Source organism: Gopherus flavomarginatus, chromosome 1 (genome assembly GCF_025201925.1).
Source record: "Gopherus flavomarginatus isolate rGopFla2 chromosome 1, rGopFla2.mat.asm, whole genome shotgun sequence".
Taxonomy (NCBI): domain Eukaryota; kingdom Metazoa; phylum Chordata; order Testudines; family Testudinidae; genus Gopherus; species Gopherus flavomarginatus.
In genome coordinates, this window is record NC_066617.1 from 318,591,630 (window position 1) to 318,651,565 (window position 59,936).

The window sequence follows — 59,936 nt, forward strand, 5'->3', positions numbered from 1 at the left end:
TTTCTCATTCTTCATATTTTGAAAAACAAAGTGTGAAATGTCCCTCAGATTCAACCCTCCCCCCCTTGAAACACTGATTACAAAGCCAGACCTTAAGGAATTTTCATTGTACCCTCTCTCCCAGTTTCTATTTCCACTGTGATCACTGATTCTTTGATAGACTTGTTAAAAGTCCACCTACTGTTTTCATATGTTGATGGCTAATAGATTGCAACTTCTGTGCCATGATCTATAGCTTGCAAGTTTTGCTCTTTTCTCCCGGTAGACCGTATGCTGTTTTTTATCATTTGGTCTAGTGTTAGTAGCACTATAGGGTTGTTTGAATTAGGAATATAGATGCTGGTTTTGTTCTGATTTCGGTATAATGTAATATAAGAGTGTAGGATTTGTGTCCCAGTTCTACTTTTTGCCTAGTCTTTCAGCCATAGTTGTTTGTCATAGAGAGAGTATATATTGTTTTGATTTCAAAAGTCCTGGAAGCTGAGGTTTTGGTTTTTTAATTAAGAATGAGTTGTCCTAGTTCTGTTCCTCAGCTCTTGCTGAAAGCGTTTGTTTGTGCATCTAGAACTTGTCTGCAGGTGCAGGTTCTCTAGTCTTTTTTTATCCTACTCAGTATCATCTGCAATTGTTTTTGTACCCCAGATTGTACTCCCACATAGCAAAATGGGTTGAATTAGAGTGAAGAATTTTAGCAATAGTTTTATCAGCGGTTTACATGTGTCAAGTTGTGGTTTATTTTTTTAAATGAAAGAAAAGTTTTGCAGAGATTTTTTTTGGTAGGACTTTTCTTGTCAGCTTGAAACTTCCTGATGCACTGTGTGTGAGGAGTGTGCTGGGTAATTTTGAATGGGATCTATTTTGAAGTTTGTCAAATACGGTTATTTAGGGTCTTGAAAACTCATCATTACTTTATGTAGGCCGCTTTATTGCATGGCATTTTCCAGTTCTAGGATATTTTGCTAAACTATTTCCATTGCACCTTCATTTTAACAGGCAGCCTGGAAAGCTCTGTTTCATTCAGATAGCAAGTTGTTCTTTGGCTCACTGTGAAATCCACAAATGAATGCACCGCATTTAGAAAAGTTCCAAACTTGCAATTTGCAGATAGTTGCACTAAACATACATTATTTAGTCAAAAACAACTTTTTCTTTCTTTGTCATGGCAGATTTATTTTGATGTAACCCTACTGAAATCAGTAAAACAACAGTGTAAAACTCGAGTAACCCAGAGGCTGCAAACTCTAAATCTGGACCAAGTTAGTCAAAATATTAGTGGCTAATGTACCTAGGCCTTTAATGTACCTAGGACTTTAATACAAAGCTGGGTCTAGTTTTGAGCAAACTTGGGCAGAACTTGGCCATGTACTGAAACCAATTACAAATGCCTTCAGGATGAAAAACATGAAATTGTCTTATTTTGACTGAGTTTGCTTTGCTTGTGGGGGGAGCCATTTGAATCAATTGAATGCTATGGTCAAATAGTTGAAAACTGACAAATCAAACACAAAGAAAATGGTAGCTTGATCCCCACACACAATGATACTACCACATTTTACCCAGCTTTTCTTTCTTTTAGCTAATATAAGTAACGAGGCTGCTATTGATATATGTCAGTGCACTGGAGCTTAGCAGAATAAGAATTTGCCTCAATAAAATCTAGAAATGGGCTGGGGGGAAATTTATGCTGTTTTGGTTTTACAAGTTTATGGTCATTTTTTTTCCCTAGACCTAAATTGAAATCAGGAGCAAGCTGAATCCTGGTCCCAAGTTATCCAAACAGCTAAAGATCACAGAGGTTATGGGGATTTACAGTTCCATCTCCAGCCTGTGAAAGGGAGAACCACAAGTTAACAGTTCACTAAATTAAAAAAAATTACCCAGTTGAAATGTCAAGTGTCCTAAATAGGTTGTACACTTGGGAGCAGATCCTCAGGTGGTGTAGACTGTCATCTCTATTGAAGCCAATGGAGCTATGACAATCTACATGACGTGAAGATCTTCCCCATTGTGTAGATGAAAAATACTATTCAACATTATGGCAGTGATGCCCCTTAGAAGCCTGAAGCGAAGTGGGAAGTTTGGTGTATTCATTTGCATGTTAATATTCTGGGTGCTCTTCCAGCTGAAAGTTATTGTATCTACACATGCTGGGGTCTGAGCAAACAGAAACATTTGGGAACGCTTGTGATTGTCCCATGGTCTTTTCTCAACAAACACAATTTTTGATAAAAGCTGAGTTGCACTTTAAAAAGCTCCTATTTTTGTCTTTGCACTGAAGAGTATTTATCTTGTGTTTTATACCCAAGCTTTAAATAAATAAATATGTTGGTCACACAAAACAGACCTAGATATACAAGGGAATTTATTTTAAATATAATGTGCTAAATGGAAAGGAATGGTTACATTACATTTGGAAGTGGGAAGAGGTTATTGTTTGCTGTCTAGTCTGAAGTTCACATTTAGCTGGAAAGAACACACTGTAAGGTAGTCTGTAAATCAAAAGAGAGAAACATACTTTTTAAAGAAGATGTGGAGAGAAGCAGCATTTTAGTGACTCCCTTAGGATTCCTTTCCTGACCCTTCCTCCAAAAGTCCTACATTGGAGATCTCTGTGCAGCCAGAGAGTTTTGCTCTTGTGCTTCCCGAAGAGGAACATTTCAGAGTGATGTTAGACACAACCTTCTCCCCTACCCATGTAGAACTGATGAATAAAATTGTTTTTAATTGTTCACTTTATTAATGTAACTTCTGTTCACTGTTTGCCACACTGTAATTCAAACCCCATTTTAAAACGCTCACTCCATTTTGTAAAAGCTTCCTCCAACTTTCATTTTTGCAAATCCTGCTGTACTCTTATTAGTTAGTTTAGATGTGTGAATGAGGTATGTATGGATGATGGAATCAACCTCCAGACACAGCCTGTCCTGATGAAATAGAGTTCAAACACCAATGGCTGAAGATGCAGAGAAGAGCCCTAACAAAGAAGAGACCACCCTAAAAAGAAAAGGTACAATAGAAGGAAGATCAAAACCAGGTCCCAGGCTGAAACTCAAGCCTGCAATTGACGGGTGATTAATCACCAAACCCAGAGGCAGCTTAACACAGCAAGACCTATAGACTCTGGATTCAGACTAAAACCTACAAAAAGGATGGGTGAGATGGAAGACTTTGGAGGGTAACATTCTGCTGCCAACACAGAAGGGCATCGGTGCATGCCCAACAGAGACCCAGCTGGTCCTTGTGCCTGGCTTTCCTGGCCAGTTAGCCACCACAAGCTACGAACCCAAGCTGCAAAATCAAGCCACGAACTCAAGCTGTCTTCAGGACTGGTAACTATGCAGCAGCTGCAGAACACCTGATGAATGTGTGTGTGTAAATGTGTGTGTGTGTGTGTATAGGTATTAGGTATAATGTGTGTGTATAAGGATTAAAATATTAGTTATTGGTCATAAATCAAATTGTTATCATAATAAATGTGGCATCTTTGTCTTGCTCCCTGAAAAGATCCTGTGTAGTTTTGTCTGTACAACACCCAAGAAGCTGATCACTCTTCTCATGCATTGCTATGCTGGTACCAGGAAAGAGAGAGATAGTTACAGGAGGTGCTCGGACTATAAGAGAATGTAATACTCTGAGCTAAGAGGTGAAAACATTATCTAAAGTTGTATCACTATGGGTAGGATTTACAAAAGAGTCTAAGGGTAGGTTCCCAGACTTGGTTCACTGCTTGTTCAGGGTAAGCACCTGGCAGGCCATGAGATGCTTTGTTTACCTGAGTGTCCAGAGGTACGGCCGCTCACAGCTCCCAGTGGCCGCGGTTTGCTGTTCCCAGCCAATGGGAGCTGTGGGAAGCAGTGGCCTGGCCCGCACCACTTCCTGTAGCTCCCATTGACCGGGAACGGTGAACCACGGCCACTGGGAGCTGCGAGCGGTTGTACCTGAGAATGCTTCAGGTAAACAAAGCGTCTCACGGCCCGCTAGGGGCTTACCCTGAACAAGCCGCGAACCAAGTTTGGGAACCTCTGGTCTACACTGACTACAGCAGATAGAGTACATATACTGCAAGCCTAGCTAGCACAGTTATAAAAAGCAATGTAGATGGTGAGGCACTGCTTAGGTGAGTGGGGCAGAGTGCCCTACATGCCTGAACCCTATGGTTTCTCCAGCCCCAAGCAGTGCCCTTGTCTACACTGCTAAAAATAGCAGTGTAGTGTTCCTTTGCCTTCCCATTGCCAGAGCCTTTCCCTGCTGCAGTGCAAGACATTGGCAGGAAGAAAAGGTTCTGGCAGAGCAGAAGTAGTTGGGAAAGGCTTCAACAGCTCCCGGCTGCCTCTCCCTTGCCAGAGCCTTTCTCTGCCATAGCAGCAAAGAGTCCTATGGCACCTTATAGACACAGATATTTTGGAGCATGCATACCCGACGAAGTGGGTATTCATCCACGAAAGCTCATGCTCCAAAAGTCTGTTAGTCTATAAGGTGCCACAGGACTCTTTGCTGCTTTTACAGATCCAGACTAACACGGCTACTCCTCTGATACTTTCTCTGCCATGTGTAGCCACAGTGTGGTGCAGCCTTTCTTTCATTGCAGCGTGTAGCCACATATTCCCTACATATTGCTGCAAATGTAGACAAGGTCTAGACGAGTTAGGCACTTCACTCCCACTGAAAGTCAGCGGGAGTTAGGCACCTAACTGAGGTTTAGGTTAGGTGCTTTTCGAACATCCCACTTGATGAGCTTAGAGACTGTGTACACATCCTTGAACTCTTTAAACCACATATTATTCACCAATATATTATTTTGTGTGTTTTAAACTTAGAGTACCTGCTACTCTTTACACAAAGGTACTTCAATTTTTCAGGATTTTTACTCCCTTCCCCCTTCTTGTTTGGTTTACTTATTAGCTGTAGTGCTTGTTGAGTATGTTTATTAGTGAACAGAAGCAGCTGAGACTATTTTTGTGTGTTTGTTATTTTCATTCTTATATATGTTTAAATTATTACAACAAAGGATATCTTTTATATTGTTAATAGGCATCTAGACCTCTTGGCTTAAATTAATCAATGGTTTATAAATCATCATGAGAACGGTGCCCTTGAGAAGCATTCCCTTCATAGCACATTTTGCACGTTCTTATTTTAATTTTGAGATCATGGGGTAGTGTCGGCAAGGTGAGATATACCTTTCAAGCCTGGTTATGAAGTCCTTGTTCAGGCAAAATGTTCATTGAAATCACTGCAGCTCAGATGACTCTTACTCTGTCCCCACACAGTGATTATGCTTTTATATTCTTATTTTGCCCTTGAAAAGAGGCAAATTTGTAGGTCTTAAGGTGTACCATGGGCATATGTCCTGGTGCATATGTCCACATTAAATATATACACCTGGCTGTGGAGGGATCTGGGTAAAAAGTGAGGCCACTGATAAGCATAAAGGAGAAAAGAAGAGATAATAATCGAATCCCTAAAAGCATCATCTCTCAGCATAGCCGAGCCTTTGCCTTTTATTATGCTTTTTTGTTACATACAGAATCCCTTAAAGTGTGCACTTTTTCTAACAGGAATTGCCTTTTAGTTTTACTCCATGGACTTAATTTGCATGTGCCAATGTCCTCCTCTATCCATCTGTGCTCCTGGAGAAGACTGGTCTGTGTCCAACATGAGTCTCCAACAAGAAAGGCTTCTTGGCCTTCTTGCCTGTCTTCCTGACCAGCGACCTAAGAGGCAGACTGAGAATCTATTAGGCACACTGGTGGCCAGTTACTCCCAAGAGTATTCCAATTGAATCTAATGTCATCTGCAGTGGCGAACAAGAACTCCCAGGGAAAAGGGGTTCACAATCTGGCCTTATTTCATTGAGAGCCATCAGCGTGTGCCTATGTAATCACATGATCTTACTGTCACAATTTCACAGTGTGGCAATGCACCCTCTCAGTATCCCCAGTCTCTGCTGCTTTTAGCCCTGGTGAGACAGGCTCAGGTAATGCGGTCCCCCCTTGGGACACAAGGGAAGTTTGCTCCCTGTATCTCCACTAGTCCTGGTTAGTGAATTCTTACCCCCTTGTGGGAGAAAGTACTGCCCTTCCTCCTGGAGGGTCTCACTGTTTTTCTACTCCTGGCAGCAGGGCTTCTTCTCTCTCTACTCTCCTCCCCTTCCTTCCACAGGGAAGGGTTTAAAAAGGTCTCAGGCAGCCCCAAGTTGGAATCAGCTGGTCCCAATTAACCTCAGGTAGCTCCCCCCTCAGCTGATTCTAATTTACTACCTTGGTAACCTTTCATAGCTGAACCTGATTGACCTGTGGTTGCCTTTCAGTTGATAAGAAGGAGGGCCTTTTAACCTTCTGGTACTGATTCCTACCCCTCCTTTGCAGCTGTCTGTCCTGAGTTTATCACAACAGCTACATTTCAAGTTCCTTTTTACTTTAGTTTGCTTTCACCTCCATTTCTAATAGTGACATCCAAATGACCAATCATTCTTTTAAAGAAGATCCTTCCTTCTAAAATAGAATTAGTAGAATGGAGTCTTATTTAAAAGAATTACAGCTACAGATCATCAGTGATATCTATTAAAAAAATTACCCTACTAGAGGTGTGTCAGAGAACTGGCAGGAATTAAAAAAAAAAAATCTCAAATTCAGTAGCTAAGGATGAATACATGGTGCTGCTTTGGAAGGGAGAGATTTGCTGAGACAAACAGCATGAAAGCACATCATGCATGCCATGTGAACAGCAGCAAACTCTCAGTAATTGAGTGTAATATTCAGGGTTGACGTAGTTATTTATAGATTCAAGATCCATTTAAATTCAATAAGAAATGAAGATGTAGAAAAGCAGAGAATCCCAAAGTTGTCATATAGGACAAATTAGACTACGGAGAATTTTTAGGCAGGAGTAAAGCTATGTGTGGGTCTCATTTATGACAAAATGGATACAGATTGATAATTGATGGTGTGCAGCTATGAAAATATAAACATTATGTAAGTGTTAAGTATTAGTATTATGAATATGCACAAGGAGATGGACGGTACATAGACAGACTGTAATAATAGATGACCCGTTGCATGCCATGCACAGGAACAGTTCAGAAGTGTATATACTGGAGCATTGTATTTATAAATATTAATTGTTTGGATATTTAGAAGCAAATATGAAAAATGGATAACTAGCTAAAGTGAGGTTCTACCCTGAAAAGCAACTATGTAAAAGAGCATAGTTTATTATGCCATGTTTATTATGTCTTAGTGACATTTAGACCAAATCTGCTCAATTTAACAAGAAAAGTGGTTTTTCCACCGCAAGCCCTGTAACCTCTGTGGCTTATGCACTACTCTATATAGATTCTGCAATTGGAACTAAGGCACTAATTCTGCAATGCACTTATGCACATGATTAACTTTAAGTCTATGCGTAAGTTTAATTAAAGTCAACAGAATAAGTCTAAAGAAATAGCCATTGATTGGGCTCAACAGTTCCCCGGTGCAATCCTATTGATGTTACTTCGAGGATGAATTTGATTTTGTGTTTGTGTAGCCCACTGGTGAGCATGTCAGACAGATTCCCCTCTGTGCCAATCTGCAGGTGATAGGAGATGTTACAATGCCCAGCTACAGGGTCATGGTTCCATTTATGTGATGACCATCCTCTTGGCCACTGCACTGTGGCTCTGGATCTCCAAAGCTAAAAGCATGAGCAGCTTGCACTAATGAGCCAAAGCTCTGCGGCTAGGGGCTGTAACAGCCTCCTCCTATCCTCTGCAGATTGGCACAGAGAGGGATCTGTAACATGCAAATGTAACCCACTAATGAGTATCTTGATAAAGATGATCAATATTCCTTAATAGCCTCACTTTACAATTTCAGAATGTTCTCTCTTAAAAACTTTCATATTTGGTTATTTAAACCTAGAGTATAAAATGTAACATAAATACTTTTCACTGCAAGGACAAAAAATAGGAGTTTTTAAAGTGCTTTTATCAAAAACAGAAAGGCTTTTGTGGGAAGGACTTCTCCCTCGACTTAGAATTCCCCTTAGAATTTCTGAACCTTGGCCTTGCAGCAATGCACATTCATGCTTGCACACTGTGACAAATGAGCCATGCAAAATACTGTCCAAAGCTCTTTGACATTTCCTAGCAATAAAAACCCTCCCTTATTGCTTTGAGCAAGTGGGGACCCAGGGTTCTCAGACTCATCCGATCTAGCTACTTATACTATCTAATAAGTAGGCAAGCGCTAATGAGTCTTTATATGCTTGAACAGAAAAGAACGAAATCTTTCTAAGGAGTCCCAAGCCAGCCCACTCCATCGACCTCTGATAAGATCATAAGAACGGCTGTACTGGATCAGACCAAAGGTCCATCTAGCTCAGTATCCTGTCTACCGACAATGGCCTATGCCAGGTGCCCCAAAGGGAGTGAACCTAACAGGTAATGATCAAGTGTGAGCATGAACGATATTCTCCCCACTTCAAAAGGGAGTAAAATATAGCAAAAGAATTTCCAGAGAGACAGTACAAGAAACAGCCTGTCTGTTGGATGCTGTCCCCTGATAACCTGGATGCCTCTATATGTGCAGGGCTTGGAGTCTGCAGCTTTGGATATGGGGGCATTGTTTGTGAGATGCTTATGTTGGCACCAGATGGATGTAAGCCCAGAAGTTCCTTCTAGAAGAACTCCCCTATTGCGGCTTCTACCTTCAGTGGTGGCACTGGTTTAAAATGCAGGAATACTCGCCCAATGTTAGTACAGCTGCATTGATAAGACAGGGAATGCTTCATAGGGATGGTTATAAAATTTGCTACATTTCATACATTACAGGCTCCTCCTTCTTGAAGGGAGGATGTCACAAACTCTGCAAGTCTAAACTCAGATTTTTGAATGGATGTATTATCTTTTGATGCGTATGTCCACAGGACGATAGCATGTACTGCACTGTCTGGAGTGCACAGGAATCTCTGAGTAATCCCAACCGTGAGAATATTGCATGTTTCATTCTGCCTAGGTCCTCGTGCAGCCCTAGGGATTTCTTATAGCTGAAATGTTAAGAACAGTAATTCAGCTTTAATTTCTTTACTACAACCTGGACTGTGATTTTGGGAACTACTGAATGAGTGATATTTTTAAGTACTCTGTTTTTCTGCCCTCTAGTAACCCATAGCCAAAACAGTGACAGGCAAGGAGGTTGTTGTGCTGAATTGTTTGCTGGCTGGTTATTCTAAAACTGAACTGGTAGATGGAATGTAAGTTCCCTATGTCTGGATTTAGGGAGAAAATGGTCCTCTTGGGAAAGAGATTGGATCCAGTTCTGCTCCATGTTACACTTGTCCAACTCTACTGCAGTCGATGGGGTTGCAGAAATGTAACTCAGAGCACAACTTGGCCCAGAGTTTAAGAAACATGGAAACTATTAAAGGGAGCTGATACAGACCACAAAGGTAAGAACTATAAAAGCAAGCATGGCCTAAAGTAGTACTTAGAAACATGCATATGCCTGCACCACTAGTGAAGTGTTAACTGGTGGATCCACAGAACCTATGAGCTGCACAAGCAAAGCTGACAGAGCCTGCAAGCGCCACCAGCTGGATACCTCCAGATCTTTTCTTTACAGCCAAAACCAGGATATTAAATTCCGACAAACTGCACAAAAAGGTTGTACATTTAAAACCAAAGGCCTAATTTTCAATAACTATTACATGCCTCAATTTTTAGGTGACCAGCTTGAGACAATTTCTCTTTACCTAGGTATTTACATAGCCTCCATCACCATAATACCAAAACACCTCACAATCTTTATCCTCACAGCACCCCTGTGAGGGAGGGCAGTGCTATTATCCTCATTTTACAGATTGGGAACAGAGGCTCAGAGAGACTAGCTGAATTGGACAGGTCACACAGGAAGCCTGAGGTAGAACAAGGAATTGAACCTGGTTTTCTAAGTCCAGATCACTCCCCTAACTACTGGACCATCCTTCCTCCCAAGCAGATACACAGACCTGTCTGAATTCAGGTCCCTTTAATGTGTCTCAAATTGATCACCCCAAAATTGAGGAATCCAATAATCACTGTTTGCTGCTGAAAATTTCAGTCCGAGGCCAGATGCTGTTCTCATGTCAATTTTACATTGTTGTAATTGTGTAATGGAATTAGGGGCTGGTTTGATGAAAGTCTTTCCATTGATCGGGCCCTTAACTCATGACTGAGCTAAATTATTTAGCTCAAAACACTTGACAGCTCTTTAGCTATACCGTTAGCACTAGTGCAGATGCTGCTAAAACATGAGTTTGTTCAGTCAGTAAAAAGTAAGGGAAAATTAAGTCTAAAGTTAAAATTAAAATATAAGGCTCCAGCACCAAGGTCATGGTCATAGTGGTATAATATTTATGATATTTATGATTTTCTGTTCTTGTTTTTGGGTGAAATGTTTCCCATAGAGTATTAAGATGTAAAATATGTACCATAAAGCAAAGGGTGTACATTGATTTGATGTTGCTGTTAGAACTTTTAATTTTCCATTTCCTGACTTTTAAGATATTTTACCCATGTAACCATAATGTAGCATTAATTGAGTTTGTTTGCTTTATGCCAATTTCAGTGGAGTTACTCCAGAGTTACATCTTTGCAAGGGAGAATCAGGTCCATTGTCTTTGCAACTGACTGAACCAGACTCCTCTATGAATGTTTGGCTCTGTATATGTTCAGAGTAGTGCAATATGTTACTGTAATGTGAGTTTAAACTATTAAATATTAAACAATGTAAAATAGTTTTATTGCAAAATATTTAGCTCAAAATACTTGGAAGAACAGGCCACATAGAAGGTTGACAGCTTTAAGCTATACCGTTAGCACTAATGCAGATGCTGCTAAAACACCAGTTTGTTCAGTCAGTAAAAAATAGATCTGAAATGTATTGTTATTCATTTTTCAAGATATGTCATGTTGACTACTCTTCCCCTACATTCCAGGAATAAAAATAGCAAACACTTCTCTAGTTTCCATTAGAAAAATTGGACTAAATTTTTTTGCGATATATAACTAGGTTACATTTTAAATTTGAATTTTCTGTGAACTCTCACTCATTCCTCCTATTTTCTCAAAACGCAATGATTTTTAAACAGGATTATGTACTGTGAGATTTCAGAGATGCATGATTATGTTTGCTGGCCTAATGTTTCCAGTGTCTTTGCCAGCTGCATTCAGAATTTTGTTGCATGGATTCTCTGAGCCAAAACGGGCAGATAGGATTTTATTATTGGTATTTCTGTAATAACAACAGAGTAGTTAGGACATGTTTCAAAATGAAGCCAGTAGATATAATTCCTTCTTGCTAGGAGGGGGAGAAGCCAGCAGAACCATGCTGGCTGAAAAAACTTGATCAACTCTCTCTTTTCTTTATATGCCTTAATGAAAATGTAGCAGTTCTAACATGCTCAGATTTTGCGGTCAAATTGACTTGTTTTAATGATCAATATATATTCAGTTGATTGATAATCCACAAAGCTACCCATCATGCACAGTAAATAGATTAATGTGACAGTTTCCTTTGCTGAACATCCTTCTATATATTGAAAACACTGCCGAGTCTGGCAAAATGTACAGCCTCTTTTCTTAACTCAAGATGTGATTTAAGCAAGCTCTGTGGGCTAGATTTGCAAAGGTACTTAGGCACCTAAAGATGCAGATAGGCTGCTAGTGAGATTTCAAAGAGGCAGATAAATCCCACTAATCTGCATCATTAGGTGTCTAAGTACCTTTGGAAATCTGGCTTTTTAGTATTAAAGTGTTCAGTGGCTATTTTAAAAAAGTTGGAATGCTTTAAATTAGGGATGTCTAACCACCAGTTAATGTTACTGAGCACAATTTTACATTATCATTTGTACACAGGGGAAGACATGGTCAATGTAACAAGTTCCTTAAGAACTAAGGCATGTGTTTATGTTGTTTGCTGAACTGGGGCTTACGAGACAGTAAAATTCAGACACACAATGTCACACATTTTAAAGATGCAAGCATATCTGGGCACCATCACCTGCCAAAACCTACGTTTAATATTTTGTGTGCAAGACAAGTGCAAACACAAATTTAGGCTGGGTTGAGGAGAAAACTGATCACACTTTTGTCTTGAACAATATTCCTTGAAATCCAACCTTTCTCCTTTCAGTGAATTATTTACTAGACCTTGATTTGTGCAAGTATGTTCACTCTGCATTACTCACTGTGACTATCTGTGGTGTGTGATTGGTATCTAAGTCATCTGTTATTATTTCTCCTCTCTGACTAATGACTGAAACTTTTTAAAAAGGAAACTAATGACCAGTAACATTATGTTCTCTCTGGCATCAGTATGAACAAAGCCTGATTGAGGTTTCTTTGAAAATGTAGCCCCAATGGACTGAGTGACCAGAAATCTATTTTTATCACATAACAGTGTATATATATATAGAGATTAAATATGAAAAGCTCAATTGCTTTGCTGATTAACACTGGCAGGCAGCACATAAGTGTTCTGCTGTATAAAGAACCCATCTTACATTCAGTCCAATCACTAATACGACAAAACCTGTTTAAAGTTCAGACAAGTAAGAGTGTGCCTCAATGACCCCTTACTAGTGCTGTCTAAGGCTCCAATCCTTCAAACACTTACACGTGTGCTTAATTTAAAGCACAGGATCCATCCTATTGACTTTAATGGGTCTACTCACGTGCCTGAAGTTAAGCCCATGCCTAAGGACCTGTCTAGATTAGGAAATTGGGTTGCATTTGAACAGATGTTAGCTAACACATTTTAACTAACACGTATTTGAACATGAGTATAGATAGGATGATGAATCCTTTTGGGGTGGGACTTCTATGTTCATGGGTAAGTGATGAGTCTTGCACACGCATTTGGGGATTGTGCACCCACTATTGTGCATGCACTTTTACTAGACTCTGATTCTGGAAAGCATCCGTCTTTGGGAGAACACCTCGATATATGCTGAAGTCCCATTGAAGTCATTGGGACTTAAAGTTAAGCACTCCCTTAAGTGCAGGATGAACCTAAGCATGTGTTTAAGTGCTTTCCTGAAGTGGGAGGGGGAGCATACATCTGCTAGTTGTGATCCTATAGAGCATCAGGGACTGAAAAGTAACCAAGTTGGAGCACAAATTTACAAGTTTCCCTTTGAAAGTGAATTGTGAATGTGTGACTTTGTAGCCTTCAAGATTCTGCTGCTTTTCAGCAGATGGCACTGTAGTTAAGATTGTAGAACGACTTGCATTAAATTCCTCTAAATTCAGATATTTATATCCTGGCCATAAGCTACTCAGTTACTGATAAAACTTCACATTTATGATAAAGGTGATGATTGAAGAGATACTTTTTCTTCTTTAACAGTTTTTTTTTGGGGGGAGAGGGTATTGCAGGAGGTAGGAGGCTAAGGAGGGAAGATTATAAATTTGAGTGTGAAAACCATACGTAATATTGTATTGATTTGGGACACTTTTTAAATATTTATATTACTCAAAATGTGCCTAATGAGACTGTGATTATTTAAATGGAATCTAAAAATCAGTCTTCTTTCTTGGCTTCATGCTTCATATTTAAGAATAACTTCTTCCAAAGTTTCATTGTCAATTTTCTATACATGGCAATAAGTAAGACAGGCAGTAAATAATGCCTATCTCACAGGACTAAATTCTGCCTTTGAATGTTTGTGTGGGTTACCCTGAACTTTTCTGCTTGTTAAACTGATGGTAGAATTTAGCCTCCCTCCCTAGCATTCTCTTGTGAGTATTTCTAAGGCACTTGTCACTCTGGTATCTAAAGCCTACACAGATGGACAGGTACAAAGGGCACGGATATTAGGTTTTGAATAGGTGCTTGGCTTTGATCTAATAACACTTCAAATCTGAATACAGGGACACACTGCTCCCTTTTCAAAATACCTGTGACATGGCCAGCTCAGCCACTTCTGACCCTTTCCTTCTCATTGCTAGGTTATCCTCATTGGTTCACATCCCTCTGTTACCAAAACTCACTCATACAACATCTCTCTTCTCCACCTTCAGTTTTCTCACCGCTTCCTGTCATGTCAACTCCTTCCTACTCCCTTCCACTGTTTATTCTTAGCAGCTCAACATATTTCTTTCCTCCACCCACACAACTCTCGGTTCATTTTCCAGTTTCAGCTCTAGTAGTTTTTTTAGGAGGTGCTCAGATCGTAAGGTCATGGGCACCATTATAAAAACCTACACAGGCTTTTCTGTCAAAGAGTACAACAGTTGCAGCTCTGACCTACCCCAGCACTCCACACAGAACCAAGGACCCAGCCCCTAGTAAAAAACCCACCACTTTGTGAGGCCTAAAGAAGAAATGACAGAATCATCACAAAGCTTCTCATAGGAGCTGTATGCAGAACACCATGGTAGGGAGCACAACTGCACGTGGATTGTTTGAGGTGTTAAAAGAAAGTTTTGATGGAAGACTTTTGAACAGCCCTAACTAGGCTACTTTGTTTTAGCACACGTCTTCATTCATTGTTATAATAGGAGCAACTAAAGATTTAGAGACTATTAATCTTCTCTATCTTTTTCAGGTAAAGGCACCCAAATAGAGAAAAAAAAGAGATCTGGCTTTTGTTCTCAGGTCTGCCACTGACCTTGAACCAGTTACAACTCCGCTGTGCCTCAACATCCCCATCTGTAAAATAGGGATAATAATTCCAGCACCCAGATGACCTAGTGATGTGTGTTCTTTAAACAGAAAGGCAGGCACATAAAGAAGAGAAATAATTGTAGTGACAGATCTGCATATTCCAGGGCTGAGTTCCAGGACAGCATAGAGGAGGATGAGTGTGATGCAGGAATCCCTCAGAGTCAGCTGTCAAGGGGGTTACAAGCATATCCTAGTCCTGGTATGTACATTCAGGTTCACCAAAGAAAGTCAAGTGAAGTCTTAAATGAAAGCGAGGGTGACGCGGTCATTAATAGTGTTGTGAAATGTACATATAGATGTATGTGAGGAGTTTTGAGTGTATGCTGAAAATATGTTTCTAAAGTCTGTATCAAGGCACAGTTGACACACAGACAAAAGATGTTTATTCACCTCTCTCTCATGCAAGTTAAGCATGAAAGTCAACACAATGGAAGCTCCATTTACATATGAAGTCAAGATGGAGATGTGAAATCAACAAGAGGAAAGCCACACTCAGGAGAAACAAGGATTTTTACTGCTCCTGAGGATAGACAATGAACTTTGGGGACATATGGAAGGCAAGGAGACACCTCTTTATTCTGCATGTAGAAAGTAAATGAACAGGACATTTACATTCCTGAAAATGGGATCTCAACCAGGCTTGGCTGAAATGTTGCAAAGAACAATTGGAGTGAGATCACCTTCTTTATACAGAGGGTATCCTGTTTAGTCTAGTCTCTAGAAATGGTATTATGATTTTGTTTATAACCCTTTCATTTCCATTATCTTTAATCACTACCTCTTGAATCTCAGACATTTGATAATAAACATATTGTTGTTTTCACTGTGAAACTATCTCAGTGCTGTGGTGTGATACAAAGAACTGATCCTGAGTTGACTCATTCAAGTTGCTATGTACACAGCTCTTTCTGGGATAGCAGACCTAGTATTTCTGTGAGTGTGCTGTGGAAAAGGGACTGGGACATTAAAGGGGGATGTTTCAAAGGGACTTGGGAACCGGGGGACACCCATTGTTAACCTGGATGGTAAAGTAAGGGCTGGCTTAGCCCAGAGGAGAGCACTTGTATGGAGTCAGGGCACTGATACCCAGTTAAGTACAAGCAAGGCTCCCTCTTGCTGGAGTCAGCAGAGTAATAATGTGACCCACAGTCCCGGGTACCCCAAGAGTCATTACAATGGGAATAAGACAGGCCAAGACACACAGCTCTATCAGGAAGTTTTTTTTAAAAATTTAATTGATATATACACTATAGACCTGATTCAGTCAAGTACTTGGCCATGTGCCCAACTTTAAGCATGTGAGTAGCCCCACTGAAGTCAGTGAGACTAATCTCATGCTTAAAGTAGGGCACACGAGTAAGCATGTTGCTGCATCAAGACCTATTTAGGGAAATCTCTATTTATGGTCATACAAGCCAAATTCTATCTCGGCATTCAGTGACTGAAATTGTTGATGTTACACTAGCGTAAATGATAGCAGAATTTATAAGTACTTAGAGAGGGAAAGGGACACCGCGAGGTGAGGGGGGAGAGAGGAAAGCATTTGCTGAACACATTTGCTTGTGGATATTTAAATGTACATCCAAACTGTTAAAGCAGCATGTTAGACCTCGTTTGGTAAGATTGGTTAAATCCAAATAATTTAACATTCAGTGTGTCCTTGTGAGGCATCAGCCAATCTTTACAGTCTTTTGAGATAGCACAAGCCTTTCATCAATGCATTTGCTGGAGCAGACATCTTTATAAAGCACAAAAATAAATTATGCTAGGCCCAAGTGTTGTGGCAACTTCACAAAGAATTTATGTCATAGAATCATAGACTATTAGGGTTGGAAGGGACCTCAGGAGGTCATCTAGTCCAACCCCCTGCTCCAAGCAGGACCAATCCCCAGATTTTTACCCCAGTTCCCTTAATGGCCCCCTCAGGGATTGAACTCACAACCCTGGGTTTAGTAGGCCAATGCTCAAACCCCTGAGCTATCCCTCCCCCCGTCAGGAGAGAACTTTTATGTTTTATGTTTCTATCTGTCAGATGATGGGAAACTACTTGCTTTTGGAAAGCTATAGTGTACTTTTTTTCCTATTAAGATATATTTATTTTTATATCTACAAATGTAAGTTGCTATTAGGAATATGAAATGCGCCATACCAGATCAGTCCACATCCAGTTTAATATTCTACTTCTGTCAGATATCAATACTGGCTTCCAACAGAGGGGAAAGCTCCACAAACGCTCTTAAGCCAATTATGCAATAGTATCCATTGGGCTGGGGAGGGGATCTCTTCTTGAAAAGGGATAAATCCAACTAGGAACTATGATGTCCAACCTACTCTTTTTTCACAGCAGTCATCAGCTTACAGTTATTTTATTTGTCTGATATCTTTTAAAATGCCCCCCCCTTCAAGATCAGTGATCTGTGATTCCTACTAGCTTCAGATGTGTTGCATTTACATTCTTAAATAATTTAGAAACCTTCACCTGTGTAACTGAGATTATCTAAATTAGGAAAGTTGGGTTTCACATGGTTAATAAAACTGATTGACATCAATGTTTGAGAGCATCTTATATTTCTTTAGTGCATAAGTACACTCCAAGAGACTTAATATTGAAGATCTATGATGTGATTGAGTTATCATTGTGTGCTGATGAGTGGTATGGACATCTGGTAGTGGCTATTGACTTATTGATCACTTGATGCAGATGACTAAGCTCTTGAAGAGAAGATGCAGTTTGCCAATATGTGCGTTAACAGGCTTTTCCACAGGGAAACAAATTAATGACTATACTAAAACTTCTAAGACAAAGCCCACATTAAAGAGGAGAACCGCAGAGGAGCTATTCTGCAAAGTAAGCCCCTTGAGGCATTCTGGTGGACTCATTGGACTGCCCAAAAGGAATGCAACTTTCCTTCAAAATCCAATAATCATAATTCAGATTATAAAAAAATTATACACAAGTCTGTTTTGGAAGGAAATCTCTTTCATTGTCCCAATACCTGTGGACACATTTTCTATATTTTGTAATATCGGGTAGTGTTTTATTGCCGAAAGAAATCTGATTTGAGTTGCTCTTTCAGTAGTTATCACTCTCAATGCTTCTTATTCCTGCCTGTTAGAGAACATTTTCTGAATATATTGCCCATTCTCCCTTCTCTGCTTTTAACACCGCATTCTCATCACACAGCATTGACCTTTCCACAGAGGATTAAAAGTTGCATGTGCAGAAAATGGAATCACCTTGGAACATATGCTTGCAATCACACAGCCCCAAATGTCTAACTCTGCTTCAGACATTTGCAATTCTGATGCTTCAGTCTTGCAGCATTTGATTTTTTCTGGTAGACTGTAAACATATTATTGTCAGTTCTTGTTGATATCTTGCTTTTCAGAATTTCCCAACAATAGTTACTAGGAATTGGGTAACAGTAAACACATAATAGCACTGTATTGAAAACATGTCAGTTTCTAAAGGATTTGAACACTTATGCAAGGAAAAGTGTGACTTTTTGCAATAAACTCTTTAATGTTCAGCTCATAACATTATTAGACAATTATAACATTATTAGACAATGTTGTTTGGGGGTGAGATAACTCAGTGGTTTGAGCATTGGCCTGTTAAAGTAAGGGTTATGAGTTCAATCCTTGAAAGAGCCGTTTAGGGATCCAAGGCAAAAATCTATCTCAGGATTGGTCCTGCTTTAAGCAGGGGGTTGGACTAAAGGTCCCTTCTAGCCTTGATATTGTATCTCCCACATTTTATTATAATCAGATCTTTCTTTGCCTGGGGAGTCAAGTTCTTCTGAAATCTGGAAGATGCAGGCAACTTAAAAATAGCAGAAGTCAAGAAACATCACAGATGAAGGCTTGCAAGCAGGTTCTCAGAGGACAGCCTTACAGCTGTCTTTTGTTGTGCTTGCACCAGGGAAATCCTTACCCCTGGCCAAAAGTGGGGCTTTTAGGGTCCATTTATGTTGATCCAGCTCTTCTACCCAGTATAAATGGGACAGAGCAGGGGGGAGGATCTCATCTGAGATCTGCAAACTTGAGCAGTTTAACTTCCCAATGGTTTCTGAGGATGTTTTCCTTTGTTGTCAATCCACATGGATTTATATCCCCAAATCTCGAAACAAAACTCAGTGCAAGCCGTAGTTACACATATCTCTGTATTAAAACCCTGTGAAACCCATACAATTTTCCCCATTGAAAAAAAGTTAACATTTTGACAAATTCTGCAAAGATTTATGACCAAGCTTAATTTTACACGCTGCATGTAATCCCATTAACTTCAGTGGGACTTCCCACATAGCAGGGCTCATGTGTGAGACTGAAGCTAAAGGATTTAAAATCAACGCTTTCTCAATGGCCTGATATTTCAAATAGAAATTTATTTGAAAGTGAAATTTAACCGCTCGCCCCTCCCCACACACACACAGTACAAAGCTGACTTAATTTTAAGAAATTATGTCCTTGGCATCAGTCTCATGACCCTAACATCATTAGACCACTTATGTTTCTAGGATACCAGTCCATCGAATTATGTGATTTCAATACTGACTATTCTGAACAGAGCTAGGTAAATGACTTAGGCAGCAGTGTGTACTTGCTCCAATTTAGCTACGTTTGAGCCTGCTGAATGAGCTCTGAAGGCTTAGTCTGGCAGAAGCCTGCATCACAATGTGATAGTGCTGTGGTACAACTAGCCCAGAACAAATTTTCCCAGAAAAGTTTTCACTGAAAAATGCAGATTTCGGTTGACTGAAATCTTGTGAATTTGTGTTGATTTCACCTAATTGTTTCAGTAGGAAAAAAGCCTTTAAAAAATTCCCCTCCAAATCAAAATGATGCATGTTGACATTTTAAAATCAACTTTTCATTTCAAAATCTATTTCTGTTTTATTTAAGAATTAAAAATGTTTAAAACAACTCAAAAATGAAAGGTTTTGTGTTGGGTGAAAAAAAAGTGTCTTGTTTGACCCCAAATGATTTTTTCTGATTTGCTTGGAACAGCCAGCAAACCAGAAAAGAAACAGTTATCTGTACTATTCTGGTTATAACTGTGGCAGGGAGGAAAAGCTCAGTGGTTTGAACATTGGCCTGCTAAACCCAAAGTTGGGAGCTCAATCACTGAGGGGGCCACTTAGGAATCTGGGGCAAAATCAATACTTGGTCCTGCTAGTAAAGGCAGGGGGCTGGACTCAATGACCTTTTGGGGTCCCTTCCAGCTCTATGAGAGAGGTATATCTCCATATATGTTCTATAACTCTGCAACAAAAGCATCAAGATTCTCCACATGCTGAATGTTAAGGCAAGGCCAGGTCCATTGAAAGGCCTGACTCAGAAAAGCCCATATGTTAGGACTCCATCCCTCCAGCCTGCACTTCAGAGAATGCCATCTTTTATCTTGAAGAAAAGGCTGCCAGAGGTAACAGCAGTTACACAACGCAGATGGCCAAAAACATCTGCCCCTGAACAAGGTTCAAATTAAGGTTTGCCAAACTTTGTGGTGCAGAGACAAATGTGAATTGAACTGTTGTACATTTGCCCTAATCCTAAAGTCTTCATTTCACACCTGTGAAAGCAGAAACTATTCCAATCCACTCTTTCCCGGGCAGGTGCAATGCACTGACAGATTGAGTTAGTCAGTAATGTTTGAGTTATTAAAGAGCTATGGAACTGAGGATGGAAGGATGGGGCAGAAGCATTATTGTCAGTTGCAAAAGAAAGAACTACAATTTGAGTTTGGAAGTTTTGAAACAGATGTACCTCAGTAATGGTTTCCCAATCTGCTGCTTGAGATAGTAAAGCATTTAGGTCTACATCTTACTAGGCACACAGCCTAAACTGTTATATCTCCTGGCTGAAATGACTTCAAGATGAGGTGATGAGAATAACCAAAAATGATCTGAATTACTACAGCAATAGCATCTCTTGGTTGAAAGCTGTGGTTCCTTTTAGGTCCCTAACTAGCTCCTCAGATAGCATCAATCAGTATAGCCACTGAAATCAACAGAATTCACTGATCAACATCAGCTGAAGATCTGATTTTTTGTTTCCAATCAGCTGCAGCTTCAATTTAAAAGTCTTGAACTCTTCCAGTCCAAAATGTTCCAGACTTTAAAGGTGAAGTCACCACAGTTCTTAAATCACCAGACACCAAACAAATTTCCAAAGCCTATAAAATCCATATTTCAACTAGCCAATAGCATAAGCAGCTCACTAAGAAAGAAGAAGCTGATGGTACATTGCCTTCAGGCTTAACAGTGCTTGAACTGAGGGACAAAGAAAATAACAGTATACTCCAAGTTCTGTTTTCCAAGAGTTTAAACGCCCAGAGAACACAAATTTGGCTTGTGTGGGTAAAACTGTTTTCCCAGACAGAATACACAACTCAGTCTGACAGCAGAGGAGTACATAGGCTTCCAGGATTTTCTGTGGTGCTCATCACTATAGTATCAGAGTGCTTCACAAACAGTAACCCCGGTGAGGTGAGGGGGTGTTTTACCCATTTAGTGGCTGAGGTACTGAGGCACTGAGAGATTAAGGTCAGACTACCCAGTAATTTTGGGTGCCCAGTTTGAAATGACTAGACCTGATTTTTCAGACCACATAGGCTTACATAGTACTTTTCATGTTAAAAGGACTGCTGATAGCAGTAGTAGGTTGTAATCCTTTATGTAGACCAGCGCTAGAGGGGAATGAGACACCTGCCTTGCCTGTGGGTCTCACAGATGTTTGCTGATAGTAGAGGAATGGTGAGACTCAGGAATTTTGGGTTCCATTTTATGCTTTGGAGGGGAGTGTTCCTCAGTGGGTATAAGCTCTTCTGCCCATTTCCTCTGAACTTCATCTCTTCTGTCCTATCCCCTCCAACTTTCCCTGTCCCAGTCCTGTCTATTTCCTACTCCTTGCTCCATATCTCAGCCCTAGTCTCTTTGCCTGCACAGCCCCATTCTCCACTACTCAGCCTTCTTTCCTCTGTCCCACCTTCTTTGCCCAGCCAGTCCTAGTCTCCCCAACCAGGCTCACTGTCCAAGTCCCGAACCTTCTTCCCTTGCCCAGCCAGTCCCAGTTCCCTGCTCCCAGATCCTTGTCTGATCTGTCACTTCTTCATCCACCACTGGTTCTCAGTCCTAGTCTCCCTCTCTAGACTCCTCATCCATCCACAGTCTTCTCCCAATCCCCTCCCTGGTTCATTGTTCCAGTTTTCCTCCTCTCTGGCCAGCCCCAGTCTCTGCACACAAGATTCTTATTCAGTCTCAGTTCTCCACCCCATCATCTGAAACCAGCCAGGTAGCTCCCAGTTCCCTCCTCTGTTATCCTCATCGGTGTGATGCTCTATACCTTGGGGAAACACCCATCACCCTCATGCTCATTCTTGTAAAATGGTTGTGTGGTATCTAGTGCAAAGTTTGTCATGTCGGTTGTCTTTGGAAGGCTCATGATATACTGAGCGTTGTTGTTATAGTTATGTTATGGGTTATAATTTCATGTATTGTGACAGGGTCAGGCCAGATGGCTACAGGAGAGTGTTCCTATTGAGAACTGGGATGTAGGCGAGTGCTAGCTAGCTCGCCCACTGCTGAAAGCCCCTCGTCCAGCCTCGGGAGGGGCTACTAAACCCAGAACCCAACTGAGTTTGGGGGACAACAAAGGCAACAACAGGAACAGGCATGGGGGTCAAAGGGCCAAAACTAAGGAACTGGAAGGGGACACCGAGCAGAGAACCCCGGACAGTGCCCACTGCTCCTTGAAAACATTGAGAGAGGTGGTGGACGTTGCCCAGAGGAACTCTCCCCGGATACGTGAATGGATGAAAGAACGAAAAATGGCCCCACAGTCACAGGACCCCCCCTCTGCCAACCTCCCCTCCCTACAGGAGAGTGTTCGAAGGCAGATATATTAGTCCCAGATTAAGTAGATCACTTTTCCCTGGGTAAGGTAACAGGGCCAGTTCCAGAACAAGCAGGAGCTTACTGGAACCAATGAAGGCAAGTAGGCTAATTAGGACGCCTGGAGCCAATTAAGAAAAAACTGCTAGAATCAATTGGGACAGGCTGGCTGATAGAGCATCTGAGTTTAAAAAGGACCTCACTTAATTTTGTAGCATGCATGCGAGGAACTGGGAGCAAGAGGCAGTAGGAGCTGAGAGTGGGAAGGCGTATTGCTGGAGGAATGAAGAGTACAAGTGTTATCAGACACCAGGAGAAAGGTCCTGTGCTGAGGATACAGAAGGTGTTGGGAGGAGGCCATGGGGAAGTAGCCCAGGGAGTTGTCGCTGTCTCGCAGCTGTTCCAGGAGGCATTCTAGACAGCTGCAGTCCACAGGGCCCTGGGCTGGAACCTGGAGTAGAGGGCGGGCCTGGGTTCCCCCCAAACCTCCCAACTCCTGATCACACACAGGAGGAAATTGACCTGGACTGTGGGTTCTACCAGAGGGGAAGGTGTCTTGGGGGTTCCCTGACCCACATGGTGAATCTCTGAGGTGAACAAATCTGAAAATAAGCGCAGGATCCACCAAGATAGAGGAGGAACTTTGTCACAGTATATAGTTATGAGGCTGAAAATATGTCCTCATGGCTTAAAGCAAGCCCAGACAAAAACTCTCGAAGAGCAGAGAGGCAGTTGAAACCTCATCAGGACATGTATGGGACAAACTCAGCCCAGCCTCACAGGAACAAAAAACACTGGCCTAGGCAGCAACAAAAGGATCTGTTGGACTCTCAGTGAATCACCCCACTTTCCTTTGGTCAGTTTGGGACTGTGATGAGGTAACGCTCACCTGACCCTGAGGAGGGGGAGGGGCTAAGCCAAGAGGGAAGAAAGAACATGATAAAAGGGAGAGACCTTTGCCATGTTCTTCGTCTCTCTTTCACCTCCATCTACAGACACCACAGCAAACGAATGAAGTGCTGATCAAAGGGGAGAGCCTGGCTGAAAAGCAACCAGCCAGCCTGTGGTGAGAAGCATCTAAGTTTGTCAGGGCATTGAAGGTGTTAAGATCAGTTTAGAATGTGTTTTGCTTTTATTTCATTTGACCAAATCTGACTTCTATGTTTTGACTTATCACTTAAAATCTATCTTTATAGTTAATAAATCTGTTTGTGTATTCTACCTGAAGCAGTGTGTTTGGTTTGTAGTGTGTCAGAGGCTCCCCTTGGGATAACAAGAGTGGTACATATCAATTTCCTTGTTTAAACTGATGAACTCATATAACCTTGCAGCGACCAAAAGGCATAACTGGACACTGCAAGACGAAGGTTCCTAGGGCTGTGTCTGGGACCGGAGATATTGGCTGGTGTCATTCGACTGCACAGTCCAAGGAGCAGCTTCCATGCTAGAGTCTGTGCATGAACAGCCCAGGAGTGGGGGCTCTCACAGCAGAGCAGGCTAAGGCTGGCTCCCAGAATCAAGGATTGGAGTGACCTAGCAGATCACCGGTCTGGATAACAGCAGAGGAGAATGTCAAAATTGACTCCCAGCCTTCCAGCCACACCTGCTTGCCAATCCCAGTCTCTTTGCCCAACTAGTCCCAGTCTCTACTCCAAACTCCTAGAATTCAAATTTTAATCAGGCAGCCTCCTCTTCCAGCAGGAGGGTCACTGAGAGGAAAGAAGAAATAGGCTCCCTGCTTTCATGTCTAGTGCCTCGACCCACCCCACCCCTGTAGCTAGGGTCCCTAAACACACAAACCCAAACACCCTTGCCCCACCACCTTCCCCACCCCTTCCCTGAGGCCCCACCCTGCTCACTCTATCCCCCCTCCCTCTGTCACTCACTCTCCTCCACCCTCACTCACTTTCACTGGGCTGGGGCCAAGGGGTTTAGAGTGTGGGAGTGGGCTCCGGGCTGAGCCTGGGACAAGGAATTGGAGTGCGGGAGAGGGTGAGGAGTGGGGGCTCTGGCCAGGTGGTACTTACCTCAGGCGGCAGTGCAGCAGGGCTAAGGCAGGCTCCCTGCCTGCCCTGGTCCCATGCCACTCCTGGAAGAAGCTGGCAAATCCTTGAAGCCCCTGGGAGGGGACCAGGGGGCTCCCTGAGCTGCTCCTGACTGCAGGCACTGCCCCCATAGCATCCTGTGGAGTCAACGCTCAAGGGGTGGGCAGCATGCTGAGACCCCTTTCCCCACCCCAGGGGCTGAAGGGATATGCTGGCCACTTCCAGGAGCAGTGCGAGGCCAGGGCAGGCATGGAGCCTGCCATAGCCCTGCAGTGCCTCCTGACTATTAGCAGCCTAAAATGTCCTGGTTTGGTTCAGTGGCCTCGGGGAGATAAAGCTCGATTCTGGGAGACTCCCTGCGAAACTGGGACAGTTGGCAACCCTATTCTGGGTTTGAGCATGCACACATACTATCCCCTCAGAGCAAGTGTGCAGTCTGGTCAGCACTAGGAACTGTGAGAGGTTCAAGCATTGCTCAGTGAGGATGGACTCTTCCAAGATTTAACTGCTAAAACTGAAGATAGCTCTACTGAGCATGTGTGGACTACAATTTTGCAAAGTCTTACATCTTGGCTAAATTTGGGAGGATTTTGCTCAAGGACCACACAAAAAGTACATCATCGACACAAAAGCCACCATCTTGCCAAATTTCACATCTCTGTTCCAAACCAGGGTGTGTCTAGAGGTGCTCAAAGAAAAGGTCTGAAGAATTTAACATGGGCAAAACAATGAATTTTCCCCTAAATGGGTGAACCATATTACTGAAAACTTCCAAAAGTAATCGGCCTGAGGCAGAACCTGACCTCGAAGCCTCAGCCCAAACGATCAAAATTTGGCAACTTATAAGCAACTGAAAACAAGGTCTTATAAAGAGAAGTCAGGCACCCTTAGTGGAGGCTGGAAGCACAACCTATTATTGTCATTAAATACGTCAGTTTCATAATCATTAAGTAGATTAGACACATATATACTATCAAATACTTACTAAATTCATACAGATGCTGCAGGTAAACAAACCGTCGCGGTTCACCAGTGGATTTCCCTGATGGGTTGCGTGCCAAAAGTTGCCTATCCCTGGTCTATAACATACCATATAGCAAATACTGGCTATGAGGGAAATGCTCTGAAGGACCACATTCCCAAACCCCCAGAATAGCCTACAGAAAAATGTTTAACTGTATTTGTCTTCCTCAGTATCTTTTAAAATTAGGAATGACAATGTTGTACTAATTGATTTAATGTCAGTATGGGGCACAGGAAGCTTTTATAATGCAGCATACTTCTGACAGGCATAGGAAGGGATTGCTTGCTAAACTCAACCCTTTCGGTCTGATTCTTTTTTGCACTGGTGCAGCTCCATGGACTTCAGTGAAGTTACTCCCAATTTACACCTGTGTAAGTCAGATGAGAATCTGGCCCCCTATATTTAGTGCTGTTCCTAAAATATAGTACATGAAAATTAGAACATATTAGCCACTAGCGTCATCTTACTGTAAAATAATTGTATGCTACATAATGTAGAGATTAATTTATCGCAACAAAACAAGATCACTTTAATCAGATCACTTCTGAAGGCATGGAAGAGGCTCAGTGCTATCTGCTAGTAGTAAAAATATTTTCAATACATAAAAGTTGCCTGTATTAATAACAGGTTTTCTCCTCAGATCACAAAGAAACTACAGTAGAACCTCAGTTACGAACACCTCAGGAATGGAGGCTGTTCGTAACTCAGAAATATTCGTAACTCTGAACAAAACGTTATGGATGTTCTTTCAAAAGTTTACAACTGAACATAGACTTAATACAGCTTTGAAACTTTACTCTGCAGAAGAAAAATGCTTCTTTTAACCATCTTAATTTAAATGAAAAAAGCACAGAAACAGTTTCCTTATCTTGTCAAATCTTTTTAAACTTTCCCTTTATTTTTAGTAGTTTACATTTAACAGAGTAGTATACTCTATTTGCTTTTTTTATTTTATTTTTTCGGTCTCTGCTGCTGCCTGATTGAGTAGTTCTAGTTCCAAATGAGGTGTGTGATTGACCAATCAGTTTGAAACTCTGATGTCTGTAACTCTGAAGTTCTACTGTACATGTTGAGTATTTAAGTTTTGGCATGTTATTCTGCTGTTTCTCCTAATCTTTTCTTAAGTACACACAATACATAGCTTCCTGTGCACAGTTTGTACCAAACATACATGTGTTAAAATCTTCATTTAGCCCTCTGAACCAAGAAGTTAAGAACATCAAGAGAGAAGGTTTGAGGAACCATTGCAACATGTAAAATTCTAGGCTGGGATCAAGGGGCCTAAGGGAGTTAGGCACCCAATTCCCATTGGAAGTCAAAGACCCTTAGGTCCTTTTGAAATACCAAGCCCTTTTCTCCAGAGTGTAAATACAACATCAGCTAAAGTAAGAAACATCATGGTCCTTATGGAAAAATCCTATATAAATTAATAGAAAACTGTATCTCTGCTATGGAATTATATCAGATGGTTAAAAAATAGATCTATGAAAAAGGGATCACTCTTTCAAAATTCTGTAGCATTTATAGAATAATTGCTATAGAGATTTGGAAAGTCTATTTTCTACTAAATTCTCTTTCGTTACATAACTTTAATATAGCAAAAGTAGCTTTTCAGTTCCTTCTTTCTGTTTGGATGGCAGAGAACAAAAGGTGGGTGGTAGCATGTGGGCGTGGACATATACAGTGTACAGAAAATGAGATTGATTTGGTAGCAGGATCTGCATTATGGGATATGGTGCACTCTCATTCTCTGGTTAAGGGACTCTCTATGCTAGTGCCACAAAAGTAAAGATCAAATGCTCAAGAAAAGGGGGAAGGGGAAATCAAGTAATTACAATAACACTTTGTACTTCTGACTAAAATCTCAAAGCTCTTTACAAACGTTAATGAAACATTAATGCCTGAGGAAGGTAGGGAAGTGTTAGTATAGGTGGGACACTGAGTCGGGTGACCAGATGTCCAAATTTTATAGGGACAATCCCGATTTTTGGGTCTTTTTCTTATACAGGCATCCATTACGCCCCACTCCCTGTCCTGATTTTTCACATTTGCTGTCTGGTTACCCTAGACACTGAGCAACACAGATCTTGAATGACTTGCCTATGGTTATACAGGAATTCTGTGGCAGAGCCACGAACACAATTGTTAACTCTCAATCCTCAGTTCTGTGCTTGACTCACAATGCCTCTAAACCCAGAAATACGTCAAGGTGCAGTGACAGTGACTTGAGGTAGATTTCAGAGGCGTAGCCATGTTAATATCTATCTGCAAAAAAAAATAGGAGTACTTGTGGCACCTCAGAGACTACGAAATTTATTGTAGCATAAGCTTTTGTGGGCTACAGCTCACTTCATCAGATGCATGTAGTGGAAAATACAGAAAGAAGATATATATATATACACACAGGGAACATGAAACAATGGGTGTTACCATACACATTATAAGGAGAGTTAAGGTGAGCTGTTGTCAGCAGGAGAGAAAAATAACTGTTTGTAGTGGTAATGAAAATGGCCCATTTCCAGCACTTGACAAGGAGATATAAGGAACTGTACGGGGGGGGGGGGGAGATATAAGTCTTTACACAAAGTAAAACTATTTCCCCATGCTTATCTCCCCCCACCACCAGTTCCTTATATCTTCTTGTCAAGAGCTGGAAATGGGCCATTTTCATTACCACTACAAACAGTTATTTTTCTCTCCTGCTGACAACAGCTCACCTTAACTGATCACTCTCCTTATAATATGTATGGTAACACCCATTGTTTCATGTTCCCTGTGTATATATATATCTTCCTTCTGTATTTTCCACTACATGCATCCGATGAAGTGAGCTGTAACCCACGAAAACTTATGCTACAAAAAATTTCTTAGTCTCTAAGGTGCCACAAGTACTCCTATTCTCCTGCTAACAACAGCTCACCTTAACTGATCATTCTCGTCTGCACTATCCTATACCTTGCTGTTCTTCCCCTGAGCCTTTCTAGCTCGCTGAGTTTAGCCAGCCCAAACTCCCTCCTCCCAGGTAGTGAGTGCAGATTTCTTCAATACAGCCCCCAACTGCTCTCAGCTCCGGGGATCTGAAGGGTAAGGCGACATCTCTGACATGGATTTCACTCCCAGTGAAATGGCAGGGTTGGGGGATAGGCACCGCATCCTCCTTGTATTCAAAGGGAACTCCACTCAAGTGCTGCCTGGACAGGAACTGACTGAGCCTCATCTAATCAATCCCTGCTCCCTGGCTCCTCCTCCTTCAGGTGCAGCCTGGGCAGTTAATTGGCCCACTTAGCCAACTTAACCCTGTCAGGTCTTGTGGGGGAGAGGACATCACAGCATTATGGGTTATAATAAGACTCACCTCAGTAGATGTTGGCTCCTTCTCTTTACTAACTTTTCAAAGTAATAATTATGTAACTCTCAGGACTGAAATCCTGGGCAATCAAACTAGCATTTCACAGCTTCAGAATACTCAAGGAAAACAGACTTCTAGTGTGAGTTAATTCTTCACTGGATGAGAAATCACTGGACAGATTCAGGAAGATATTCTTCCTGAGTCTTATTTTAGTCACACTATATGAATACAGTTCCTGGTCACCTTAAGTAATAACAAAGCTTTGCAGCAATGATTCCAAGTTCAGAGTTCCACATGGACTGCTCTCTCTCTGTGTCACGTTTCAGAAGCTGCTTCACTATTTCTTTCCCAAGTGCATGCTGACCCTAATCCTGGTATACCTGGGTATATTAACCTTGTCTAAAAGAATCACTAGATAAGTTTGTGTTGATGGTGTTCCTGAGGCATCACCCTGCAGCCAGATTGCTGGATATCCAGCTAGAAGTGGTGTCTTGGTGGGTTCATCCTGTCTGTGATACTGCCTCCTTCCATGTGTAAAAAGAACCAATGTCTTTAATACCAAAAGAGAGTAATAGCAAATCCACAAATATGTCAGCAAATGCAACAACCATGTGTTTTTGAATGAGTGGGCTGAGTGGCTGCATTTGGAGGAGATCAATTAGTCTGCAGAACCATCTCCCAAGAGAAGTGATGGAAGTCCCTTTGCTTGGAACATTTAACACCATACTGCACAGAACTAATAAATACGCTGTAAAGATTGATCCTACATTTGCAGACGGATGAACTTGATGATCTAATAGGTCTTCCTTTATCTCTAATTTCTGTCAGACCCTTGATCTACTCCTGTGTATGACCCTTTCATGTTGGACTTTTTTTATTCTTTTTCTCCCTTCTTGAACTTTACACAGTCTAGGTATATGGAGATTCCTTATACTCCTACTTAACAATATTTTACCTCTGTCTAAATGCATAAAGATTTTTTTAACATGTAAGACTATATTGATCACCATCTTTCTCCCACCACTCAGAGATCCTTGTAATTCTAGTTCACAATGGACTGAGCTTCAGCCTTCATTCTGAACTTTCAGTGGTTTCAGTCAGACTCTGCATTTGCCTTTAAAATGTGAAATTATTTAACTTCAAGGAGATCTTGACTCAGCCTCCTTTTTCCAGCACATGCAAAAAAAAAAAAAAATTACAGGCACAATTATTTATAAGATGACAGCTGCACTGACAGCCTGATCCTAAAGGTGTGCTTTTGTGTTTGAAAGTACTATTGCTTAAGACAGCTCTTATATAGCATTTTTCATCTACAGATCTCACGAGCACTTTGCAAAGGATGTATTATTCCCATAAGATTTTTTAAAATAAAAAAGTTGTAGTTATTTTTATTCTGCTCCTAGCCCTGTTTTTGCTGCCTTAGGCAAAAGTTTTGCTGCCCCTGACCTTCAGGCCCTCAGAGCCAATCACTGTTCTGGTAGCCAATACTGCCTGCCTTTATCATGACTGTTTTTTTCCAAGCACAAGCAACATATTAACTGTTCTCTTCAAGGAAGCTTTTTCTTCTATTTCCCTGGGCCTCCTCACAGGAGTCTCAATTGAGCTGTCTTCATTTTAATTTTGATCGCACAGCATGCCGTGACACTTCTATTATGTTGGTCATTTAGCAAAAGTGGACGTGGAAATAAATTGTCTTTGCACCTTTTCTCCCTAAGGGATATTTTCACTGAATCAGACACTCTTCCTTTCACCAGCTGTTTTCAATTACACAGAAATATGTTCTCCCTCTCATTCTCTCTTCTCCCCCTGACAAACATGCAGAAAATAAACCTACTCCAGAAAATACAGATTCTTTGGCAAAGCCAATTGTTTGAAGTGATGAATATTTCATGTGGCTTTTAAAGGTGGAGAATCAAGAATTCCCAATGCTGGCCTAAACCAGAAAGATGGTTCTATGGTTTTCTGGTGCTTACTCTGAACATGAACTGATCAGAGGAGAGGTTCTAACAATGTCTTATGTCTACTAACATCTAGACAATATCCTGAGTGCCCTCCATCCTGTCGTTTGTTTGCTAAAATGTTTGAACCAAGGAACAAAGCATTACAAACATATTTGCTAGACAGTCATGGCTAGAAAGTGAAGGCTTTGTAAGTACATATAAAATCTAACATTGAATTAACATCTCAGGCCCACAGACAACGAAGGCTAAAGTACATGCCTTAAAGAACCACATTGTACAGATGACAAAAGTTCCAGTTGCGTCACGGCTTCCCCCTCATCCCCATTTGCAATAATTTTCTTTTGTCCAGGTGATTATGGTACTTCCTTTAGAGAAGCTCCCTCTGAAGAAAACTATACTGCAATGTGAAATGAACTGATCCTGCACTCTTTATTTAATCAAGAGTCCTCTTTGAAACACTGAAGCACAGATTCTTCAATGGGAGTTTTACATGAGTTAAGAATGTAGGACTGGGCTAAAGGGGTTCAGTATCTTGGAGATGAGAGATTATTGAAAGGGGAAAATCCGGAAGAAAAGGGCAAAAATTTGTGCCAATGTGGAAATGACAAAGGTCTGGGTTTGCTATCCAGCCTGATTATGTGACAGCACATAGCTTCATTGCCCCAGGAGTCGAGTGTGGATTGCCTTTGATCCATGGGGAGATGCATCACCACTCTTCCTGGGCCAGTTTACCTTCCTTTCTGCACCATCATAGCTCAGCTGCTCTGGGTGGCATGTTGGCAGAGTGGAACAAGCTCCACACTTCTGTCCTCCTGTGTTACTGAGACCCGTTGGCAAACAACTCTGACCGCAGACCTGATGAACTCACTACATCAAACCTCTTACAGGATATTTATTCATAGAGAGTGTCATGTGAGGTATCTACAGAAAGCTTTTAACTTGTCAAGATTCATAACCCTGGCAAGACGTGTGTACACATAATATTCAAAGAATAATGTAATTATATTGAAAGTATGTTTTATGGATTTGGAGTAAAACTTAGTCACCAGGGGATAATATGTTTCAATGATGGCTCATTCAAGAAGGAGGGATTTGTCACTGCACCCTGTGGAGCTGGTGATGCAATTCAAGGCTTAATTGTTCAGCTTTGCTAGACCATCAGTGGAAAAACAGCAGAGGCAACTGCAAACAATCAAAGCCATCTTCAGGTAAAAAAGGACCATTACCACAAGACCAGGCTTCGCTGTGTCTAGGAATAGAAACAAGCAGGGCCGGTGCAAGGATATTTTGCGCCCTAGGCGAAACTTCCATCTTGTGCCCCTCCCCACCCCAAATCACATACATCATACACAATACATGGTCACAGAGTAACATGTTATAATTCAGAATTTATGTTTCCGCGCTTTAAGTTTAGCAAATTTAGAAACAAGTGTCCTCCAAGTCAATGCTGTGAGCAATGTCATGTTCTATTGACAAGGTAGATAACCCAACAAGTCTTTGTTGCAACATTGATGTTCGCATGTATGTTTTTATCAACTTGAGCTTCGAGAAGCTTTGCTCGCAACTGGCCAAAACTGGGAGGGTCAAGAGGATGCGAAGAGCAATAACTGTGTTAGGGACACTATCTGTCAGCTTATTTTCCCATATGAAGTTCAATACATCTTGCGGTGATGAACTCCTTTGGACTTGTCTTGCAATAGCTTGCAATTCACTGCACAGGTCAAAGGCATCAATATCTTTGGATTCACCATGTTGCAAAGCTTTCTCCAGATTCAAGCAATGTTCCATAATTTGCTTTGGTGTTATTTTGCAAACTGTAAACATCATATATGAAGCCAAACACTGAACTAATTTGCTGCATCAATATGAATCTTTCTTCAACCGAATGTATTGCTGTGTCAATGACTGCAAAGTAAAAGTTCACTTTGAATTTTTCTTTCGGATCATAAATAGGTTCGTCATCTGCTTCATATGTGAACTGCTTCCTCTTCTTTCTAATACGGATTGGATCTGGTTCAAAAAGTGCCAGTACTTCCAACTCCTCCGCAAGTTCACCTGCATCTACCAATGTTTTCTCAAAGGCTGCGTCACTTCTGCAGCCCACAAGAAACTTCTTGGTTTCTCCAAGTTGATTAATGGCATCACATATATCAAATTCTTTTGCCTGAGGTTGTTTGCTAGTTATGTTGATCTCAAACAATATATCATACCACAAAACAAGAGAAACAAGAAACTTGAAACTAGAAATGACTTTTGTAAGAGCCTTTGCATCAACTCGTGATGTATTGCCAGATGATCCTCTCAGAGTAGTGTCTTCATAGATGTTTACCAGAGCAACATAGATGTCACCAAGCTGATAGCGAAGAGGTTTCAAGGCATCAATTCGACTTTCCCATCTTGTTTCACTCAATGGTTTAACTGTGAGATTAGATACGTGGCGTGTTAGAACTTCCCAGCGATATGTAGAAGCTAAGAAATACACATACACACGTTGAACTAATTCAAAGAAGGCAGTTGCCTCCAAGCAACACTTTGCAGCATCATTAACAACCAAATTCAATGAATGTGCACTGCAAGGAACGAAAAAGGCTCGTGGATTAATATCCAAAATTCTTCACTGGACACCATTTTCTTTCCCTTTCATATTGCTCCCATTTTCGTAGCCTTGACCGCGCAAGTTTTCTATAGGCAGTGACATCTCTTCTAACTGGTGAAGAATAGTTTCTGTCATACCAGCTTCAGTTGTCTCCGTAAGCGACACAAATCCCAAGAAGTGTTCCTTTATGCATACTGATTCAGTCTCATTCTCAGTCTCTGAAGTAGGCCTATCCACAAACCGAATGATCATGGTCATTTGTTCAACGTGGCCTGCATCTGGTGCACAATCTAGAATGATTGAAAAGTATTTTCCAGCACGAGCAGATGCTAGGATTTTTTGTTTGATGGCATTGGATAGAAGCTGAATAAGCTCATTCTGTATGTCTTTCCCTAGGTAATGTACATGCATCTGCTGGTCCTTAAACCTTCGAAGATGCTCATCCATAAGTGGGTCAAACAAAGATAGATATTCGACAAATTTGAGGAAATTCTCATTACCAGAAGTGTGCAGTTTTTCATGTGTTCCCCAAAAGGCCAGGTTTTGCACACCAAGAACTCTGACCAAAGCAGTCAGACGTTTTAGTATTTGCAGCCAATACTTTTCTTCTTGCTTAATCAAGCGCAAATGTTCTTCATCAATTGTTCTCTTGTATTTCAATCGCAGTTCAAGTTCTTTCCATGTCTGAACATTCGTCAAATGTTCACTGCTTTTCTTGTGTTGTGAAAGAATTGCAGACATGTTTTTCCAATCCCTTGAGCCTTTTTCAGAAAGAGATGATATGCCAATAGTACTACTGCCAAACAACTTGCAGCAGAAGCAAAAGACAGAATCACTTGATGTGGAATACTGCAGCCATTGACGGTGCATTTCTTCTCCATTAACAAGTCTACATTTGTAATGAATTGTCGAGAATTTTCTTTGCTTACTATCTTTGGGGAAATCGAACTGCTGAACTTGTTCTGGCCCATGTTCCACCAGAATTTGTCGGACTTGATCATCACATTTGGCCCAAGTAGCAGGATCATTAAAGCTCAAATTCAAACGAGTGACATTTTCACTTTCACAGTCTTCCAAATTTTGATCCTCGCGTGTCTCATTTGATTCGTCTTCAATATTCAGATTATGTTCTTCAAAGTCTTCTTCAGCTTGTGAAACTCCCACCTCCACCTCCACCTCTGCTTGATCCTTTGACATTGAACTACCTTCATCTTTGGCCAGTGGATGGAGATATTTCAGAAATGAACCTTCTTGCTTTCTTTCTTCTTTTTGCTTATCAGCCTTCCGCTTACGAAATTGTGCCCCAGACCTTTTTTTTTTATCTGCCATGACGCTGCATCAACTGTAAATGAAAAAAAAATGAAATTGTATTCCTATCAGTCCTTTTGCTTGTTCACTATTAAAAGTAAAGGATAGAGAATGCATATCACTTACTATAATTGACTATTTGAATTTCAACAACTGTTTGACGTAAATATTGTTTAAGAGATCAAGATGACTTTCCTTAAAATTAAGCAATGTTGATTGTAATCAGAAATACACCTTTTTTAGTCACGTATATGTCCTTCCTTCATATCAAAATCTGACTGGGAGTGCTGCGGAACCCATTCTGCCTAACTAGGCATGCACCTCCAAATGATTAAAAACATCAAATGGTACAAACTCAATTTGAATGAAAAATTCCATTTTCTAACTAAATAGGTCACACACACTCAGATGGTTGCCAAGTGCTCTCTGTGGTGATATGTTCATCTGCTCTAAATGCCTACTAACTTCCCTGTGAAAATAATCTTTGACTTTGATCCAATGAAAGCAGGATGGAAAAGCTTCCCCGCTCCCCAGAAGACCTAAGACATGATGGCTGGATGACATAAACAGACACCTGTCCCTCACAGGCACTACCTCATAACATGCCAATTGTGCTCAGGACAGAACATCATAGAGGAATATTATGCATTCAGTGGTCTCTACACTGGCCAAGCAACAGCACAACTATCCTAACCAGTCCATCCAACTTTTTTGACTGCTTCTTGGGCACCGGTGAGGGGTAACAATGCCAGACTGAGCCCGGTGATGGGTGCAGTACAAGTCTACAAACTGAGGCAAGGTGCTAGGCCTAGAGTCCTGCTGAGACTGCTGTCCTGCACCAAGTGGAGTGCAGCCTCCATGAGGAGAGAACTCAAATAAATATCACGCTCCTTGTGCATGATTCCCCCAAGCACTTCTTCAGGCAGCTGCTATGGGGGTCACTCACAGGCTTAGGCCTGCCTGTTGCAGGCAAAACACAGCAGCAGGGCTTAAAACTCAGACAGGGCTGCCCAGAGGATTCAGGGGGCCTTGGGCAAAGCAAAATTGGGGGCCCCTTCCATAAAACATTTGCAATACTATAGTAACATGTATTAGGAAATGTAAAAAATAACTAGTGAAATACATTCAAAAATTAACTTGTAATAATTTGAAAATACACTAAATACATTATTTAAAAACATTAAAAGCTGTAATGGTCAGATGATGGGTGATTGTGATGGTTGGTACCTATGGGCTGTCGCTGCCTGGAGGTGGTGCTGCTGTTGCCCAGGGCTGGGTGGGGAGCTGGGCTCTGGGTTCAGGGGTGCCCAGCTCACAGGGGCTGGGCTCAGGGATGTGGGGAGATGGGGTCAGGGTGGTGTCCAGCTCAGAGGGGCTGGCCTCGGAGCTGGGGGTCAGGGCTGTGGGGGAAATGGGGTCGAGGGGGGTGCCTGGGTGCACTGCGGCAGCTCAGCTCTGCAGGCTGCTGTTCTCTCCAGTCGGCAACACACAAAGGGAGCAGGGACTAGCCAAGGACCAAGGGGGCAGGAGCACAGGTGCCTGAGGCCGAGCTATGGGGAAGCACTTGCTTACCTTGCCCAGCACATGAGCGTCAGGGTCCTGTTTCTTCCTCCACTCCACTAGACCGCCGCTGAGGCTCTTTTCTTCTCGGTGTCCCTCGCTGGGGCTGATGTGGAGGCTGAGCCAGGGGGCAACTGCCGCCACTTTCCCCCAGAAGCCCTTGTGTCGCGCCATCGCAGGGCTCCTACCACATGCCCTAAGGCTAAGCAGAGCTGTGCAGCTCTGCCCAGTCGCCGGTGTCCCCGCCGGCAATGAGAAAAATTGCATAGGATGGAGCCCCTGCTCTGGGAGGGAGAGGGATTCTGAGCCTCTGCCTGCAGCCCAGGGATTCCCCTGGGTCAGTGTGCAGCCCGAACTGGGCAGTCGCGGCTGCGCCCCCTGATCCAGGGGACCCCCTGGACTGCCGGCTGCCACGGTGGCACCCTGACCCAGGGTCAGTGTGCCTCCGCAGCAGCCGGCAGCCTGGGTTTCCCTGGGCCAGGGGACCCCCGCCCCTGGGCTGCCGGCTGCTGCGGCAGCGCCCTCACCCAGGGGACCGCCTGGACTGCGGGCTGCTGCGGCAGCGCCCTGACCCAGGGTCAGTGCGCCTCCACGGCAGCCGGCAGCCTGGGGTTTCCCTGGCCAGGGGGGACCCCCGCCCCTGGGCTGCCAGCTGGACTGCTGGCTGCCACGGCGGCGTCCTGACCCAGGGGACACCCTGGGCTGCCGGCTGCCGCCGGCAGCTCAGACTCCCTCTCTGTCCCAGCAGCAGCGGCTGCTCAACCGTTAAAAAAAAATTGGGGGTGCTTTTTGGTGCCCCCAAATCTCGGCGCCCTAGGCAACCGCCTAGTTCACCTAAATGGTTGCACCAGCCCTGGAAACAAGAGTCTGTTTCGGTATAATACAGGGGAGGAAATGGTTTTCAATTTTTCACTGAAGAGACGCTTTGGGAGTGGAGATATTGAAAACTTGATCCCTGGTTTCTGTGAAGCCAGCGAGCCAGCTCTGCAGCAGACTGAACATTGGAAGGGAAAGTGATTTTATTAGATAGGAAAGTTACATAATAATAAGTGTAGACCCAGGTTCACATTTTATTTTGTTTTGAATTGTAACCACTAGTCTTGAGCAGAATCTCTAAACTTCCTTAAATAAAGCTTTTATTTGATCACAAGTGCTGTGTGATTTTACAGAAGTGGTGATTTATGGCAAACCTATAGTGTTCCTTTGGGAGCAGAGGAGATGGGATTTCCTTGCATAGCGAGCACTGGGGATTGGACAGATCAGGGAAAAAAAGTTCAAAGGGACTTGGAGGCTGGGGTGCCCGTCTTGTTAACCAGCAAGGCAAAGTCAGGGCTGGCATAGCCAAGAAGGAGAGTGCTTGAGTGGCTGCAAGGCTGGTGGTGTTAGGAAGCTGACACCCAGACACCATGCGCAAGATTTCCTCAAGCTGGAGGCAGGGAGTAACAAGGTGACTTCCATCCTGGGTACCCCAAGAACCATCACATCACCCACTTGCTTCTCACCGGTACAGGAAGGAGAAGTAGCAGCCCAGCAATGACTGCTCTTTCCACCTCCCCTTCTCTCAGTCTCTGACAATAGAGGGAGTAATACAGCCTTTACCACCCTCGGTGGTCACTGAGCCCAAAGAGTCAACATTCTTTGCTATTTTGTGTTATATTATATGCATGCAAGCAAGACATTCAACGATGTACTGTACGAGGAACAGCACACAGTTAAAGAGCCATTGGCAAACGCCATTACCACTACATGTTTGCATCTGACGAGTTAGAGCTGGGAAAGCAGTGGGGAAAGGATTTTTGTGAACTTCATTAGATTCTAAATGGCCTTTCCATCCAACTATATTGGCATCGCTTTTTAATTTGCTTTTGAAACATTATTAGGTGTTATGTTCCTACCAATGCTGGAGGAGGGTGGGTATTTCAGACTTGCAGCTGAAGTTAGTTTTGGGACTAAAATACATTAATTTCAGCAGGACATGGCTCTCTTTCTCCATCATTTCTCAAATGGTGCGTGGAGGCGGTTGTTGATACATAAAGGTTATAGAGACTGAACATTATCCTCCATTCCAGGAGATGGGCTCTTGACTGCAGAGAGAGCAGCGTGAACTTCAGGCTGTGGTGAACAGGATGCTCTGGATTTCATTGTGTTTCAGTTATGTCATCTTTAAATAAAAATAACGTATTCACTCTTGTTTCTAAAGGGAAAGAACATCAAAATAAACCCCCAAACCTCCCACAGTTTCCTCCCACAAGGATCATGTTATTGTGGCATGGTGGAAAAGCATAGGTGTCTTTAGATGGGGGGCGGGGAGGGAGGAGTCCTAGAAATTGTAGAGGTGGCTGAAGGTGTGATGAGATATATGGCTGACTTGGAGATGGTGAGCGGACGGGCAGGGTGGCAGACTCTGTATAGTGATTTTTTTTTTTAAGCTGCAGCAGGAAGCCAGGACAGAAGGAGTTTGGAGAAGGTTGGATGCAGAAGTTCTGCAGTAAAATGGGGGAGGAGGGAGAGAGAGAGAAAATAATGTGTAAGATTAATACTGTTTTCTTTATTCTATTGTTCCTTGTTGAGTAGTAGAAAAAAATGAGTCTTTCCATGCTTTTCAGAGCTCACTAAAGTTAATGTGTGTGTGGTAAAATCCTTCAGGTATGCAGCTGGTATGCATGGCTCCAGATACACAGGTAGTGACGGACCAATTCTTTATCACAGTAGGTGGTCTGTGTTGCCTGTTGTAGGTTCACAAGGAATGATTACCCAGAAGACATGCATAGTCATCTATCTTGTTCTCTGTGCAGTAAACTGTGTGGTCCCCACACTGACTAATCTGTTGCTGGTAATCCACCTCCACAGTTACAGTGGGGGTTCTACTCTGTGATAGGGATCTGCTGTTATTAGTGCCAAGAATTCAAAAACCACGGGTCAGCTGCCCGCAAAAGGAGATTTCAGGGAAAAAATTGTGATTTTGAGTCTTTTTATTTATTTTCTGCTTTTTGAGCCTCTGGGGCCCACTTTTTAAAGCTTCTTCCTAAAATCATGAGGGCTAGAAGCTTTCCTTAAAAAAAAGAAAGCAGGAAGTCTCACATAATCTCAAGACTGCAGTAGCTGGGGCTTTAAGAAAAGAAACCCAAACATCATGAGTTTCTGTTGTTTCTCCACAGCGCCTCCTACTGCTTGGGTGTGGGGTTGCAGGAGTTTCTCAGTCTAGCACCCCCTTTAATTGTGCTGGTGCTACAACAGTCTGTAGAATTATGTGAGCTACCCCTCCAGCCAGTGCTCTGCTCAGTCCATTCCCCTTCCAGGGATTAACTGAAAAATCCAGAAAATATGAAACTCAAATATCTAATGGCCTTCAGGCTGCTCTCTGGCACTTGCCTTCCTTTATTTTTGACACCTAGGCTTCCTTTCTTGCTCTGGGGGCGGGGGAAAGAGCAGTAGGAGAATCCAGAACCACCTATTCCACTGGATCCAGCTCACAGACCTTGTTTGGAAGGACCAGAGCTAGTTCTTCTCAGTCCCTTGCTGCTCTCTGAGCTACTTCTTACCTCTGTAGGCTTCCTTGGCCTCTTGCTCAACTTCTCTCTCTTTCTTTTCTATTTTTTTTTTTTTATGGCAAAGCAAATTTGACTGAAAAGTCTGTAGCTGTCACCAAGTATAATTTCTCCTTTGGAGCATTGGTTCATCAGGCAGCTTTTCAGCAGTCCACTGGCAGGATCTTTTCTCTACAATCCCACTCTAACAAGGTCCTTAACTCACTGAATAACAGGGAGGCAGTTAATTAGGCAGGGAAACACCTTGGCATAATATAGATTTAACTACTCCCAGGTGAACCTGAACTGCCTTATTTCCCCTTGTAGAGTCTCTGACAGGTAGGGCAGGCCTCTGACTCCTTCAGAGTGACAGCTGTGGATTTGGCTGAGAAGAGAAAGATGGCTGTTGAGTTAGAATGTTCTGTGACTACTCTGCAGCTCCAACACAGAGACCCAGAGGATTTGTAGGAAAGGTCTAATTCCTTCCTGCAAGACTTTCATTCAAGGGGGAGGAGGGAGAGAAGGAGTTGAGGAAGGAGGGAGGACAGAAAGAAGCATTGGGATGGGTTTCAGTAGTGCAAGGCCACTAAGGGGGTGGTTATGGAGAGCAGCCCAGGATAGTCCAAAAGGGCTGAGCAGGAGAGAAGGGGCCTGTCTCCCGAGCCTAGTGGTTGGGAGAAGGGCTCTCTGGGGAGCCTGCCTGTCACAGAGTCCCCGGGAGATGCTCTGGAACTGCTCCCCACAAAACCAGTCAGGACTCTGGGGAGCCTCCTCTCCCTTGGAGCAGACTGTCTTCAGGTCAAGAAGCTCATTCGGCTTCACCTTCCTGGGCCAGATCTTGGAGCATTCGGCATCCTTTGCCCCTCCATGCGCTTCCCACAGCGAGTCTGCCCAGGCGGGGTCCTGGGGAAGCCAGAGGATCCTGCATGCACCCCCACTTCACAGTCAGACATGACTCTTAGCCAGCCAGTAAAACAGAGGTTTATTAGATGACAGGAACCAGGCCTAAAACAGAGCTTGTAGATACAGAGAATGGGACCCCTCAGCCGGGTCCATTCTGGGGCCCAGCGAGCCAGATAACTCTGTCTGCACTCACTTCCCATCCCCAGCCAGCTCCAAACTGAAATCCCCTCCAGCCCCTCCTTTCTGGTCTTTGTCTCTTTCCTGGGCCAGGAGGTCACCTGATCTCTTTGTTCACCTTTAGCTATCCCCTTGCAGGGGGTAAGGGTCCCAGCCATTTGTTGCCAGGAGACAGAGTGTTGGTGATTTATGCACACTGGCCTTTATCCCACCACCTAGAGACTTAAGAAATGCATAGGAGAAACTGAGGCACCCACAGAGTATTCAGAGGAAACATTAAGAACAGTCCCACTTCATCATGCTGCCCCACCAAAGGGAGTTCTTGCAACTAGTAAACCAGAAGACTTCTGAGAGTAGTAAATGGATTAGAGGATGGGGAGTGGGGTCTGGGAGGAAGCTTAGGTGTGGGAGAAGGCTCAGGGATGGTGCAGAGGGTTGGGGTGCAGGTGGGGGTGAGCGGTGCAGGTTCCAGCTGGATGGCACTTACCCCAGGTGGCTCCTGGAAGTGACTGGCATGTCCCTCTGGTTTCTAGATGCAGAGGCTGCCAAGCAGCTCTGCAGGTGCTGCCCCTGCTGCCTCCCTGAATCACAGGGCTCTCCTGGGAACCACAGTGGGGAAAGGAGCAGAACATGGGGCCACCAGGTGGCCCCTGCCGGCAGCTCCTCCGGTGTAGTGTACTGCCCCTGTACTGCTCCCCCTGACCCACCCAGTCCTGGCTGGCTTCTGTACAGCTGGAGAAGACCCTGCGTGGAAGGGCTGGGGCGATACTGCCACACCAGAGGAGCTGCAGGCATGGGGTTTCCCAGCAGCCCAACGTCATGCTCCTTTCACCACTGTGGTTCCGAAGTCTCCAGCACAGCAGGAGGAGGACAGAGCCCTCCTCCCCAGATAAGGGGGGTGGATCATGGGAAGGGGACGGAGAGAGCGAGGGGGCCCTGGGCTCTGGGCAGGGCAAGGAGGAGTCACGTGGAAGCTCACATGAGGAGGTCATGTTCCCCCCCATACTTCCTTCCATTTCGGTGAGAAATGGATTCCACTTGCACCACTGTATTAGCCCCAGCCTGGGGTGCTGGCCGTGGGGAAAGAGCCCCACACAGCACAGCACCAGGAAGCAGGAAGGGCCATGGGGGTGGAGCATGGGTGGGGCCATGCAAAGCTGTTTGGGGATGCTCAGCCTTCCCCGTCTTCAGTACCCGCCACTCATAGACTCTAGGACTGGAAGGGACCTCGAGAGGTCATCAAGTCCAGTCCCCTGCCCTCATGGCAGTACCAAATACTGTCTAGACCATCCCTAATAGACATTTATCTAACATACTCTTAAATATCTCCAGAGATGGAGATTCCACAACTTCCCTAGGCAATTTATTCCAGTGTTTAACTACCCTGACAGTTAGGAACTTTTTCCTAATGTCCAACCTAAATCTCCCTTGCTGCAGTTTAAGCCCATTGCTTCTTGTTCTATCATTGGTGGCTAAGGTGAACAAGTTTTCTCCCTCCTCCTGATGACACCCTTTTAGATACCTGAAAACTGCTATCATGTCCCCTCTCAGTCTTCTCTTTTCCAAACTAAACAAACCCAATTCCTTCAGCCTTCCTTCATAGGTCATGTTCTCAAGACCTTTAATCATTCTTGTTGCTCTTCTCTGGACCCTCTCCAATTTCTCCACATCTAAAAAACCCTCAGTGCTACTGAATGCAGCTGGCATTACTATTTAATGCTATGATTATTCTATTGCAGACTGGTATATTGGAGAAAGTGACAAGGAATTGATGTCAGCTACTAATCTGACACAGTATTCTACATACAGTCGCTGCTTTGAGTCAGGAAGTTATTCAGGTAATTCTCTGTATTGCAGAGACTGTTAGAGACTGAAAGTGTCAGGTAAAGGTACAATGAAATAAGAGCTAATCTAGCATTTCAAGTGCAGACTGACAATTCCTGTGTAAATTAGATGAACTGAGGCTGGTCTTACCCAAAATAACAAGGGCACACAAGCTTATTTGCAAAAAAATATATAATAATAGGATTACTGAGACTTTTCCAGTAGTGTTACATAAACCAAGTCTGGTCCTTCACAGTCATTATCTGGTTTATCCATATTACAGAATTTGAACTGTAACATGCACTGGGTAACTTCAGCCTAAATTAATATTACAATTTAAAGGGAAAGAATGAGAGGATTTTGCAACTTTTACAGAGTTGTTTTTAAAACATTTTTCCAGATTTGTTTTTAATACAGTTCTTTGGTGGAGTATTGCCTTAGGAGCTTTGCAGAAAATGTGTGTTTTAAGAAAGGCTATTAGCGATGAGGTTGTGTGATGCACCACGGCAGAGAAGAGGCTCTAAATAAAAAAAGGGGTTGGGGAAGAAAGGTTAAAGATGATAACTGTGTAAGTGGGAGTAAAACAATTTCTAGGTTTATACAATGATTAATGCATTTGTAAGTGTTATTTTAAAGCTCAAATGTTACTCCAGCCATGTTGTTGTTCCAAGTATGTTCCAAGTATGTGCAAGCCAGTGGAAACCGAGTAAAAAAGATTAGGAACTCAAAATAATTACCAGTAAGTCTATTTATATACTGCACATGTATTTAGTGTTTTCCATTTGTTTTGCAATCCGTGGACATCACTCTATGACTGTTATGTCTGAAGATAGGAAAATGCAATACTAGAGCCAGATTTTTTGGAAGTGGTCAGCTCCTAGCAGCTCGTGTGAGAACTATGGCAGCTACCAGGTGCTGAGAAATTTGAAAATAAGCCCATTATAATCATTTTATACAACAAATAAGCAAGTATTTGTGTGTAAATAAGCCTGCTCCCAGTCCTACTCCCCCAAATCCGTCAGATTTTTTTTCCTCCCCTCCTCTTTCTAGTTCCATTCTCACCAGATTCCTTGTCTCAATCTGCTGTACTCCCTTCCCTCCTTCCCAGTCCAGCTGTTGTCCCATCTGCATTCAAGTTTGGCAGCTTTCTCCTTCAGGCTTCCTGAGAGTTAATAAGGGTGGAGGTGGTCATTGAGAGCACAGGAGAGAGAGGTTCCCTGTTCTCAGGACTAGTGCCAAATTCCACCTCTGGGCTACAAGCATACTCTGTTGCTCAGTGGGATGACATAGGCACCCATCCAGTTACACATAGCATGTGCCATCCCCTCACATCTCCTATGTTGCTTTATGATAATTGCAAATATGCAGTCTGGTCAGCATGTAGGTAGCTGTGCCAAGATGAAGCATGTCCAGGAAAGGCTGGAGATTTGGCGATTTTTAGCTGCTAAACTGTAAGAAGTATCTATTGAGTATGTGCAAATTGAGATTTTTTTCTAAAGCTTATAATTTGACCAAATTTATGTGGTTTTTCATAGGAACAGCAAAAGTCATATCCCTAACAAAAAAGACACCTTTCTGACAAATTTCAAGTCCCTTCTCCAAAGCATGGGGGCACTAATTTTTTTTTAAGATTGGCCCTCTTTTTAAGAAAACAAAATACAGATTTTTTACCCTTTACATTATTTTGCAATATGAGATATTTCCCCCTTTCTTCTCAGAAACAGCTGAACCATTTTGGCTAAAGCTTTCTAACAACAGTTTGAGGCAGCCACCTGGTATAGAATATTTCAGCCCAAACAGTTAAAGTCTGGCAAAGTTATAAACAATTGAAAACAGGGTCTTATAATGGGAAGTGTCAGTAAACCTAAATAATAGATGGTGCTACCAGACCTGCCTATAATATAAACACACACATCAATTTAATGAAAGGTGCCAACTGGAGGCAAGATTCCAAGATGATAGGGAATAGTTCTAAACAAGGAAAGCAATTGAAATTGACAAAATGGACTTAGAAGAAGAAAAAGGGCAGAATTAGACCCACTGAACAGAAAGCAAGATGAAATACAGATTGAGTGCTCAAAATGTATAGCGTTTCTTAGCAATGTATGATGGTTAGGGTCAACCTCCAAGAACTAAGTGCTGTTAACCTGTTGTGACATTACCCAGGATACAATCTGGACTGGACAGCTGTGTCCCTTTAATTTTCCAAGCTGGGGTGCCTATTACCTTGCTTGGCTGTGAGAACCATCACTCCTGGTCTGCTCTCACACAGCTTCCAGCATGTAAATCACCCCCAGCTATATTGTATGAGGGCTATAGCCAGTCACTCATGAATTACGCTGCAGGGCACCAGCAGCACAACTCTCAGTCCCAGACTTTCCCTCAGAAATGTATGATTTGTACTGCCCAGCACCCACCTGGACTCCACAAGCTCAGATAAAGTCCGTTTCATTATTAATCCAGGAACAACTGGTTTTAATATGCTGTTCAGATTACTAAATAACACACTGCCTAAAATATTTATCAAATCTTTCGAGTGTCAACATATATCAAAGGTCAGACTCTTCTATCTTCAGTTACATGTGTGTGTGTGTGTATATATATATATATATATATATATATTTAGCAATGGTGATATATTAAGATTGCAAAGCCGAGCACTCAAAAACTAGAAAATGCCAGAATTCAGACTGTCTGTTCTGTGCCATCTTGGGTTCCTTGTGTGTATGCATTATGACACAGTCTTTAGTTACATGATTACATGAGATCTTTTTCCACAGGACCCCTGCCTCATTCAGTGCATAAGATGGACCTGATCTGGGAATGAATCAAGATTGTGTTCCTGGTATGGCTAAATATGCCTTGTAAATACAAATATTTTATTGGAAGCATTAAGCTCCATGAGCATTGCTTCAAATATGCCTCAAAGTATGCCAGCTGGAGTCTTTCTGAATCTGTCTCAGTTACAGGAAAGCACTTCTTTAATAAATCTTAACATTTGGCAAACTGGCATTTATTCTGGTTTTGCTGATATGAAGCTACCTTGCCAGCCAGTCACAGCAACAAAACACTGAACCAGTAGGTTTTTCTTGATATTTGTGTATATGCTCTTTTATAATACAGCTTTACTAACTCTTGCTATGTCTTTCTTGCTTAGAACTGTTATTTTGTAGTGCCAAACTGTAGAATTTATGCTTTCAAGAGACAAATGAAGGAACAGAGGTGTACTGTTTTTGCATCCATTTAAGGTATTTGGTTTCTCAGTAAGCTCCAGCACTAAGTTTTCATTTAAACTCTCACCTGCCCTTTGCTATGTGCAGAGCCATACATGGGAAAACAGACTTAATAAATCAATAAGGTTTGATTTATGTCATTATTTGGCCTTGCTTTTTCTTAAGAACGCAGTGAATGTACTTTTATCTTATTCTGGGACACAGCATTGTATAAATAAATCCTAATATTTTCAAGGGAATAAAGTAAGTTCTTAACCCTTTCCAACTGCATTTTGCAATAACAAACAGAGCATTCATTTGCCTTTATAAAGTAAAGAAGTAGTTGACGTTTGGAATACTTACTCAGTATGGTCTTCTTTTAAAATGTTATGTTTTAGAAAGGATCCCCCCCAGTTTTGCTTTTCAATTAAAAAATAGGAAAAAGACTCACCCCACCCTCAAAATATGACAGGAGAAAGTTTACAATGGCTAAGACAGAGCTCACTAAATAATTTCAAGTGTAATATGGCTGTACCCTTGTTGACTGATGCATGTATCCCATTAGAAAACTAATTTATAACGTCTCCATCTGAATATACTGTTCCTTTTAGTTTCTGTACTTAGTGTAATCTTATCTATGCTTGAGTTATCCCAGTCTCTAGTACTTCATATTAGATGCTTTATAGAATTCAGCAGTCATTTCTTTAAATAATGAACTCCTTAGTGTTCCCATTAGTGACAACAGATATTGTGCCAGAATAATCCAAGTTCCATTGCTAAAGACTGGCTGTAGCTCAGCTCTGTCTATCTTGGCAGATGTTCCAAGGAAGGCCTGAGGAAATCTTCTGGCATTATGATTTCCTTGCAGTCACGGTAGTTTTATAGTGCATTCCATATATTTTTAGTGAAGTACATAGCCACAGTTTCAGAGTAACTGCATCTCTAACCCCTTCTGTGGTCTGCTCAAGAGATGCCCCACTTAGATCTCAGGCCTCCAGCTGTCAACTTGCTATAGTCAAGGAACTATATCCCATTACCTCCTGACCAGAGATTTAGGCTGCAGTTCCCCTCAGTTTACCGTGATTTATCCAGAAGGGTTGAACCTAGTCCTGCACCTGCAGTTTGCTCTCTCAACAGCTCTGACACCGAATCTCAGTGACCAACTAGCTTTCACAAAGCAAAGTACCTTTGTCTGAGGACAAAAGCCTTATAGAGAAAACATATCAAAACCAATTAAAAGGTCTAAACAAGTTAGGCTTACCCAGTGTCAACCATCTTCCACATGGAGACCCCGGTAAGTTCCAACTCTTATATCCCTTTGAGCTGGGTTAGCCCATTGGTTAAGGATTCATGTCAGTTTGCAGAACAAGGATACCCCTCTGTCAGCTTAGGCTAACACTTTCATATTCTTTGGGGCTTTTGGTTGCAGGCCTCCTGGATGAGATAAAACCTGTCACAGCCCCTTTCTCCAAGGGGTACAGCAGAAATATAGGCATCTGGGGGACTTTTTAATGGAATTTAGGCACTGACAGGGTTGGGTAGCAGCTGAACAGGGCTTTTGGGACTGTCAGCAGTGCCCTAAATATTGGACTTAGGTGCTTAAAAGGGCATCTAGGCACTTAAATCCCCCATGTGAATATAGGCCTTGGCTCCTCAGCAAAGTGGCTATTAAATTAAACTGAAATAAATATAAATGAAATAAATATTTTTGTAAAATGTGGTAAATCTGTGACTAGCAAGGCCCTGGCCTAGCAAAGAATTTAAGCACATACTAATTTTGTAGCCTACACACATGCCTACAATTAAGCACGTGCTTAAGTGCTGGGCTGGAGTGGGTCCTAAGGGCTTGTCTACACTACCGCCAGATTGGTGGGCAGCAATTGATCCAGCGGGGGTCGATTTAGCGCATCTAGTATAGACTGTGAGCCCTCTCCCGTCGACTCCGGTACTCCACCAGAATGAGAAGCGTAAGCGCAGTCGACCAGAAAGCGCCAGCTCTCGACTTACTGCAGTGAAGACACTGTGGTAAGTAGATCTAAGTACATCGACTTCAGCTATGCTATTCATGGAACTGAAGTAGCATATCTTAGATCGACCCTGTGCGGCAGTATAGATAAGCCCGAAATGGCAGCAGTTGCTAACTGCCTTGTAAATGAAGGTAAATAGTACATTAGCTCTCTGTTATATTAGATCCTGAGCCAAAGCTCAGTGAAATCAGTGGTTTGACTTCAGTGGGCTTTAGATGACCCTTAGTTGATTCTTATCTAAAACAAACCTTATAAACTGAAAACATCCTACTCCCATCTGACAGCTTGTGTGAAAAATAAATGAAGCTCCATCACAGATGTGAAAAGAACCACCATTTAAAATAAAAAATTATGACCTGAAATGACTGTTGAATGATCAATGACCTGAAACAAGGAGACTTTCAAGAAAACAAACAGCAAATCACCCCTGAATGGTAACGTTTTAATGGAAAACTTTTCTGATCTCACATTTTGGGAGCAAGAAATGAGTTTTAAAAGGTCAAGATGAAGCTAATGTCTCCCAGACTCTTTCCTCCTCATCGACCAGCTCATACACACAAGTACCATTCAACCCTGAGCCTTTCCACTGACCAAAGCATAGCTGTCTTGAAACAATATGGAGTGTGTAAGAGAAGACACAGATTAAAAGGAGAAAAGAAGTAACAAAACGGTGATGACAAATGCTGCTGCAGTCGATTTGGGACTAGGACAAAAATGAAAGCAAAACTGACAAGAAGAAAGACACTGATCAGCAGGGCCTGGCAGAATGTGGCACTTGTAGTGCACTGCCTAAAATTAGAGAGAGGAAGGCTGTGGAAGATGGGTGCAGGTGGGTGACAGGAAAGGACGGTGCACAATAGCAATACAAAATTGGAATGAAGTAAAGCCTGTGCCAAAGACGGAGATTCTGAAAGGGATTAAATAAAAAAGAGGAAGCCTATTGAAAATATAAAGCCAAAAGGATGTGGATAAAATGTAGATGTACAGGCAATTATGTAAAAAAGGAGCTGACAGTGCATAACACAGCATTAAATGAAGTAAAAGAAAGCCCCATAACAAATAAAGATTGAAATCTTTAAATGAACGCAGCAAAAAATTAATTGAATGGACAGATACGTTCATAAGTTTTCAAATTAATTTACTGCCTGAATACTTATGAGACAAGTTTAATTAAAGCAGTTTAGACAGGCACTATGTGTGCAGCTTTTCTCCTGCCTAGTTTATAATCAGTTTAGAGCTGAATAATTTTATGACCCATATTAATGTTTGTAGTTCGGCAAGCTACGTGGATGAAGACCTACAGAGAACAGGAAGTAATCTCTCCCAAATATGCATAACTGATTAGTTAACAAGGCATATTTTGGGAGATTTTTACTTTTCTCCTCAAGCATTAAGGGTTGATTAAATACAGACAGGGAAAGGACAACCAAGTAAAGGGAATTACTTAATGCCTTATCTGCATTCTTATATGATGTCCATCATAAGATCTCAGCCTATATGGCTCAAGACAAAAATACACTGGAAAAACTACAAACAAGTCGTTAAAAGATAAGCAGCCCAATTTCGCTCCCATTGAAGTCAATGGCATAAATCCCATTGCTTTCAATGGACTTGATCTTGTGTCCATTAAAGCTCTCAGTGACTTTAATGGTGCAGGGTCAGTGTGAGCAGGATTGGTTCAAGTGGCATGACTAAGTGAATCTTCTTAATCTGAATTAAACAAATCAAACCTAAAATAGATAATGGTACTGAGGATGCCTACTAGTTGCCATTGTTAACAAGCATTTCAAATATTATTTGGATCTTTTCAAGAGCTATAAGGATAGTAAAGCACTGGGACGGGTTACCAAGGCAGGTGGTGGAATTACCCTCATTGGAGGCTTTTAAGAACAAGTTAAACAAACACCTGCCAGGGATGCTCTTGGTATAGTTAGTCCTGCCTCAGCACTGGTGGGCTGAACTAGATGACCTCCTGAGGTCCTTTCTAGCCCTACATTTTCCTGATTAAGATTTTAATATGAATGGAATAGAACACTGACAAATTAATGGGTCTCTGCTGCTAAATCACCACTGTTAATGGGAAATGTCAAAGTGAAACTGAACTGAAGATCTTAATTTTCAAGAAACCTGAATGCTGTGACAGCATTCTATTACAATGACTTCATTTACATTTTCCCAAGTGAAAGATGTAGCAGCTGGAAAATTTATCGCAGTGAGCACTTGCTGTCTGCACTACTATTGATCAGCGACACCTTAAGTGGATTTTATCTGTGTTTTAACATTTTTTAAAATAAAAAATTGTTAATTTAAAAAAAATAGTTGACTATTATTCATCTAATAATACATAATAATTTTACACGTGGGTCTCATTTCATTCACCAGTCTCCAAATATTTTATAATCTCTATGGACTGAACTGTCACTGCTCTTCCTCAGCTGCAAAGGGTAGTAAACTCCCTTGTCCAACCTTGTATGGACTGCAAAGCCAGCAGAGGGAGGAGAACAGGGGCTGATACTTCCCCCAGATTGAATGGGGAAGGCGATAGACAGGCACAGAGAGTGAAAGGAGCAGTGGCTGTCAGGGCTGCTCAAAGGGGGGGAGGCAAGTGGGGCAATCCAATCCAGAGGGGGTTGGATAAGGGGCAGGAAGTCCCGGGGACAGGGAAGGGGCAGAGGTTGGGGGGGGCGGTCGGAGGACGAGGAATGAGGGGGTTGGATTGTGGGCATTCCGGGTGTCTGTCAGGACTCAGCAGGGGGATGGATAGGGGTCGGGGCAGTCAGGGGACAGGTCCCGGGGTGGTGGTTGGGGGGGTCTCTGGGGGACGGTGAGGGGACAAAGAGCAGGATGGGGGGGATTCTGAGGGGGGCGGGCAGTTGGGGGGCAGGAAGTGGGTGGGGGTCAGATAGGGGACAAGGCCAGGCTGTTTGGGAGGCACAGCCTTCCCTACCATAAAGCTGTTTCAGCAGTTTGAGGCTTGCAGAAGAGCCAAGCTGTTAGCTTTTCCATTAGGGCTACCATCCCTTTCACTTCTCAAATGCCAAATTACAGTCTATATTTAATTTCAGTGCCATAGGGAGATTCATGTCAGGGGAGAGTAGCCATTTAAAATTAGCCACTTGGGGAGGAATCATATTAGAAGAGCAATATCTTACACTACCCACCTCCTTCCCAACCCTACCAAGGGAGACCCCACCCTCCCCTACATTCCCAGAGACTCCAGAGGGGTTAATTCAGTAGTTCCCAAACTTTTATACTGGTGACCCCTTTCACATAGCAAACCTCTAAGTGCAGCCCCCCCTTATAAATTAAACACACTTTTTTATATATTTAACACTATTACAAATGCTGGAGGCAAAGCAGGGGTTGAGGTGGAGGCTGACAGCTCGTGACCCCCAGTAATAACTTCATGACCCCCTGAGGGGTCCTGACTCCCAGTTTGAGAATCTTTGCGTTAATTTAATTTTAGCACCCTGTGTCCATTCACATGCATGTGCTATTTTGAGCATGTCAGTTTTCACAACATAGGCTCACCCTAGATTCCGGAACAAGCTCAAATGCTCAGTTAATGGAGTATGTACATAAGCTATACTAAAGACAAACCCACAGTCTCCAGTTTGTGAGGGACCCCATGGAGCTAGTCTCTAGGAAACAGATAAATGCATGGAGGTTAAGTCCATTAATGGCTATTAGCCAGGATAGGTAAGGAATGGTGTCTGTAGCCTCTGTTTGTCAGAGGGTGGAGATGCATGGCAGGAGAGAGATCACTGGATCGTTACCTGTTAGGTTTACTCTCTCTGGGGAACTTGGCATTGTCCGTTGTCGGTAGACAGGATACTGGGCTGGATGGACCTTTGGTTTGACCCAGTATGGCTGTTCTTATGTTTTAACCTAAATGAACCCAAAGTTATGGAGACAGATATGAGTCAAGGAAGCCAGCAGAGTATCAGAAACCTGGAAAAATCTCTGCCTGGATGGGCTCAGGTGTTTGGTCACAAGCTGAGGTGGTTCAAAAGTTTTGGATTGTTTTTAAGCAGATTTTTTTTATTGTTTCTTTAAACAATCAAACACAGCAAGCAGCAAATATTTGGCCACATACCTCTGAAACCCCGAACCATATTCAGGTTTTGGCAGACTAATTTCAGCTTTTCAATTAAAAAAACCACAACAATTTTTTAAGGAAAGCAGACATTGTCCATGATTTTTTTCTGCTTTTTAAAAACCCCTAGTTTTCAATCCAGAAAAAGTTTTGACGGAAAATATTTATCCAACCCTTTTAATGAGCTTTAGTGCTTTTTAGCACTAGCTGATGCTGAGAACCAATGATACCTTGTAAAGAAGTTTTCTCAAAACTGGGTTTGTGCTGAGATGCAGAAGGTTTATTTTTCCCAGGGCCGCCCGTCGGGGGGGAGCAAGTGGGGCAATTTGCGATGGCCCCTGCAGAGAATATAGTATTGTATAGTATTGCAATTTTTTTTATGGAAAGGGCCCCCAAAATTGCTTTGCCCCAGGCCCCCTGAATCCTCTGGGTGGCCCTGGTGGCTGTGCCCTTCCCCCAGTTGCCAGCAGGATACCCAGGGCAGAGTAAGGAGTGAAGTGACTTATTCTTCCTGGAACCAAAGATAGGTGAGGGAAGAAACTGACCGAACAGGGCAGATGCTAAAGTTAGTCTAGTCCTAAATGATGTAGGGGACACAACTTGCAGAGGTGGGCAGATAATAACATCTCCATTTTACACATGAAGAAACTAAGGCATCATAGCACTAGAAGTCTGATCCTACACAGTGGTAAAAGCCCTCAATTCCCACCATATATTACAGAGTTACTCATGAATTTGATGGTAGTAAAGGCACAGAAGGTCTCTTAATATGGATCTTCCCCACCTATGTGGAGATAAGGGGTCAGCCAACTATGTGGCTCTGACCCTAACTTCCCTGGGCCCCACTGCAAGATTCCTTCTGTCATCCTTCTGCACAAAGTCGTGGGGCAGGAGCAGTTTGGGGAAGCCCTAACAGGAGAGCTCTAATGGAGTTATGGTATCAGAGTGCAGGCAGGACAGGGAGAATGGCTGCAGAGACACAATACACACAGAAAGCATCAGCTTCTATACTGAATTCCATATAGAGCAATAGAAAATAAAATAAGCCTAATATGATCAAATGAACTAAGTGAGCAAGTGTCATTATTAGAGTGACATTTCATGGTAACCCTGATACATTATAGACTGTTGATAGCAGACCCAGGATGGTTCAACCACAGCTGTGTATTATGGGACATATTACAGTAATTGAAGGCTGCTATCAAATCTCCCTTCACTCTTCTCTTCTGCAAACTGAATAACTCCAGTTCTCTCAGCTTCTCGTCCACTGTAATCCCCAGGGCCTTTTCTGAAGAACTGCTGCTTAGCCAGTCTGTCCCCAGACTGTAGCAGTGCATGGGATTTTTCCATCACAAGTGCAGGACACTTCAGGACTCTGCACTTGTCCTTGTTGAATCTCATCAGATTTCATTTGGCCCAATCCTCCAATTTGTCTAAGTCACTTTGGACTCTATTCCTACCCCCCAGCATATCTACCTCTCCCCCCAGCTTAGTGTCATCCGTCAACTTGCTGAAAGCGCAATCCATCCTATCATACAGATCATTAATGAAGATGTTGAACAAAACTGGCCCCAGGACCGACCCCTGGGGCACTCCACTTGATACCAACTGCCAACTAGACATCAAGCCATTGATCACTATCCCTTGAACCCGACAATCTAGCCAGCTTTTTATCCACCTTATAGTCCATTCATTCAGCCCATACTTCTTTAACTTGCTGGCAAGAATACTGTGGGAGACCTGATCAAAAGCTTTGCTAAAGTCAAGGTATATCACATCCATCACTTTCCCCATATTTACAGAGCCAGTTATCACATCATAGAAGGCAATCAGGTTAGTCAGGCATGACTTGTCCTTGAGGAATCCATATTGATTGTTCCTGATCACCTTCCTCTCCACAAAGTGCTTCAAAATGGATTCCTTGAGGATCTGCTCCATGATTTTTCTGGGGACTGAGGTGAGGCTGACTGGTCTGTAGTTCCCCAGATTCTCCTTCTTCCCTTTTTAAAAGATGGGCACTACATTTCCCTTTTTCCAATCGTTTGAGACCTCCCTCGATCACTACAAGTTTTAAAAGATAATGGCCAATGGCTTTGTAATCACGTCAGTCAACTCCTTCAGTACCCTCAGATGCATTGCATCTGGCCCCATGGACTTGTGCACGTCCAGCTTTTCTAAATAGTCCTTAACCTGTTCTTTCACCACCAAGGGGTGCTCAACTCCTCCACATACTGCGTTGCCCAGGACAGCAGCGTGGGAGCTGACCTTGTCTGTGAAGACTGAAGCAAAAAAAGCATTGAGTACTTCTCCTTTTTCCACGTCATCTGTCACTAGATTGCCTCCCCCATTCATAAAGGGTCCAACATTTTCCCTGATCTTTTTCTTGTTGCTAACATACCTGTAAAAACTTTTCTTGTTACCCTTCACATCCCTTGCTAGTTGCAACTGCAGTTGTGTTCTGGCCTTCCTGATTACACCCGTGCATGCCCGAGCAATATTTTTATATTCCTCCCTAGTCATCTGTCCAAGTTTTCACTTCTTGTGGGAGGCCTATCCTGTTGCACCCTCCTCCTTGTGTTTCTTCCTGGTATCCCACTTCCTCACTTACCTCAGGGCTTAGGTCTCCATCCTCTGGCGAACCTAGTATAAAGCCCTCCTCACTAGGTTAGTGAGGTTCCCTGCACCTGTGTGGATCCGAAGGCAGGATTGTGGCCTATGTTAGTAACATCAAAGTTCTGCGAAATATCATTCTTTACCATGATCAGTTCCACAAGGATATTTATATAGATATATACACGTATGCTATGATAAATCTTTACCTTGGTCTGCAACTTCTAGGCCTTTGCATGATCTCCTGCTTCTAGGAATTTCCAAAATTTGTCACTGATAATTCATCAACATTATAATGATGATAATGGTTTATTTGTATTGAGGTAGCACCTAGGAACTCCAGTCATGAATTGGTGCCCCATTGTGCTAGGTGCCGTACAAACACATAAAAAAATTGCCCTGTCCCAATCTAAGTAAATAATGAAGATTAAATTTAAAATGTGGAACTGAACTATTATTTTAAAGTGTGTCATTATTTAGGACCATAGTCTACTATCCTATGTTACCTGGAGTAGCAACATGCTCCACACGTAGCCACCTTCATTTCAGTGCAGTTGGTTACTCATACTTTTACTCAATGGAGTAAAGGTGGCAGAATTTGGTTCTTTGACAGTTTAATTTTGGAACTCTCAAAGAAATTATAGTTTGAAGAGTCAATAATTTATTACTAGAATACACTTAAAAGTGCCCCTCAGATTGTATACTTATTTAGAACTTCTATAATATAGACCAGCCAACTCATTTGGGACTGATAAATGATAAAACAGAAAATTCAGGTGAGTGCACAAATTTTATAATAGAGCTTTTGGGTTATATGTTGTCTTACCTAGCTTCACTCACCAATAAAGCACAGAGCTTATTTCAAGCAAGAGACTTACTAGTCATCTACTGTGCCAATTCAATTTTCTAACCGGTTATAAAAGCTATTCTTTTAACTAAGGCCCAAATTCTAATCTCCCAAGAGTATTCATTTAGAATACTGTAGTGATGCAGTACAGTAGCATTTGTAGGCTTGCACAGAACTCTCCGCATCAATTTTGTGAGATGGGCAAAGAAGCAAACAACACAGCTGCATTTTCCATCTGACTACTAACAACCAGCTAACAATCGTTATGTTTTGTAATAGCCTTTGAAATATTACTTTGTACAAAGAGATAAAATCAAATGTCCAGTATCAAAAGATTCAGATGACGTGTCATTGTCTTGATGGCTCCAGAGCATAAAAAAACCTGTGGCATACATCAGTTCAACTTTGGTCTCCTTTCAGTACAGTAATTATGATATGATCAGCAATATAGCCTATTTATTGCATTGCAAGTATGAGGTGTACAGACGCACAGCAACAAATTATCAGAACAAAAAGTTGTGGGGGTATTTTCCTTGAAAATGTAAATTTTTAAAGTAAGGAAACTGCTATTGACAACTGTAATTAGACTCAGAGTCCCAGCTAAAGGTTCAGGAAAACAATTGTTTTCTTTCTTTCTTTTTCTAGAGCTACATTCACTGACAAACTTATATTGGCTGATAGCTGCTACTTGTTCTAATGGCTGTTCCAGAACAAAGGGTTGGTCAGTTGTTCCAATCAAGCCAGACTGTGCACCCCATGCTCACGTGAGAATCCCTGCACTGGGAAATAAACTCCAATGAGGCAACTCACATGAGGAAGCATTGCATGATCAAGTGCTTATATTTTCTGCTAGATTTTTTATTTGGGCCCAGGCCTGAGCAAGAGGTGCTGCACAAGCTGCACTGCCCCAAGAGAAGACCTAGGACTACAGATACACATCTCCGACTCACAGTTTCACATCTGCTTCCTCTTAGCTCCAAGGAGGCAGTCATTTTCTGCTGGCCTTTATCAACAGCAAATCACTACCTACTAACCTGCATTGGCTCACCTTCTCTGGCTGCTGAGTGGAGGCAAAAGGAGGCTCTCTCCAATCCCCAGCCCCCTTCTTCAGGGGGGAATAAACAGGTGCATGCCCCCATTTACTCACATGCATGTGTACCTAAGGTCCAGGTATGCTCAATTAGGGCTGTAGGGAGTGTTCTTACTCTTTTTTTATTCCCCTGCACCGGGGTAGTATAAGTCACATCACATCTTTTAACTCTTTATTTGTACTAGGATGTTTTCAAAGATGTTGTTTGACAAGTGCTACAAAGCAACAACATTGGATAACTCAAACCCCTGTACCACTGAACATTCAAAAGGAATTCTAGGATAAAAAGTCAAATGTTTTTTAATGCAAACATTACTCTATCATTTGACTATCAGAGGGGTAGCCATGTTAGTCTGGATCTGTAAAAGCAGCAAAGAGTCCTGTGGCATCTTATAGACTAACAGACGTATTGGAGCATGAGCTTTCGTGGGTGAATACCCACTTCATCGGATGAGTTATTCTGAGTGGCTACAGAAATCCTAACAAAGTTATGAAAAACAACTTAAGGTAATTATCACTCATGAACTTTAACTCATTGCCTCAAAATGCCTGATCCTTGCCAAAAAAAAATCTAGTAACGTGCCCTGACATTAAATGATAAAGAGAGTAAAGTAATATAGTACAAGGACACCACAGATCAGACATCACAATAAATAATTCAATGTACAATAAGAAGTGATAGGCCACCTGAGGTACTCCTCTCTCTCATATACACTGTCTCACAAGCAATGTTATAATTTATAAATCAGGTAAGTCACAGAGGTCTGGGTAATACATCTCTAGTAAAGACTGATGTAGAAAAACCTAGGATTGTAAAATGACTGAAATGCACAAAGGTACAAGATGAAGCACATTCTTCACAAATATTTTTCTTTAGTTCTGACAGTCCCATGCCTGTCTGAGTCTTCTTTAGAAAATATATGCCCTGTATCCTTCAGTTGGTATTCAGACTTTGATGCAAAATCCCATCAGGATAAATCCTGCTCTTTTTTCTGTGCGCACAGTCAACACGGCAGGTCAGTTGTCTAGATTTGGTAGAAGATTTCAGGGTCTGCACTTCCTCCATGCCACCAAGCTTCTCTCTACAGTCTCCCTGCTTGTCCATAAAAGTTTATTTTGGAGGAAAGTCTGTGGATCTGCTGTTGTGCGAATCTATAAACTACTTATCCACATGAAATGGACCACGAGGGTCCTACTTTAAGGCCAGAGGAGTGGTTACAGAGCAACTCTGCTGTCTTTCTAAACCCTGAGCAAGAGGACTCCTCCCTTGATCCTGCCGGGAAATCTGCAACACCCAGACCAGTTATTCTCACTTGGCATTGGGAACAGAATTTGCTCTCTAGTAATGAACAGGATTATGCATGAGGTCTACTATTTGTACTTGTATCTTGAATATTCATGTGTATTTGTTTTTTTTTCACATTACTTTACAGCAGGGGTCGGCAACCTACGGCCAGGGCTGGCTCTAGCAATTTTGCCATCCCAAGCACGGTGGCACGCCCCGGGGGGCGTCTGCCGCTCGCCAGTCCAGGCGTGGCTGCAGACGGTAAGCTGGTCCCACGGCTCCGGTGGAGCTACCGCAGGCGTGTCTGTGGGAGGTCCACCGGAGCCGCGGGACCAGCGGACCGTCTGCAGCCACGCCTGCGGCAGCTCCACCAGAGCCACCTGCCACCCTCCCAGCAACTGGCAGAGCGCCCCCCGCGGCATGCCGCCCCAAGCACGCGCTTGCCGCGCTGTGGTCTGGAGCCGGCCCTGCCTACGGCACGTGTGCCACCTTTGGGGAGTGAGGGGGGAGATGGGGCGGTGCCACGGGGGCTGCCGCCTGCATGGATCTGCTGCAGAAGCCCCCCCAGAGGAGTGGGCTGCAGCCCGGGCAGGTATGCCCCCTGGCTCCCTCCTCACCACTCTCAGATTCTGCAGCTCCTGGGAGAGTTAGCTGCTGCACCTCCCGCAGCTCCCTCCCTCCTGCTGCCTCAGCACTGCACGTGGAGTTTTGCCTCCACATGGTGCCAGCGTGACTGGCATGGGCATGGTAAGGGGAGTCCCTGGGGGGCGCCAGGCCACAGCCTGGGCAGGAGGGGTGGGGGCGCAGCTGTTCCCCACTAGCGGCACCGTTGCCTTTGCAGGGCTGCTGCCCTCCTGCACCACACCAGCTCCTCCATGGCTGGGGCTCACTACTGCCACAAGCGGGATGCTCTGGCTCTCCAATGTCTCCGGAAGGCGGCTCCTCCCTGCCGAGCTGCTGCAGCAGCCCAAGCACGGCAAAGCCAGTGAGTGGACTCGGGGCGGGGGCCACTTGGGTGGGGTGGGGAGGGCTCGAAGGGCAGGGGCTGTGCACCCTCCAGGGGAGTTCAAGGGGTAGGGAGGGGGGAACCTGGTCTGGGGAGCAGCCCCTGGGCATGGCTGGCCCCTGGGGTCTATAAAGGCTTGTTGGGATTTGCCTCTAAATTTACCGATGTGCGGGGGGGGGGGGGGAGGAAAAGGGACAAGGTGGAAGTTTTGCCTAGGGCGCAAAATATCCTTGCACCAGCCCTGTCCCAGGGGTGCATGAACCCCAGGTTAAGAACCACTACACTAAACTGATAAGATATTGTCAAAAACAGATAGCTAAGGGTTAATGTTCTTTTACCTGTAAAGGGTTAACACAGGGAACCAAACACCTGACCAGAGGACCAATCAGGAAACAAGACTTTTTCAAATCTGGGTGGAGGGAAGTTTGGGTGTGAGTTCTTTGTTCTTTGTCTTGGGTCTGACCCTCTCAGCTCTGAGAGTGATTTTTCTATCTCCAGGCTTTCTAATCTTCTATTTCCAAGTTGTAAGTACAAGGATAGTAAGACAATAGGTTTATATTGTTTTTTTTGTATTTACATGTGTGCAGTTGCTGGAGTGTATTCTTTTTGGATAAGGCTGTTTATTCATTTTTCTTTTAAGCAATTGACCCTGTATATTGTCAACTTGATACAGAGCCTATTTTTAATGTCCTTTTTTCTTTCTTTTTATATAAAGCTTTCTTTTTAAGACCTGTTGGAGTTTTTCTTTAGTGGGGACTCCAGGGAATTGAGTCTGCAGCTCACCAGGGAATTGGTGGGAGGAAGAAGTCAGGGGGAAAATCTCTTTGTGTTAGATTTACTAAGCCTGACTTTGCATACCCTCTCGCTGAGGGGGTGGAGAGAGAGATTAGCTCTCTTGGTTCTTGTGTTTCCA

At 42.8% G+C, this 59,936-nt stretch overlaps 1 protein-coding gene across 1 annotated transcript; it reads right to left on the reverse strand.

Annotated features, from left to right (window-relative positions):
* Nucleotides 1-32,728: 32,728 nt before the first annotated feature.
* Nucleotides 32,729-36,603, reverse strand: LOC127043343 (uncharacterized; the record flags this gene model as incomplete). The annotated part of the gene is given in 4 exon segments (XM_050937363.1): nt 32,729-32,753; nt 32,755-33,308; nt 33,579-34,893; nt 36,432-36,603. Coding segments are annotated over 3 exon segments (1,881 nt in total), but the record flags the coding sequence as incomplete, so codon positions are not given.
* Nucleotides 36,604-59,936: the final 23,333 nt, after the last annotated feature.